The sequence below is a fragment of the Pipistrellus kuhlii genome, unplaced genomic scaffold (assembly GCF_014108245.1).
Source record: "Pipistrellus kuhlii isolate mPipKuh1 unplaced genomic scaffold, mPipKuh1.p scaffold_m20_p_2, whole genome shotgun sequence".
Taxonomy (NCBI): domain Eukaryota; kingdom Metazoa; phylum Chordata; class Mammalia; order Chiroptera; family Vespertilionidae; genus Pipistrellus; species Pipistrellus kuhlii.
Window position 1 is genome coordinate 13775338 of NW_023425515.1, and position 72089 is coordinate 13847426.

General features: G+C 37.6%; 1 protein-coding gene and 1 long non-coding RNA gene across 3 annotated transcripts; one reads left to right on the top strand and one right to left on the bottom strand.

Moving 5' to 3' along the window:
* Positions 1-3658: 3658 nt before the first annotated feature.
* Positions 3659-26076, bottom strand: LOC123652595. Its single transcript, XR_006742024.1, has 3 exons — positions 25962-26076; positions 6878-6983; positions 3659-3784 (listed from the first exon to the last, which is right to left on the bottom strand). It is a non-coding gene; the product is annotated as an uncharacterized LOC123652595 (long non-coding RNA).
* A 14382-nt stretch (positions 26077-40458) lies between these two features.
* Positions 40459-49083, top strand: SUCNR1 (succinate receptor 1). 2 transcript variants are annotated; one of them, XM_036448714.2, is made up of 3 exons: positions 40461-40846; positions 46562-46627; positions 47650-49083. In XM_036448714.2, the coding sequence occupies exons 1-3, from the start codon at positions 40844-40846 to the stop codon at positions 48637-48639; spliced, it is 1059 nt and encodes a 352-aa protein (XP_036304607.1). In that variant the 5' UTR covers positions 40461-40843; the 3' UTR covers positions 48640-49083. The 2 variants fall into 2 exon arrangements, with proteins under 2 accessions (XP_045439558.1, XP_036304607.1); XM_045583602.1 differs by lacking the exon at positions 46562-46627 and having other exon boundaries at positions 40459-40846.
* The last annotated feature ends 23006 nt before the right edge of the window (positions 49084-72089 follow it).

Here is a 72089-nt window from a genome sequence, read left to right on the forward strand (position 1 = left end):
GCATTTGGAATTTAAATTCTGAGATTCATTTTTAGTCTGAATTTGTCAAGCTGCTGGGACCAAACCTTTTTTGTGGATTCCTTGATGATGATTTTTCTTGAGCTCTAATGAAGTTCCACCAACCTGAAATGAAAATATCACTGTGACTGAGACAACTTTCAACCACATCCCTGTCCATGTATATGTGCCAAGGAGGAAGTCAGGGTCTGTTTTATGCCCATGGTGGTGGCTGGTGTCACGGAAGTGCTGGCAAGCAAATGCTTTGAAATTTTTTCTCTTGCTGGTATAGTGTGCAAAACTTTTATTAGAAAACTAGAAGATTTGTGCTAGAATGGGCTTTCTTTTCCCTGGCTGCTGGCATCACCTTTCCACTCAGGCCCAGCCCCTTTCTGCTCAGGCTCCAGAGCCACCTCTTTCCTCTCCAGCCCAACCTTCCCACACTGCCAGGAGGCCTTGAGAGACCAGGGATGGGACAAAATGCCTGTGTCATTGCCATGGCGATGAGGCAAGCATCCTGCACCCATCACTCAGCACCTGTGTATGCAAATTAACTGCCATCTTTGTTGGGCTAATTTGCACACTATTCCTGATTGGCTGGTTGGTGGTGTAACAGAGGTATGGTCAATTTTACATGTATGTCTATTATTAGGTAAGATAATGCCTTCAATAAGTATACAATGCACTTCTACTTGGACACTAGAGTCTCTTTTGTCTACCCTTGTTTTTTTGGTAAAGTTTTTACTCTTCCTTGAAGCTTTAAATTATTCTCTTCCACATATGCTTTTCTCATCTATTGGAACTGAGAAGACAAAAGTTTTCATATTTATTGCCAGTGCTGTAAGACAGCATATTTTGTTATCTTTTTCCTTTTGATATTAGACTACCTATTGTGTCAACCCACATATTTACTATATTCCTCACAAAATTCTAGAAGATTAGATTCTACTGGAAACAATCTCAAATCAGTTGATAAACATATAAATCATACAGTGTGCTATAAAGTGATAAATATAGAAAATAATAGATCAATGTAATCAAGATTGAGTATGTAGCTTGCAAATTTCTCAACATACAGAATTATAGTAGAGTGGAGTACTGGGATAAAGTTTCCAATGTAGCTCTGAGAAAATCACCTAACTGTCCTGAGTCTAAAATTGTTTGATATTTATCTGTTTACTTCAGATGAATGATACATATGTCAACTAAGGGAACAGACATTGGACTGGGGTCTAATTTAAGGACTGAACTCCGGAGAGGAAGAACAAATTAGTCTAAATATGAGATATTATGATCTAGAAATTAAGCAAAATTTTCAGTTGATATGGGTAATTGAAAGAGAGAATGATTGAATATGTGAGGATCAATCACTGGGAAAGAGAGACACAGTGTGGGTGAAAGAATAAGCAACCAACCAACCACTGGAAGTTGTCAAAGAGTAGGTGTGGGGGTGGTAAGCACCAAAGGAAGTGAGAGTCTCAAGAAAAAGAGATTCATTAAAAGGTACCAAATGGTATAGAGATACCAAAGAGTAAAAAGTTCAAATTTATGCAGTTCTTCTGGCTGTTATTCTTGGTAGAAAAAATAGGACATCAACTTTCTGACTATTGCTTAGATTTTTTTTGTCCCATGATAAATTAGAAGTATACTTTTCCTGAAGAAAAAAAAACTAAAAGTAGAACATATGTTCCAGAAATTCCACTTCTGGTTTTTTACCCTAAGAAAACAAAAGTACTAGCCAAGGTATGGAAGCAGCTTAAGTGTCCCTCAATATATGAATGAATTGTCCCTCGATATATGAAAGAAAAATATGATATATTCACAAACACACCTTAGATTATTACTCTGCCATAAGAAATAAAATAAAATCTTGCCATTTGTGAAAACATGGATGGATCTAGAGAGTATTCTATTAACTGAAAATAAAAAAGTCATAGTAAGGCAAATACCATGTGATCTGCTTACATGTGAAATTTTAAAATAAAAATAGATTCATAGATGTAGAGAACAAACTGATAGTTGCCAGAGGAAAAAGGTGTGGGTGGATGTGTGAAGAGGAATAAGAGGTACAAACTTACAGTTATAGAATAAATAGTCACAGAGATATATGCACAGCATAGGTAATATAATTAATAGTATCATTATAACTTTATATGGTGACAGATTGCTATTAGACTTATTAGGGTGAACACTTTGTAAGTTATATAGATGCTGAATAAGTATGTTATACAGCTGAAATTCATATAATGTGGCATGTGACCTATATTTTAATTTTATAAAGCATCCTTTATCTAAAGACTATCTAGTTCAAGAAAACCATTTTGAATATTTCAAAGTTTGTTGAATGTTATATTTCACTTATTACTGGTTTTTCTGAGGGTATAAATTTATATATAGCTTATTTTGTTACAGTAATCCTTCTCTTTGTGTACACCATCAATTCCATTGACTCCTTGCTTTACTTGTTTTTCATAACCCCAACCTGAATAAATCTATCTTTCTGCTTACTCTGTACATCTACCTGTGCAGGTCAACACAGTTGATGAAAAACAAAATTCGCCCCCCCCCCCCCGTAATCAATACTACAAACTAACATGCCCCCTTAATGATTTTCAGTAATCATACTACAGTTTTCCCATCAATTGGGAAAACTTTTTATTTCCTTAGTTGCTCAACTCTTCTCCAGCTTTTTTTCTTAGCTGATGACTTTGCTTTTTTTATTTCATGGAGGTAGGGGGAAACACACAAAAACAGAAGAAATTCAGGTTCTCATTCCATGTTGACCCAACTGCTGGTGTCCTCATTCATAAAGTCTCTCTTCTATTACTAGATGAACTAAGGATTCACACCCTTGTAAGTGTTGTTTCCCTCTGTGCTCTTGGTCCCTTTGTCCTATGGATTTGAGCTTTACTCCAGTTGTTCTCTCCTTTCAATTCTGCATCATCAATTTCTCCATCTCTATTGGGACATTCCCATTAACATACAAATATATTTCTTTCTCAAGCATTAAAAAAAAAAACAAAAAAAACAAATAGCAAACGTAATGCAATAAAACTTTCTTGACATCATTTTCCTGTCAGCTTACTCCCTAGTTAATAGTTAATGTTCAGTACTTGCCGTCCCTATTTTCTCTCACTCCATTCTCTTTTATATTTACTCGAATCATTCATAAATCACCATTGTTGTCTTATTGAGCTTAATAATCATCTCTACATTGTTAAATTCAACTAGTCACCTTTTCTTCCTTCAAATCCTTTCTTCACTTGGCACTAGGTCATCAAATAATTATAGATACCTACCTCTTGGGCAACTTGTTCTAAATCTTAGTGGCTGCATCTACCTCTGAACTCTGCTTAGTGTGCTTTCAGTCTCAGTACTTGGACATCTCTGCTTGCATTTACTTCTCTGGCAATGGTCTCTAGTATTGGGATTTACATGGCCCGAATTCTGAAAACCTTATCTCACATCTCTGGCCTGGATTTCCTCAAGTTCAGATAACTGCCTACTTGACTACATTTGGATGCATAAAGACATCTGAAATTTAAATTTCTGATTTTTTTTTTACATGAAATAATCATTAATCATATAGGTCATATCATTTTAGTAAATGGAAACTCCAAAATTCCTCTTGCTGGCTTGGGTCAAAAGAACATCAAAGTCAAAGTTAGTCACTTTATTTCTGTTATGTATCAATGTATTATCAGATCATTTTGGTTGTATCTTTAAAGTATTTGGAGAATTCAGCCATTTCTTTCCTTTTTCCAATCTTCACCAGAAGACATGTTCACTGATTTTTAAAGAGAGGGGGAAGAGAAAGGGAAACATCAATCAGCTGCCCCCTACACACCTAGACTAGGGCCAGCCATGCAACCTGAAATCTAGGTATGTGCCCCAGCCCAGAATTAAACCACTGTAGAAGAAGATACTCCAACCAACTAAGCCTCACTAGCCAAGGCTTATCATTTCTTAACACCCCCCACTGTTAATACCTTTTATGATATACTATTATTTTTCACATGACATCCTAATTGTTCTCCCTGACTTTATTTTTCCCCCTTAGATACTATGTTTAATACACCAAACAAGATGGTCTTTTTTTAGTTGTTGTTGTTAAGCCTCATCTGAGGATACTTTTTTCCATTGCTTCTTCAGAGAGAGTGGAAAAGAGGGAGGGGATCAGAGAGAGAGAGGGAGAGTTAAAAGAGATACATTGACCGGTCACCTCCCACAGGCTCCCAAACTGGGGCCAGGGATTGAATCTGCAACCAACCCAGGTAGGTGCCCTTGACCAGGAATCAAACCCTTGAGTCCTCCTTCGGTGCAAAGGCTGGTGGTCTAACAACTGAGCTCCACCAGCCAGGGCAAGATTATCTTTTTTATTTTATTGATTTTTTAAAGGGAGGAAGGGAGAGTGGTAGAGAATTAGAAACATCGATGAGAGAGAAACATCGATCAGCTGCCTCCTGCACACTCCCCACTGGGGATATGCCCACAATCAAGGTACCTGCCCTTGACAGGCATCAAGCCTGGAACCCTTCAGTCCACGGGCCAACACTCTATCCACTGAGCCAAACCGGTTAGGGCAAGATTATCTTTTTTTTAAATGGAAGACAGAACAAGTGACTCCTTTGCTCAGAATCCTCCAAAGGCCTCTCATCTCAGGCAGCCTATAAACTAAATCTTACAATGGCTGTGAGCTAGTTCTTATTGTGCTGGCCTGTTATGTCTCACACACTGTCTAGGCTACTATTTATCTCTACTTTCAGTTCATATTATGCTTACTTTCTATACTCCAACTACTCTGCACTACTTAATGTTTCTCAAGTTCCAATCTCAGGGATTTTGCTGTTCCTGTATCTTTAACAACCCTCTCCTTTTCCTCGAACATCACTTTCTCATGAAAGCTTTTCATCAGCATTCTATTTAAAATTATATCTAACTTGTCCTATACCTACCATTATGCCCGATCTGTTCTTTCCTTCAAATAAGGTCAGACTTCATCCCATATGTTTGATTGCTCCATAGCATTTAATTCTCTCTGAGATTACCTTGTCCCCTTTATTCACTCATTGATTTGTATTATTTGCACACATTGGCATTTCTTTCTTTTTTTTTCTTTTTTTTTAGTAATACATATTCTATTGATTTTTTTTTTTTACAGAGAGGAAAGCAGAGGAATAGAGAGTTAGAAACATTGATGAGAGAGAATCATTGACCAGCTGCCTCCTGCACACCCCCAACTGGGGATGTGCCCGCAACTAATGTACATGCCCTTAACCGGAATCGAACCTGGGACCCCTCAGTCCGCAGACCTACGCTCTATCCACTGAGCCAAACCGATCAAAGGTTGGGATACTGTTGAAAATGGAACCCTGGGTACCTTGGCAGGTATGGATCAGTTGGTTGATTGTTGTCCAATGCACCAAGAGGTCAAGGGCACATGCCCAGGTTGCCAACTCAATCTCCAGTAAGGGGTGTGCAGTAGGCAGCTGGTCAGTGACTCTCATCATTGATGTTTCTCTCTCTCTCCTTCTCCCTTCCTCTCTGAAATCAATAAAAATATATTTAAAAAAAGAAAGAAATGGAACCCTGGTACGGTAGTATAGTCTGATACTGTGGTCTCCATTCAAGGGAAACCTGTGCCAGTTAGTTCTCTCATCTATTTCAAAAGAGCAAGCAGGGAGATTTCTAAACAGTAAATCTTTATGCAGGAGATTTAAGGTGCCATATACTACTTCATTAGTGCACTTATGCACTCTAACATTTTAGAAAGAGAAGATAAAATTTAATCTATATTGTTAGAAAAAAAAATTGAGTTAACCTGTCTCTCTTCGTGAGATTTTACTGTGAAGAAGACTTAAAAAATGTTCTCTTGGATAGTGACGAATATTCCTTGTTCACAGACAACACTCCAACACTAGTTAAAAGATTCAATTTCCCACTGATAATTAGTATCACCTAGAGGGCACTTAAAATGCGTCAGACCTATGAACTAGGAGGTCACAACAATATGGTGATTGCCGGGGAAAAGGGGCGAAGGATGGAGGGAAGTGAAAGTGGAAATTAAAAATAAAGAAAAAAGAACTAAATGAGTATATGTATATGTATATATGTATATATATATATATATATATATATATATTTATATATATGTGTGTGTGTGTGTGTGTGTGTGTGTGTGTGCGCACACACGTGTGTGTAAGATTATATATATTCCCAAGATCACATGGCTAGAAAGTGGCAAAGCTGGCAATTAAACCCTGAACAGTCCAGCTTCAAAGTTTGTACTATCAATTACTTCATGATACTGGAAGCTACTCTTCCCTGCCTTACAATGGTGGGAAGAAGAGAGAAAGTACAGAACAGCTCATTACCTAGGCAACCTAGGCCAAGGTTCAAAGTGCCTGGGTCTGCTCCAGGTGCCACAGTTCCATTGCTATAGTATATGGATGTCGAACTCAATCAGAGAAGGGGCCAAAATCTAAAATCCAGCCTAAATGGCGGGCCGAATGGTTTACTGAACAGTCATAAACTGTCATTGTTATGGAAACGCAGCAGAGTGCAGTGATGACAGCGCGGTACGGGCCACATTGCAAGGCCTAGCGGGACGGATTTGGCCCGCGGGCCTTGTGTTTGACACATGTGCTATAGTATATTAGTGTATCATGTGAATCATTAACAGTTCATTCTGTTTAATTGTTCACCATATAACCCATCAACACCTTTACCGGAACATATTTCTGATGTACCTCAATAGTGTACACAACATTTAACACTACAGAATAACCACCTCAAAGTGTACATGTTGGCAAGACACAGGAGAGTGAGCTGCACAAATACCCAATGTATGAAGAAGGTGCTCAGGTATTTTGAAACTCACCAGACTCTGGAGCAGATATGAGGCCCAGGAGCCAGGAGAAAGGGTTTGGATTTCCTCTGTGCTCTGATCATTTCAACTTGGACTTGAGGAGAAGCTGTGTGGCAACCTAAGGGAAGTAGTGGTAAGAAAGCCACAAAGTGGTAGCTGCTGGACTTAAAACATTTTAGTTTAATCACTGCAGCTCTTTGCCACCAAATGCCAGGAAATCACCCAATATTGTTTATTTTACCACACAATTTATAACTGCCTCCTAGACTTCATTTTTTTCCCATATTTTGGCATGGCTTTTCAAAAGTTTTTTTTTTTTTTTTTTTAATCTATGTTGTTAAAAGTGGAGTCTAATCTTGGTAGGCATTAGTCTAGATAGGAATGTCCTCCCTGGACACTTTTTTCTTTTGATTAGGGCTGAAATTATTTCTAATGGTATTTCTAAAATTCTCAGTTCTTCCTTTTCATTAGACTCTAGGCTAGGGCCTCATTATTAAATAAAAATATAACCCTTTTTGGAAAGCCCAAGATCCCTTAAAACTCAAGTCCGTGCCCAACTCAGTTTGGTTTCATGGATAGAGTGTTGGCTGGCAGACCAAAGGGTCCCAGGATCCATTCCAGTCAAGGGCACATAACTTGGTTGCAGGCTCCTCCCTGGCCCAGGCCATGGTCAGGGCTCATGCAGGAGGCAACCAATCGATGTGCTTCTTTCACATGGATATTTCTCTCTGTCTTTCACTGTCACTTCTACTCTTTTTAAAAACCAATGGAAAAATATTTCTCCAGTGAGGATTAACAACAACAACTCAAGTCCCTTATAAAAGTAGAATTCTGAGAGGAGGCCAAAGGTGGGCTTCTCTTTCATTTGTCAGTTTGTTGAAAACCGGGGGGATTTTTGTTTGTGCATTTAAATTTCTGATGATGAGGTATCTGCATATGAAGAATAGCTTTTACTCCAGCACCATTTTCCCTCAGGCAACATCTGCTGAATCTCTTGGCCAGTGCATCATGAGAGATCCCTCCCCCAAGTAAAGCCCTAAAGAGCCAGCTCTATCTGCCAAGCATACACTCCTTGTCTCTTGACAACATGATGTCACTCTTCTCTTCCAAGCTGAGGCCTCAGGTTCTCCAAAGGCCTTGACCTTCTGTGAGTCCTCAGGAGGTGACTCACTCTAGTGAACCCCACCCCACTGTTATGTCGATAACAGGTCCCTCCCAGCAAAACTCTGCAGTCTCTCCTTCTTCCAAGACCTGGAGAGACGTGTTCCAACTAATTCTGCATGAACCAGGATCACCACTGTGAGATCGTGTCATCCAAAATGAAACCTAATGTTCTTTTCAACTAAGCTTCTAAAATATGAAGTTATGTTTTCCCAATCCTGGCAGAGTCTCCAAAATTATGCTGCCTTGTAATTAAACTCCCTTCTTTGGACAAAGTGGCTAAACCTATTCAACAATCATTATTTGTCAGCTTTTGTCTTAGGCTTTAAAATTCTATGCTCTTAAGAGACTTGAAGGTTAGAGAATGTGTTTCTTCCTTTTCAGACCCTTCTCTTGAATTTATGAGGAGTGGGGTCAGTTTAACAAGATGACATATGCGTTGGCCTTTCAGATGAACAGTTTTAATATCAGTAACTATCTGCTCTTTCATTCTTCTTTTCCTAAGGTTAAGATGCACAGTGTCTATTTAGAGATTTAACTGTATTTTATAACTTTTTAACCTTTGTTCTATGAATGAAATACCAACTTTATATACACTGAGAGGCCAGATTATTATGATCTCTGAATGCATATATATATATATATATATATATATATATATATATATATATATGAGGCCCAGTGCATGAACTTGTGCATGGGTGGGGTCCAGCCAACCAGGCCAGATGAAGGGGACATGGGCTTTTGGCCTGGCTGCCTGCTGGTCGAACTCCTGGTCAAGGGAACAATTTGCATTTTTTTTATATATATATATATAGGATATACACTGAATGGCCAGCTTATTATGTGTTCAGAGATCATAATAATCTGGCCACTCTGTGTGTGTGTGTGTGTGTGTGTAATCTCAAACAAAAGAATTGCAGTGAGATTAAATTGTGATTATTTGGCATATAGGAGTCATTATATCTGGGCTAGAGCTCAATCAATATTTTGGAATTAGAGATGGGTAAGTGACTTGGAAACTTCATACTTTACCTATAACAATTTAAGTAAAATGCCTCACTTGAATATATTTAAGTACAAAGGCAGTTAGAAAACATTCACTTTTAAGTCTAGTTGAGATTAGAAGTTATATATCGTATTTTTCGGACCATAAGACGCACTTTTTCCCCCCCAGAAGTGGGGGGGAAAAGTCCCTGCGTCTTATGGTCCAAATATAGCCTACATATATACTTTTAAAAAAAAGTTTTTTTACTTGCCCAGCTCTGTGTGGTCTCTGTGTGCTTGCCCGGCTCTAAATGCTGCTGTTTACTTTACAGGGTTGATTACATGTGTTATGACTGTGATGTTGGGTTTTAATGCACATAAAATATTTTAGGACACTATTTGTTTCAGAATCTTTTTTTCTTCATTTCCCTTCTCTAAAAACTGGTGCATCTTATGGTCCGGAGCGTCTTATGGTCCGAAAAATACGGTAGATTAACATATTGACTACATTTGATTTCTTTATAGTCTATCAAAAGGTTGACTTGTCTTCAGTGAATTTTTTTTTAATATTTCTTTAAGGATTATTAAGAATTTTGTCTCTTGACAACAATGATGTTTCTCTTTATTAAAGATTAATGTAAATGTGATATTTTCCTTCTTTTGCCAGTAATGGTTTTTAATAGTTTAGTCCCACAATTATTACCCAATAGTTATTATTTCTAGATAAGTGAGCACACACAAATATAACTCACTGAAAAAAAACAAAAAACTCTTGCTAGAAAAAGTTCTCCCAAATAATCAAATAATTTTCAAGTAATTATATAGATTTTTTAAAGTTTCAATCAAACTATGAGGCCACAATAAGATAAATACAAGAGCACCCAAACTATTTGTTGTGAAAATACTGATCTATATAATTAGTATGAAAACAAATAAGGTATTATGATTAATATCATTTCCATGTTAATTTGAAAATAAACAATTATAAAGAAAATTAATTAGTGCAAAACAATGAAGTAGAAACTATGAAAAATTTATGCCTGCAGAATAATATATGACTTCAACATAGTTATTCTATCTTTTAGAGAAAATAAGAGATAACATGATGAGTTTAGATGTTTAGTGCTCAGTCAATTTTCTAATATTATGCAAAGAAACTGAAATGGTTTTCACAGTCAGGAGAAAACAAGATAAAATTTGGTAAAAAGGAAATAAATAAAATTCATTAATTTTTAATGTTACTTTCACCAGAATAAAAGAGGCTACAGATTGAGTATTTGTTTTCTTTCATTTGTTCTCAATCTGACCTTTTTTGGTCTCTAGAAAGCTGTTGCCCGACATAGGCTAAAATGGCAAAGCTACATAATAGTTTTATTATATATCCAATAGTCAAGTTTTACTACCTCTCTTAAAGTATTTCAGAAAAATGTCTCAGCCTGCTTATTTGAAAATACAAAAATATTTGAAACTGGTAATAAATACCTAAAGAACAACATCTTTCAACACTTTGAAGGAAAATATTTCACTTAATTCCTATGATTTTTTAAGAATACTAATACTATATAACTATGCATATGTTAAGAATTTCAATATTTTTATGAGCTTCATAGAAATTGGATCTGTAAAAAAGCTTGTCAAAAAACACAATATGAAACAATTTGGCTGAGAGTATATCTGTATTCATTCAATGTTCCATAAATATATTTTGAAAGCATATCTTCTTGACTTCCTTACTACATAAATTGGTTTAGAATTACCTAAAAGAGAAAGAGGCATATGAACTAGTACTGTCACTTGTCCTTAGAAATTGCTCTGATGGAGATATGGCAAGCCAGATGTAGACCCACATTACTGATGCTGGTGTCATTACTTGGTTTGCTTAACCCTCAAATGCCAATGTTTGTAGGTTGTAAAAGTGTCCAATGATAACTATCTCATTGGATAATTTAATAACTAATAGGTTGATACTTATGTTGTATTATAAGATCTTAAATTTTGAGTTTTTTAACAGGTATATCTCTAAACTATTACATGATTAGTCAATCTTAGATTCCATTTAGTTTTTATTACTTACTAGAGGCCCAGTGCATGAAGTTCGTGCACTGGTAGGGTCCCTAGTGGCAGCTGGATGCCGACCCAGTACTCCATCCCTTCTCCCAGGTGCCTGTTGCTGCCACTGGCCAGGACCTCCCTCCCTTCCCCAGGCCAGCCCTGCTCCCTGGTCAAACTTCCAGGCAACTCCCGGTTGGTCAAGGAGATAATTTACATTCTATGCTTTGATTATGTAGGACTAGAGGCTCAATGCACAAAAATTCATGCAAGAGCAGGCCTTCCTTCCAATGGCTGCTGGCACCAACTTCCCTCTGGCACCTGGGACTCAAGCTGGCTTCATCACGAAGTTTGTCCAGAATGATGTCTGGAAGATGTCTGGTCTAATTAGCATATTACCCTTTTATTATTATAGATATTGTTTGTTTTGTCTTTTACATTGCACATATTTTTCACATGAATTAGAGAATATGTCTTTGTTTTCCTCCTTAGTGGTGCAGTTGGTTTTTTGCTTTTCATGTTGAATGGGTGAGTGGATTGGTAAATGAAATGAATAAATGAAAGAATAAACACAAACATTTTAATTGCAAGGCCATCTTCCCAAGTAGTATCTCAGGTTTCTATCTGACCATTATCTTTTAGTAATGTACAGAATGTTTCAAGATTAAAGACCAGGGAAAACCAGGTGGGCACAAACTAAGTTATATGCACCATACTCACACACATGCACACATATACACACACACACAATTTTTACCAAGGTTTCTGCCTATAACACTTAGGCACTCTGGACAAGGCCTCTGCAGCTTTTGAGATTTGGCTTTCTCGCTTGTAAAATGAGTACAGAGGTTGGTCAGTATTTTTCAAATTAAGATTTTCAGATCTATTTCTAAGTGTTCACCAGTCCTCCAGAAAAAAAAAAGTATTTTGTTTTTAAAATTGTGATAATCTGCCCATACATGCAGATTATAACTATTTTATAACTGGGACATGGCCATGAAGCCAAAACCTAAAGAAGAGGCTTTAAATTTGTAAAAATGATTTTTTTAATAACAAGTCCAAGAATCTTTGTAGTCTTTAAAATATCCTCAATAATCCTCAAGTGTTTAAATTTGAGAAACATTTCTTACATTCTTCTCAGCATTTAATATGTATTTTTTAAATATATATTTTATTGATTTTTTTTACAGATAGGAAAGGAAAGGGATAGTTAGAAACATAGACCAGCTACCTCCTGCACAGTCCTTACTGGGGATGTGCCCACAACCAAGTTACATGCCCCTGACCAGAATTGATCCCAGGACCCTACAGTCCACAGGTTGAAGCTCTATCCTATGAGCCAAACCGGCTAGGGCTTAATATGTATTTTAAAATAAGATATTCACTTGCCTTAGATGAAGCTGCCAGCAGAGGGCAGAGCATCACAAAAAAAAAGGACAATTTTTTTTTCTGTTATTTTTGGGTTCTCAGTTCCTATAAGCATTTCAAAAGAAGCAAACCAATTTAGAAGACTGTAAGTTATGTGATGTCTAAAGCAAAGCTGCAATAATGATTGCAAAATAAAACCGACAACATCCGGAAGTGCTGGCTGAAATTTCTGCATAATAATGGTGATAGGGAGCTCTCTCCTTGGTAGGAGAGGGGAAAGGGATGTCATGAACTCAGGAACACATAAGCCAAAAAAAAAAAAAAAAAAAAAAAAAAAAAAAAAAAAAGATATCTGCAACTTCAGTTATGTTAAGAATGTTAAGAGATTCGAGGAAATACACTCCTCAAGCACACCAAGGCATTCCAGTAAGCCTTCAAAATTATCGAGCTTATGCAAAAATGAGGTTATATAAGCAAATGAACTGAACAATAAATAAGAGCAAACTATGAAAAACAAATGATTGCTGGTTGAATAGGTTTAGAATGAATAGAATCCAAAGGAGAAAATGATTCATCATATTTGGACTAATCAACTGGAATAACTCCCAACAAGGAAGTAAGAGGTAAAAATAAAGACTGCTTGCCATTGGGCTTCCAACGTGTGTTTGTAACTAAGATAATCTACTAATGAAAATAGTAGATTAACATTAACAAATAGTGGATACACAAATAGTGAACAGATCCACAAATAACAAATAGTTAATTGATCTACAAATCTGCTAGGATTACTAAGAAAAGCAGTATTCAAAAATTGTTAAATACAGTATTTATTATTTTTAAATCAATATAACTAATTACCAAACTATTTAATTGCTATGTTGATGTTGCTTTCCTGATCTGATCTTTTTCTGAGTTCTATTTAATTTGGCCTGATAACACAATCATGAGTTTGTTTCCAAGATATATAATGGTTAAAATGTCTCATTAAACAATTATAACTAAGTAAAACTCCATAACTGAATAAGCATTTTATTTTAAAACATATATCCTATAGTTCATTTATTCCTTATTAACATGTACTATGTTTTATTTATGTACATCACATATATAGAGGGGAGGGACTTCTAACTAATAATGAAAGTGGGGATTTAATTTTAAAAAGCAGTAATATTCCTTTATAAAGAGTATTTTTAAATACTAAATAAGATTCTTTATGGCCCTCTACATATTCATTCCGGATCCAACTCAGACAAAATAAGACAAAATCCAGATAAAAACAAAAACTGCACATCTGAGTGGATCTGCCCCTTCCTCAATTTCCAATAATGGGAAAATAAACAGCTTAAACAACTTTGTAGGAAAAATACAACTGACCTAGAGTTCAGAGATAAACAGCAAAACAGTCCATATTTTACTATGACGTTAACACAAATAAAAGGGAAAGCAAACATCTCCCTCACAGCTGTCTTGGTCCATGGGGTTAAAAGCGACAGCTGGCTTTGTCTGCCTGAAGCCATATGTCATGAACACAGGGGTCTAACCGTGACTTACGGTTTTCTCATGCACTGAGTGGAAGATATATAGAGAGTGCTACATCTACATCATACGCTTGCATATTCTCCCTCAGCCCAGGCCCATGTCTGAACACGTCACTACTTTGTATAAAGGCTTCATGATTTTGCCATATGTGTGCACCGCCTCTACTAATTTTATTTCTTTAGTAATTAACTATTTTATTTCTTTAGTAATTAACTATTTTATTTCTTTAGTAATTAACTATTTTAAAATTAAGTGCATTTATCCTTTTAAAAAACATATTTTTATTGATTTTAGAGAGGAAGGGAGAGGGAGAGAGAGGGAGAAACATCAATGATGAGAGAGAATCATTGATTAGCTGCCTCCTGCAAGCCCCCCACTGGGGATGGAGCCTGCAATCCAGGTATGTGCCCTGACTAGAATTGAACTGTGACCTCCTGGTTCATAGGTCAATGTTTAACCACTGAGTCACATTAGCTGGGCTAATACATTTATTTTTAAAAATAAAAATTCATATATATCATAAATAGGAACCCACCATCATCAGCCATAAGTGCAATGAACACATAATGCCACTAAGTACTACCCAAATATTCTTGCCTGTCGATGCCTTGAGCCTGATGCCTCATATCCTCTTTTACAAAGCACACAAATGAGTGTTAAAGAATTTTAAGAACTTGAAATCATCAAAATTAGACATCTTGATGGTTTTGACACATACCATTTCAGGCACTTTACACAGAAAACTATGAATTTCAGATCAAGCTCTGAGATGACTCAGCCCCTATCAGGCCTCTCCAAGATATGGGGGGTGGGAGGGTGGGTCTGTTCAATACTTAATACAGAGGCTGCAAAGACTGGTCCTACCTCTCCCGATGTGTTCTTCTCCTGGTCCAGTGGCTATCGATGTCCACTAGCTATCATGTAAGAGTCAGAACAGCCGAAACCTATTTGGCTCAGTGGATAGAGCATCGGCCTGCGGACTGAAAGGTCCCAGGTTTGATTCTGGTCAAGGGCATGTTCCTTGGTTGTGGGCACATCCCCAGTAGGGGCTGTGCAAGAGGCAGCTGATAGGTGATTCTCTCTCATCGATGTTTCTAACTCTCTATCCCTCTCCTTTCCTCTCTGTAAAAAAATCAATAAAATATATATTTAAAAATGAAGAGTCAGAACAACTGAGGGGTATATACTGAAAGGATTTGGCAAAAATGTGAAGTTTGACATTTGCTATTTCCAAGTTTACTTACCTTCAATACCAATCTAACATCAGAACTGTTTATTTTGTTTTCTCCTCAGTGTTTTCAATCACCAAACGTCTAAAATCTATTTTTGTTTTCCTCCTAAGTCTGCCACTGAACAAACTGCAATTCCTTTTCTGGAAACAAATTATAAAAATGACACAATAAATTGTGCTTAAATCCCATTGGGGCTTTCGTCAATTAACACCACTTGGCTGAACATAATTCATTTTATTTTCCAAATTTAACTCAAAAGTATATCCTCTTCCTTTATTTCTTTGATAAGAACTTTACTTATTTTTAAGACAATTTTGTTCCCTTTTTTTTTTTAGTAGTAGTAGCTCACCATTTTTTTTTTTTTTTCATTTCTTTATTCGCCTCTGCTGCTTATCACAGTGTTTTGTACTTAAAAACTAAATAAATACTTCCTGAGTCAGTTTAGGGAATGAATAAATAGAAAGTGAATATATTTAAACAAGTTTCTCTTACAGTCTTCAGAAATAATACAATGGTTTTTGGAAATAATTATTTCTTGCATAACAACATATTCAAACTCAAATAAAATGGGTTTTGAAAATATGATATTTAGGAGGTTAACTTTGTACTTTAAAATCTAGTGAGTAGGATTGTTACATACATGTCAGTGTTCTGTACACAAAAATAGTTCCCTCCCCTAAAAAGAATGAAAAAACATATATACTTTTCTCTTTATTTCATTTAATAGGGTTTATATTAACCCTCAGAGAAATTACTTCACCAAAATTTATTTTTTATACATTGATTTTTTATACATTAACCACCACATATATGTCATATCATAGCAAGTTACATTCAGATGTAGAAACTAAAGTTTATAGAATTGTTTCATTATAACAGAACTAACAAAATCTTAAAATGTTTATTGTTTCACTAGCTATAACTTATTACTGAGTAAGATATGAATCAAAGTCAATCATTCTCCATATTTTTATTGTTTTAAAAACATGCCAAAGTGGTAAATTATTTTCACATTGGAATTTTAAGGAAGCACACATGTTTTAGTTTATAATTTATTCATTCAGCAAATATTCATTCTGCCCTTATATGTTGGGTACTTCAAGAACATAATGATTATTTATGTTTTCGTTCATCCTGTTTAGTTGGGGACATTTTGGTTTCAAGTAAAAGAAGTGGATTACAGCCTACTAAATGATAAAGCAGCTAGAGAAGAGGAATGTGGGAGTGGGATTATTAAAATACCAAGAATGGCTCATTGAAAGCCAAGGGCAGGAATTGCATAGAGCACATGTGTCAAACACAAGGCCCGCGGGCCAAATCCGTCCAGCCAGGCCTTGCAATGTGGCCCGCACCGCGCTGTCATCACTGCACTCCGCTGCGTTTCCATCACAATGACAGTTCATGACTGTTCAGTAAACCATTCGGCCCACGATTTAGGCTGGATTTTAGATTTTGGCCCCTTCTCTGATTGAGTTCGACACCCCTAGCATAGAGCAATAAGAGCTCATGGAAAACCAAAGGCAAGGCCTCTGAGAGCCCACTTCTTTCTCTCAAAAGAGGGTTCCTTTGCTTGTTCTGGGCTCTGATTGAAATATTGAGCCAAAACCGGTTTGAAAGGTCCCAGGTTCAATTCCGGTCAAAGGCATGTACATTGTTTGCGGGCACATCCCCACTGAGGGTTGTGCAGGAGGCAGCTGGTCGATGTTTCTCTCGTCATTGATGTTTCTAGCTCTCTATCCCTCTTCCTTTCTCTCTGTAAAAATAAATAAATAAATAAATAATAAAAATAAATAAATCTTGAATAAATGACACAGCAACACCCTTCATATCATAGAAAACCTCATTATATGCTTTGGCTTCTTCTCTTGATGCTGCCTCATTTTCTCAGTGACCCGCATTTTTCAAAGAGAAATCCCAGGGCTGAGTTTACTTTTCCAAAGCAGGCTATTGAAACCATAGGTCAAACCAGGAGCGGCTTCCCAGAGACAGCTTTCATAATAAGAGCGTCCTTGCTCAGCAGGGTGGGGTGAGCCAGGTCTCTGAAGGGTGAGTAGGTTTTCCTGTCGTTTTTTTCCAAAGCGTATATTTTGTTGAGGTAGACAGAAATATTATTCAAAGCCTTCTTTACATAGTCAGAGGTAGAGCCTAATTTTACCTACCATTTTTTTAAAATAACATGTTGACTTACATTTTTTCCTATGTCATTTTCCAAGTAAAAGCTTTAGCATGCTATAGACTGAATTCTGTTTTTTAAGATATTTTTAACACTTCATTTACAGCATGTTCTAACTACTTCCTAAAGTTTTATTTCAGCTCTATGGCTCTATCTTCATAATACATGTATGCTGATATTTTCCTTTCTGTTTTGCTCTGATCAAGACGGGGAGAAAAACCACATTTATTCTTGGTAAAAGAAGCCAGGCAATAAACCATGCTTTTTTTTATATCTGGGAAAAATATTTGAAACATAAAAATTATTCATCAGTAGAAAATTTTGAAAAATGCCATGCAGTTTCTTTTTAAAATTATTTCCCTTTAATTCCTCTTTTATTGTTTCCACCACAATGCTTTTCTCCACTTTAGTTATTCTGTATTTTTTTATTCTGTATTTTTTTGGTTGGTTTTGACTTCCAGTTGAAAGTAAAAACATGGATTATTTATAAATATATATTTCAACTGTCTAATATATAACCTTTCTCTAGTTCTTATTCTATATAATGACATGTACTCTCTTGTCTTTCATTAATTAGACTGATTCTTTGTCCAATTCAGATAAATTGATTTCATTTGCTTCCCATTTTGTATACTACTGCTCTTTCAATATTTCCTTTTTTTGAGTTCCTATTATTATTGCCGTTAGCTAATTATTGAGGAGAAAGGAAGCAAAGCTGGAGACACGGTTGAGCATATTTAGCTAAGTGGAGATCTGTTTGCTTCATCAGGAAGCCATATCCTCACACCCCAAGGAGTTGCAGCATTGTCCCTCCAAGAGGCTTAGCACCCCCACCGCTCTCCCTCCTGCACCTTAAAGGAAGCAGGGGGAGAGAGGCACATGCTTAATGAAGTCAAAATGGCTCAGAGGGAGGCCCTGGACCCTAGACACCTATCAGTCTAACCTGGCTAGTGGGTAGACCCCATCAGAAACCCAGAAGTAAAGTTGAGGAGGCTGATTGGTTATTTTGAAAAGCTTTGGGTTCCTGTCAAGCCTGAGAATACATAATTCCAGGTGAATAAAGAAGCTCTCTCATGCTCATGACTCATATTTGCCCAGTCCCTTCGTGTTTTCTCCCTGCTGCCACTGGGAACCCATGACAGTGGGGGTCTAGTGGCCACCTGAAGCCCACGGAACACCACACAGCCTCCAAAGGACTATGAAGGAGACACTCTGGGCACTAGCCCTGGCTTTGGCCCAGGTGAAAACACGATTGGACTTTTTCCATGGTGGGATGGAGAGACATGGGGCATTGGGAAGCCAGGAGGAGAACTCTTTTGATATCGCTGTGCAAATAAACCATGACACATCATATTCTCTTGTGTGTGGATCCTTGAAATGCTTTTCTCATGATCCCATGGAAGAGCCTGCTTCCCCTGACAACACTATTATGCTCTTTAGAGGAAGGCTTAATGGAAGTAGGTAAGCTTTGTCTGTTTTAAAAATGCAGACATTTAGCTCAACGATTCATCTCTTAAGGCAGTGTTTCCCAAACTTTTGACATATGTGTACCCCCTCTAAAATTTTCGTAACGTTGAGTACCCCTCGTACTCATGAGAGTGTAGAATTAGGGGCAGCTAAGCATGGTGCAGTGCATATTCCTCACCAAACTCCGGTGCAACGCGTACCCCCACCAAACTCTTCCCATACCCCTGGGGGTATGCGTACCACACTTTGGCAAACACTGTCTTAAGGGATACATACCTCCTGGAAAAGGTATGTTTTTGTTTTCATTTTTTGTCCTTTCTTTTCCAACATTAAATATGAAAAAAAATTAAACATACAGAAATATTCAAAGAATTTTACAGTGAATATTCATATATACACCACCTAGATTTGACAATAAACATCTCAAATACCTGCTTCATTAGCTCTCTATTTATCTACTCTTTCTCTATTGATTCATTAACCCAACTGACTTTTTTAAAAAAAATATACTTTATTGATTTTTTACAGAGAGGAGGAGAGAGGGATAGAGAGCTAGAAACGTCGATGAAAGAGAAACATCAACCAGCTGCCTCTTGCACACCCCCTACTGGGGGATGTGCCCGCAACCAATGTACATGCCCCTGACCAGAATCGAACCCAGGACCTTTGAGTCCGCAGACCGACTCTCTACCACTGAGCCAAACCGGTTTCGGCAACCCAACTGACTTTTTGATGCATTTCAAAATATCAAGCTTTATTACATGACAGCCCTAAACATTTTAGCATGCATTTCACTAAATAGAGAATAGTAGTTATCTTTATTTTTGCTTCCTTTGACGTAAAATTTATATACAATGAAATGCATACGTCTCAAACATATTACCCACTGAGTTCTGATAAATCTGTAGACTGGGGCAACCAAAGTCCTATTTCTATCAAGATACAGAATATTACTATCACTCCCTAAAAGGTCTCTTATGTTCTTTTTCTAGTAAATACCAGCCCTGTGTTCTGATATTTTCCACAATAAATTGTATTTGTAATTTTAAGAAATCTTTTACATGCTCAGTTTTCCACATTAACCAAAGCATTATTTGACAAGATACTGCTAAATTACAGTAATAAGAATAATGTTATAGTAGTAAAAGTCTAAAAGCATTTCCAATGTCACACACTATATGATTTGACTCTCCCAGAAACCCTATTTTATGGATGAATAATCTTAAAATGGTTATGATAGGAAAACCTATTTCAATACGTTTAAGATTCAATCCTAGATTTGCAAACTCCAAAACAAATGTTCTCTGTTATTTCTTCATATAGTGCAATTGTTCAAATTTTATTGTATTATGAAATGAGAATGCCAAAAGTTAATATTTATTCATTTCCCCTAAATGACTTAACCACTGCCTAATCATACTGAACAGTGAAGCCCATTACTTGACAAACAGATTGTTTGTTTTACAGCATATTACTATTAAAATAAACAGAAAGAAAGGAAATTTGAAAATTGAGGACATATTTCAAAAAGAAAAACAGACTAATACCCAAAAGAAGAAAATCAAAAGGGAGAGAAAAGGCATGGAGAAGGAAAAAGCTTTTCCAATCTATAATCAATATATTCATTTCTATAAAAAAAAAATAACTAACATCAGTAAAACAAGAACAGGACAACATGAACAGAAAACAAGAAAAAAAATCTTGAGAAATAAATATATGGTAGCATAAGTAAAATTTTTAATAGAAATATTAGAATACAAAGGCACATAAATCTCATAAATATAGATATAGTTAAAAAAAGATAAAGTAGAGAATAGGAGATAAAGACAAGATAACTTGAAGAACTGAATTCTGGAGTTTCAATATCTGAATAAAAGCAACTACAAGAAAAAATAAATAAATGAGAAATGGAGATATATTTGTTTTGGGGCTGCACAAAGTATAGCAGACTGGGTGTCTTACACAGCAGAAACTTACTTCCTCACAGTTATGAAGGTCTAACAGGTGTGAAATAAAAGTATTGACAGATTTGGTTTCTTCTGCAGCTTCTCTCCTTGGCTTGTAAATGGTTGTGTTTTGTCTGTCTTCATAAAGTCTTCCCTTTGTACCTATCTGCCCTAATCTTTTCTTTTTATAAGATCACCAGTCATATTGGATTATGGTTTTTCCTAAAAACTTCATTTAACTTAATTTCCTCTTTGAAGACCCTATCTCCAAAGATAGTCACATTTCGAGGTTTTAAAGGTTGAGACTATAACATGTGAATTTAAACTTCCTTTATGTTCCTTCTAGACATTAAGTCTGATTCCCTTCACTACTCACCCACCCTTTTCTGATTAACACAGTTGGTTCTTCACCCCATTTATGCAATCACCAGGAGAAATCCAGGACTCCCCATGCTACACACAGTTCAGACTCATCCACTCAGAGCTCTGAGTGTTCCCTCCTCTTACCACACCTCCCTTCTTCTCCCTGTGGTATTTCTTGAACATTTCCCTCCAGAAATCAGGGCTAATCACTAGCAAAATCTCCTTACCTCAAATCTCAAACTATTCTAAAAGTTTATTTTCTTGCTGAAACCAAAACCTCTGAAGGGAGATAAGGGGAAAGCTTCTTGTAAATCTGTATTGTCTCTCTCGGGCTACTCTTTCTCCCTCTTCTTTAAAATCCCCCTTATGGAAGTTCCCACCTCCAAACTTCAATCACCCATGTCCCCTCCTTATGGTTGTCATCTTTAGATTTCTGAGCAATTACTGGATTTTTCCTTGCAGATTTCTACTTGTGGGTTGCTGATAATTCTATCCACACAGTCCAGTCAGAGCTAATATTGGAATATCCACCTAAATGATCCATTCAACACTCTTTCAACTCAGGTTTGGTGTTTTTTTGTTTTGTTTTGTTTTTTGTTTGTTTTTGTTTTGTCATCTTCTTTTGTCATGTCATTTTCTGTACCATATCTCAGGTGCTCATTCCTGTAGTGAGTTATATCATAGATTTTGTCATTGCCAATTATCATTTTCTGTACCATATCTTAGGTGCTCATTCCTGTAGTAGTGTGTTATATCATAGATTTTGTCATTGCCAATTATCATTTTCTGTACCATATCTCAGGTGCTCATTCCTGTAGTGGGTTATATCATAGATTTTGTCATTGCCAATAATTGCATTTTCTTCATAATTTCAGTTTTTTATATTCTACTATCTATCCATTCTTTCTTATCTTTCAGATCATTGATGTCTAACTGCAAACTTACAAGGATATTTAGCCATGAGATTCTATTAAAATAATTACCTATTTTTCTGTCTCTCACCTACTTCATGCCTTTACATCTTTGCTTTCCCATCTTAGATTCAATTGTAGTCCTTCATTTAGAAACTCTTTTTTACTTCCCTCTCACTCTCACTCCCACACTTAGTTGGCACAACTTAATCATAGTAAAATCCAATTTTCTTATCTGTATACTCCCAGCCAAATGAGCCTGGAGAAAAACAACTATGCCACTTCTTGGCAACAGACACAAAGTAGATCCTTAAAATTACCCAGAAATTCCATAACTCTCCCTATTCCATGGGCATTCAGTTGTATATAAACACCTTGTTTGTGCCTCTTTTTCCTCAGCTCTCCAACACATATTTCTCCTCATTTTCAGTTGACCACCTATTTCACTGAAGAAACAGAAGCAAATGAAACAGCACTTCCCAACATTCCCCATTACCCTATCTTTCAATGTATCTACATCTACTTGCAGACACTCTGCCTTCCATTTTGTAACTGTGTGTTCTTATATAAGACTGACCCTTGTCTAGATTCCATTTCTCTTGCCTACAAACTCATTGCTTCAAACACTTATTAAAAGAATGTCAGAAAAAATGTCCTCCACTGGATTTTCTCTTCAATATTCAAACATTATTAATCCCTCCATTAAATGGAATGAAGGAAGGAAGGAAGGAATGGAGGGAGAAAGGGAAGGAGGGAGGGAGGGAGGGAGGGAGGGAGGGAGGGAGGGAGGGAGGGAGGGAGGGAGAGAGGGAGGGAGGGAGGGAAGAAAGTCCTTGCATAAAATCATAGTGTCCTCTAGCTACCACACAATTCATTGTTCTCCTTTATAGAAAATTTTCAAAAGTATTTATACTAAGCTCCACTTTCTTTCCATTTATCTTCCCTTGTGTCCACTGTAATCTCTGTTTAATCCACCAATTTATTATTGGGCTTCACTAATGATTCCACACTATTAAATGTAATAGTTAATTCCCAAACAATTATATCTTACTTGTTTTATCTGCAGGAATTATAGCCATTGATCATCTCCTGCTTTTGGAATGTGGGACTGAACCCTCAGTTCTGGCTTTCTCAATCTCCTTCACTAGTTACTTCCAACTCTTCAATTTCTAGCATTGGCACACCTAAGGCTTCAATCTGATAGACCCTCCCTTTCTCCAGTTGATGGACAGATGTAAACCCCACCTGCAGCCACACAAACTCTCCTTTTTTCTATCTATAGTCACTCCTTAGTTTATTTTTTTCTTCCCAGCTTTATTAAGATATAACTGACATATAACATTTTTTAAGTTTAAGGTATATAAAATAATGATTTTATATGTACATATTGCAAAATGACTGCCAGAATAAGGTTAGTTATAATAGCCATCTTGTCACATAGTTCAAATTGTGTGTGTGTGTGTGTGTGTGTGTGTGTGTGTGGTGAGAAGTTTTAAGTTTTATTCTCTCAGAAACTTCAAATATGTAATACAATATTGTTAACTATAGTCACCATGCTGTATGTTACATCTCCATGACTTACTCATTTTATAACTGGAAGTTTGAATCCTTTGACCATCTTTAGGATCTTTCCCTCTCTCCACTCCTTGCCCCTGGCAGCCACCAATCTAGTCTTTATTTGTTTGTTTGTTTATTAGATTCCACAAGAAAGTGAAATTAGTATTTGTCTTTCTCTAACTGACTTTCTAACTTATTTCACTTAGCATAGTGGTCAGCAAACTCATTAGTCAACAAAGCCAAATATCAACAGTACAAGGATTGAAATTTCTTTTGAGAGAAAAATTTTTTTAAACTTAAACTTCTTCTAATGCCACTTCTGCAAAATAGATTCGCCCAGGCTGTGGTATTTTGTGGAAGAGCCACACTCAAGGAGCCAACGAGACTCATGTGGCTCACAAAATGCAGTTTGGAGACCATGGACTTAGCATAATGCCCTCACGGTTCATCCAGGCTGTTGCAAACTGCAGGATTTATTTTTATGTTTTAATGGCAGAATAATTTATACATATACATATACTCTTATGTTTTCTTTACCCATTCTCTGTCAATGGACACTTAAGTTGTTTCCATCTCTTGGCTATTGTAAATAAGGTTGCAATGGCTATAAGATTGTAGATATCACTTTAAGATAGTCATTTCATTTTCTTCAACTCTATATCAATAATTGGAATTGTAGGATCATATGATAATTCAAATAGATGATCTTTTCATATGGCTTCATTATCTTTGTTTTGGTGGCTTTAGTGTATATCTCCCACCTACTTATCTTTCCTTGACCCCAGAAACATATATAGAATTGGCAATTGAACATCTATGACAAAAAATAGATAATAACAATAAAAAAATAACTGGTTCTATAATTTTTAAAATTTTATAAATGAAATTTTTCTTTCAAATTACTTAGGTAAAAAATTGTTTACCTTTTCTTCCTCTTTTCCTCATATTTCACATCTATTCCATCAGCAATTTCAATTAGCTTTACTTTCAAGTTATTCCAATTTAATCATTTTCATCATTTTTATCACTATAAATCTGGTAGAAGCCATCATAACTCTTATTGCAAGAATGTTCAATAAATTACTGCACTTTGGGGAGTGAGTTAAAAATTACTTTTTAAACATAATTTGTTATTTCTTATGTTCAGCATTACAGAACAACATCAACATAAACAACTTAGTTTTTAATTAAGAAATTAAGCAAAATATTTCTCAAATAATTTAAATATGCTTTTTTTAACTACAGAAATTAGTCCAACACAAAATTTGCTTAGAATATTATATTATGGTTTATATAAAAGTCTGAGTCAAATGTTTTGGGTTTTTTTTAGAATCAATAGACAAAAATATAGAATGCTTTAAGATCAGCATGATTCACTGATAGGTACCATATGTCTCTTGAAACTCTTAATGAATATAGTCATGAGTTTAATTTACAAATTATAGAACAAGGAAAAATACTTCAAAATTAGGAAACAGGAAAATAAGCATAAGATTCAATGAGTTGAATAGTACTTTAACTTAGGTAAAGTTCATGAGCTTTAACTGTATACTCTCACTATGAGAGGTGTTCCAGAACTTTAATAATGGAAATAAAAAGCTGAATATGTTGTGTGTCATAACAAACATCTTTTTTAAAGCAGCTATGGGAAGGCTAAGTTTTTTAATTGGATAAAGGGAAGGAAGGTAGAGCACAGTACAACATAGTTGCAAATAAGGTAATATATTTTTTTTCTAGAAAAACAAGTAACAGGTATTATAAATCAACTGTGTCTGTAAATATATTGTTGTAAAGTGAATCAGGAAGTGGGACATGGCAAAATGATTCATAGGTTTCTATATGAATTAGACCAAGAACCAGCATCAAATAAATCATAGCTTTGGCCATCAATGTCTTAAGAACAAATGTTCAGCAATTAGATGCTTATTATTCAAGTTAAGTTATCAGGAATCCTACATTAGTTAGACAATTTACACTCTTTCCAACCCAGACACCCATATACACAAACATATGCACAGAGATTGGGACACACAATTATCGTGAACAAATATTTGTAAAGGATAAAGATCGTTCCATTCTAAATACTGAGGAAAATATTGCAATGATTAATTGAATCTTAAATAGAAGCTAAGTAAGATAAAGAAAAGAAAAAAAAAAAGAATTGAAGTACAAACATAGAAGAAATGAATAGATACAATTCTCTAATCCTAAACCCATACTTTCTTTAAAATATAAAAAAAAAAGGTTAATAAAATGTTCCTTTTTCTCTAAATTTCATTTTTAGGTGGTATTACTGCTGAGTTTAAGTAAGATTAGATGTATTTAAACTTGTCCATTCAATACCTTATATAGCAGATGTCCCAGCATAGAACCAAGCTGGGCATTCTAGTTACCAGGGATGGTAGAAATTCTGGCTGGAAAAGGGAATGGAAGCAGGAAATAATACAGACATAAAATTGAATCATCATTGTTTTATAACTACCCAGCTAATTTTCTTGCAGTTGATAAAGGTAGAAATTAATCAGTAACTTGCCCTTATAGAAGATTAACATTAGGAGTAAATTATTATAGCAAGTGCAAGTTTTCCCTGACTCTCCTAGTTACTAATCTGCTAGACTAGGCAAAGCATTGCTTACCTCAGAGATATTTTCAGAATCAGAGAGCCTGAAAAATGTCCATTCTGTCTTTTACATCTAGGTCACTTTTATTTTTATTGCTCCAAGCTTCTATTTCCTCATCCATAAAATAGGGGTATTACCTATATATTAAATTTGTGCTTTTTTTATATTGGGATAAAATACTATGTAATAAACAGGGAATATGCTAATTGAACACCGCACCCTCACCAAGATGGTGGCACCCACAGCCAATAAGGAAAGAATATGCTAATTGACTGTCCTCAAAGATGACAGTGCCCACAGCCACAAGATGGCAGCCCCCAGTCCTCTCAGACCTGCTGGGGTGGCAGGTGCATGGCACTGCCAGGCTCACCCCCCAGTCGTGTCTGGCCTCTCTGTGCACCTGTCTCTGGAGTCCCACAGTCCTGTCAGCCCCACAGCCACCCAGGACTGGTCCAAGGCACAGGCAAGTCTCACATGGTGGCTGCCCAGTCACTCAGGGCCTTCTGAGGCTCAAGTAACTAGAGCCGGCCAACACTTGCACTGCTGGCAGTGGCAGCAGCAGATATGTGATTGGGCATCACCTTCCCCTGATTGCCTGGTAACTTCCTGTCCCTGAAGGCTCCTGGACTGTGAAAGGGAGTAGGCTGGGCTGAAGGAACACCCCTTTACTGCATGAATTTTCATGCAGAGGGCTTCTGGCAATATATTAAGTTCCAGCAAGTGAATGGCAGGTCACAAAATCGAGAGCTGATTGGACATGTTGAGATAGGAAGAAAAGTTAATCATGTCTTATATCTTTTTTTTTACTAAATAACTAGATAAATGGTGAACTTATTCATGGAAATAGGGATGCAAAGAAGTCAAGTATAATGTAGATGTGTTGAGGAAGAATGTGGAGAAAAGTAAGATGATTTTAGTTTAGGTGTGTTTTGATTAAGGTGCCTATTTATAAGAGGTGCCTGTCACTGCTTACTCCATTTATATCTCTTCCTAAGAAAAATTACATTAAACATGTACCATTTGACCCTATGCCCTGCCTATTTCTCATAAGCCCAACTGGAAAAGGTGAACTTGGAATGTTAGACCCCATCATTTAAAAATTGGGAATAAGATAATTAGGCTAAGGAAGTTGTACTGAAGGAATATGTAGTCTTTGTGACTGACTGAGAATTTGAAGCCACACAGCAAGAGAAGATAATGGAGTACATACTGAGTGATGATAGAAGACAGAGACAGACACATAGGTATAGATAAATAGAAAGATAAATTAGCTTTAATTCATTAATTGCTGACTTTTAAAATTCCAAAATTGTAGGGAGGCCTACTTGCATTCCTATTTCTATTTTTACCTGCTATTATATCCTTAAAATAAGCCTCCTTTGCAACCAGATATGCCCTGACTAAAATACCGTGGGTGTAACCATCTTTCTAGTTGGTATTTTCTGTTTTTTATTACTCCCAAAGGACTCTAACACAGTCATTACTACATATGATCAATGAAAAAAAAATCACAGATGATATATTTTAACAAGTAGAATATTTCAGAGAGGTTCACATTGCAATCATATACTTAGAACACAAATATGTATGTTTCTCATTTCAGAATTGGCCTAACATGAAAGGCCATGTCTATTTCATGGATTACAAAATTGTCACTTAATCTAATCCCCCTCCCTGAAACCAGGAAAAGGCATCACTAGGCAGCCATTTATTCTTCTCTCCTGCACTGCCTTCTAACGTAATATGATAGAAAGTTTAATAAAGGAAACATATCAAAGTGTTATAATGCATTGTGCTAAGAAACCACATAATCATTTCACATTTTTGTAACTCTCACGTTTAGTATTCCATATGTCAAATTGTCTTTGAGGAAAGGTGGAAAAAGAGAAACCTCCCATTAAGAGTCTAGATCTGCCCTAATTAGTTTGGCTCAGTGGATAGAGTGTCAGCCTATAGACTGAAGGGTCCCAGGTTCAATTCCAGTCAAGGACATGTACCTTGGTTGTGGACACAACCCCAGTAGGAGGCAGCTGATCAATGTTTCTCTCTCATCGATGTTTCTAACTCTCTAACTCTCTCCCTCCCTCTCTGTAAAAAATCATTAAAATATATTTAAAAAATATTCTAGATCTGTCTTCAGCCCCATACCTCTATAGTTTTTGGAAGGTAACTAATATAGTTTCAAATACATTATTAAATAAGTTTTTTATTTAATTTACCTATCTTTAACTTGACACAACTAGCATAGCACTTAATTATAACAGGAATAATTTAGACATATTATTAATTTATTCACATCTTTCAAAACATGGAAGGTGACATCTTTCTATATATGGAAAATGGTGGTTAATATTCTGTAATTTCTTTTGGAAAGTTAATGTGATTTTTAAATCACACTTATTTCTAGAGACATTGCCAACAAAAATACAAATTGCCTACAATATACATCATTGGCTCGCTGATTCAAGCCAGCCATTCCATCACTTGCCTTACATGGAACTCAGATTCCAGAGGGTAACTGGAGCCATAGAGTTCATGGCCTTGGAAGGAGATTATCATTAAAGTGGTGAGCTGTGGGAATATAAAGATGTAAGAGGTCAGGGAACTGTCTGTCTTAGGACATGGTGACATAGCAACTATGAAACACAAGGAAAAGCTTTGAGAAAGACAAACATATATAGAACATAAAAAATGCAAGTGACTAAAAGACCTTTGAAACCATCATGAAAAGTTATAACTGTTCATGGATAATATTACTTTATGAGTGCTAATATTAAGAAGAACTCACTAGGGTATTCTACCAGTAACAATAACATGTTGCCCATTCCAAATCCTAGTCCTCAGTGGGTCTTTACCATGGACATTGCAAAAGGTTGCATTTTTTGAGCCTGTAAACATTGTGTCTCAGATATCTTTAAATCTCAGAGGAAAAAGATGCTCATCTAAAAAGGAAACATTCTGTTTAACATAGTTCTAATTTGAAACGTACTATGCCCATGGGGCTCCATCACTTTGGGTTTGACCTCTGGTACATGGGAAGATGCAATGGCCCCTGTGCATAGATATGCAGACATTGTCTTAGAAGAATGTTAATTAGCTATTCTGAAACATCTTGCTGATTTGTTACAGATCTGAAAGTTCCTCTGTTTTAAAACAAAATATGACTTAATGTCATGTTTGAAATGGAAAAGTCTGTTGAGAAGTAGAGTGGGCACACGATTCATATTCTTACCGTTGTCCTCACATGACTTCTTGAGTCCTTGTGGTGATGGAGGTTACAAATGGCAACATTCACTGAGATTAGAAATCCCAGGCATGGCCGAAACCAGTTTGGCTCAGTGGATAGAGCGTCAGCCTGCAGACTGAAAGGTCTCATGTTCAATTCTAGTCAAGGGCATGGTTGCGGGCACATCCCCAGTAGGGGGTGTGCAAGAGGCAGTTGATCGATGATTCTCTCTCATTGATGTTTCTTACTCTCTATCTCTCTCTCTTCCTCTCTGTAAAAAATATATTTTTTTTTTAAAAGAAAAAATAGAAACCCCAGGCATGTATGCCCTTAAATCTGCAACAGAGGACATAGTATGGTGGAACTGCTCTCATCTAGAACCGTTTTTGGAATTACGCATGGGTTTAATTTTCCCCTGCAAGGTAAAGAAGGCCAATGTTCAAAACTGAACATTCATATTTGTTAGCCCCCATAAAACCCCGGTTATTCTGACTTCCTAAGATTATGCCCAATTACCGGTTTCGGTGGTACTTGCAGTTTATTTTTATTTTTTTTAAATATATTTTTATTGATTTTTCACAGAGAGGAAGAGAGAGATATATAGTTAGAAACATCGATGAGAGAGAATCATCGATCAGCTGCCTCTTGCACACCCCCTATTGGGGATGTGCTGCAACCAAGGTACATGCCCTTGACTGGAATCGAACCCAGGACCTTTCAGTCCGCAGGCCGACACCCTATCCTCTGAGCCAAACCAGTCCTGGCGGTACTTGCAGTTTAAATGAGATGCATTAGAGTGGCAGAAACTTATGAACACAACCATATAAATGGCAGTCAATACAATAAACACTATCAAGAGAGATTTTATTTGCTCTTATGGTTCCATCTAACAGCAATATGTATCTTTAAACTAAACTAAGGCAGATGTAAATCTGGGCTGTACATAATTTTCCCTCTGACGATTGTGAGACAATCATTTGTGTAATGACAATAGGTAATACTCTCAAATTTCATAATTCAAACAAGCTACACAATTTCAAGCCATGGATCATTTAGCTCTTTAAAGGCAATAATAAGGCACTAAAACAGATTCATTATCAACTCAAAGCTAATCACAAATCAAGTTTTCTCTTGGTACAGATATTTTATTATTCTATATTTAACTGACAAATGCCTAAAGGAAACCAAGAATAAAATAAATCAACACCCAGGATTTATTTCATGTAGTTTTCTCTCCTTTTAGACTTAGGCTGGCAGTTTAAGTCTTTCTGTATTAATAAATTAAAAATGAATTTATTGTAGTAAGGAGTGCAAGGAAGAATCATCTTATTTAAAGAATTGAATGCGCTTAAATAATATATAAAGAATACTCAAATTCAATGATAATAAAAAAAATACCTAACTAATTCAATTAGAAAATGGATGTGCAAACCACTTGAACAGACATTTCAGCAAAAAATATATGCAGATGGAAAATAAGTACATGAATTGCTTTCCACATCATTATGGAACAATCCACAATTAGATATCACTGAATACCTATCAGAATAATTAAACTAAATATAGTGACAACACAAAATGCTGACAAGGATGCAGAAAAACTTGAATTGCTCATATGTTGCTAGTAGAAGTCTAAAATGGTGTAGATGTGCTAGAAAAATGCATTAGTAGTGTCCAAAAAAAGGTAAACATGCAACTACTACATAACTCAGCAATTTTACACTTGGACATTCATCCTAGAGAAATGAAAACTTACACTTACACCAAAATCTGTATATAGATGTTCTTAGAACTCTATTTCTCCTAATAGCCAGAATTTGGAAACAACCTGATGTCTTTCAGCAGCTGAATAAGCAAACCGAGGTATATGCTCACCACAGATTACTAGTCATCAATAAAAAGGAACACACTACTGCTACATGCAACACCCTGGATGAGTTTTCAGCAAATTATATTGAATGCAAAAGCCAATCCTAGAAGATATATATCACATGAGTTCATGGAAATGACAAAGTTATAGAAAGGGAGGAGATCAGAATCATGGTTACCAGGATTTAAGGAGGGGACATGGTTAAGAAGGGAGGATGGCTGTTGAAGGGGAGCATGAGGGCTCATTTGGTGATGCAGATACAGGTCAATGAGCGGGAGGGGGAGACATATGTAATACTTTCAACAATAAAGATAAAAAATTAAAAACATACACTGGGAATGAACCTAGAAGTGTGAAATACAAATACATACTCTAATATAAATTTAAACACCTTTGTAGGCAGTATTCCTATTACTTGCTTTATTATCCGCACTTAGGTGGAGACTCTTATTGGTTCATAACAACCTTTACTCAATACATGTAATATTCTCCTGAACCCTCTTTCTGTTACACAACTGAACCTTTGTTCTTTCTTTTAGCTTTACAGGTTTTTTTTTTGAATGAATATGTAATTGTTTATTATTTTTAAAATAATATTACTTACATATTTCTGCATTCACACATGTCTCTTCTTGCCTTATTTGCTATCTAACTGGAAAAGAGTAGCTTAAGTTTTTTCTTAAAATCCATGTATAGTCTTCCTTACTCTTTGAGGCTTTGAGGTGCGTATTAGTTTTACAGTTTAATAGTAGATGGTACATTATTGATTTTCCTCCTGGAACATATAATTTTATTTTTTTTTAATTTCCTTGGAATTAAAAATAAATTTGTGTCAATTTAAAATTTTGTATTGCAGAATATCTACAAATAATTTTTAAAATTATGGTTGTCAAATATTTTCAATGTGATAAAGGCATAGTGAGCAAATTAAAATGTACAAAAACATCAATAATGGCAAAATAATCTCCCATCTGTGTGTAAATTAAATTGGACAGTTGTAAGGTTAATGGAGTCAGCAGACTCTCTTAAATTAAAATAAATGTGCAGCAGACCCATTTAAGAAAAAGATAACCCAGATTCTTTGCATTTTGCTAATTTTTACCATCCCCAGCATATTTACAGCTTATGCGACAAGGAACTTCTTCCCATTAATTCTTGCCCTTTGACCTTGACATTCATGTATCTATGATTCCAAACATTCCCCTGTGTCAGCCCCATTCTTTAATGTCATAGATTCCCCCCTCCATTTCTATGATTTTTTTTCTTCATTCTCTTCTTGTATTCACAAAACATGGCACTATGTGGTAGAATTATTTTTCCTGCATTCCCTTCCCCTCACAGATTATCTAAGAGGCTGATTTTCGTTTTTCTAGGAAACAATACTTAGTAACGTCTTGCCCCTTGTTCTGAATACATAGTTCTTCCTGCTACTAAAAGGAGGCTTGTGTAATAACCAAAAGATGGACAAGGTTCTTGCATTAGTCACAAATCCACCTATTATAAAAATGAATTGCAAAAATTTCAACTTTATATGTTGGATTCTAAATCAGTCAGCACACCAACACTCTGGATTATTTAGGTTGAAACTGATACACTATGAGTCTTGAATAAAATTATAAAGATCATAGAAAGAATAATCACTGAAACATTAATTCATTTATTAATTAGGAGTAGATAATTAGCAAAAAGTATTTGATACATTTTATAATAATTTTCAGATATAATAAAACCAGATTAAATAAATCTAGGTACTATATCAACTGTGGTCAAATGCATACCCTTCCTAAGCACTCTGAGTCTGATGTCCCTGTGTCTAGGATGAGGTAGCTCTATGCAATGATTTCTCAGCAGGTCTCCAAATACAACAGGCCTTGTGAGGAGTTCTGACCAGCTAACAACTCTTAAATAATACAAACAATGGATTTAAAAGTTAGGTTAACATGAAAAAATACTACTTGTAAACACATAAATAATACAGGGTGGAGGGATAGTATAAAAGTGTTTGAATATTTTGTTAAAATTTTACATTGTTTAATGTAATTGTTAGAAATGTTACAATCTGAAAATTCTTTGCTTACTATCTACCTAATAAAAGAGTAACATGCTAATTGACTGTACTTTCACCCATCAGCCAATCAGGAGTAAGTATGCAAATTAGCCCAACAAAGATGGTGGGTTGATTTGCATACACAGGTGATGAGTGGAAGGGGCAGGACACAGGCATGCTGCATCACTCCAGTTCCTCCAGGCCACAGCTCAGCGTGGGAAGATGGAAAGGCTGCTCTGGCCAGAGCAAAGGCGATGCTAGCAGCCAGGGGAAGGAAGGCCCATTCTTGCACAAATCTTCATGCATCGGGCCTCTAGTAATACAATATTCACTTAAGAGTGAAAATAAAATACATTAGTTTTGGAGTATATATCAGCACAAAACATATGCTAATATAATAACTACATTAATAAGTATGTTGTAGAGGTAAAGATAGTAATTCAGAAGAATCACACCACTGAATGTTTTATTAACGGGGACAGGTAGTTCCCTTAATTTAATTCATAAAGCAGACACAAAGCACAGAACATTTTCTGTTCTCCAGGGAATTTTGAAAACCTCCCAATTCAATTACCAAAATGCTCAGTGAGATTCAATCAGACTGACTTCTTGTTCTTTATTCAAAGGACAAATGGTATTTTGGAGCAAGCCATGGGTACAAGCCACAGCTTAAATGGCCATCTTGAATGGACAACTTTCCATTAAAAAAAAAAAAATGGCCAATAGTTTGTTTGGATTATAGAATCTAGAAGCATTTAGAGACAATCACATATATCCTCTATGCGTTGTTTTCTCTTTTGCTGTTCTTTTAAAATTTGTTTCCTATCTAAACCATTCTTTAAATAGGAAATTAATCATGTATCATTGGGCAAGTCCACCCAACACAGCAACACCAACATATCATCCTCAATAATCTTAATTTATTTAAACCTATTTGAGGGTTTATTGTTGTTGTTGTTGTTGTTGTTGTTGTTATTATTATTATTATTATTATTATTATTTACCACCCTTAAGATTTGAAGAAAAATTCCTTGAATTGCATTGGTTGTCTACCATTGCCTGGCCTGTTATTTCTTAAAGATCAATGTGACCCTTATATGGGCTTATTTGTGCTATTGAAATAATTTGTCTTCTAATCTTGCCCAGAGACTTTTCTAGTAGAACCTTCCTATGACTGCTTTTTAAATTTATATTCAACATGTCTGGTTTCTTATATAAAATGTTCTATTTAGTTGGCAGACTTAAATAATTAAATTTGATAGCCAATACATTTGATAACCAATAATTAAATTTTTAAAATAAACCTTCCTGGGCAGTAAATATTCTCATATTGATAACATTGGGTTGTCACCATCACTCTGAAGAAGTCTGCTTCTTATTTTATATAAACTTCTGTGATAGTGGGCATTTATTTACCAATTAATTTGGATCCCACACTATATAATTAAACTACGAACTTCTACTATATACATAACTTCCATGCAATTGACCTCTTTTACAAATAAGAAAACTCAGAGCTAATAAGAGTTGAAGTCCAGTCTAACTGGTTTGGCTCAGTGGATAGAGCATGGGCCTGAGGACTCAAAAGGTCCCAGGTTTGATTCTGGTCAAGGGCATGTACCTTGTTGCAGGTACGTACCCAGTAAGGGGGGTGCAGGAGGCAGCTGATTGATGTTTCTCTCTCATCAATGTTTCTAACTCTCTATCCCTCTCCCTTCCTCTCTGTAAAATATCAATTAAATTTTTTTTAAAGAGATGAAGTCCAGATTTGAAGAGGCATTTTCTCATCAGCCCTGTCCTCTTTTTACCCAGTAAATTTCAACATCATGTTGTTTAAAGAAAAGAAAAATGCATACCAAAAAATGAAAACTTTGCCCCTATTGAAATTTTGTATGCTGAATAGAAATCATTTTCTAGGAAATTTGTTCTCTGATAGGCATAACAGTTACATAATTTGCACAGCCTAATGCAAAATGAAAATACAGGGCCTTTAATTAAAAAGTTATTAAGAATTTCAATTAAGCCCTAGCCCCTGATAGCTCAGTTGGTTAAAGTGGTGTCCCAATACACCATGGTTATGGGTTAAATTCCTGGTGATGACATATACAGGAATCAATCAATAAATACATAAATAAATAGAAAACAATTCTCTCTCTCTCTCTCTCTCTCTCTCTCTCTCTCTCTCTCTCTCTCTCTCCCTCCCTCCCTCCCTGTCAAATTGATAAAATTTTTAAATGACAAGAATTTCAATTAAATTTTGAGAGTAGAGCATTAAATAAAATGTGTGGTCCTTCAACATGTGAGGCCCTGTGTGACTAAAGGATTGCATACCATGATGTTGGCCCTATTTACAAGGTCCGGAATCCTGCATCTGTTCTTGATGCTGTGAAGCTATCTTTCTATAGACTTGAATGAAGTCTCGTGATATAAAAAGAACAAAAGTACTGAAGAACTTTTACTAAATCTGTCCCCAAATCACTCTAGTTTCTCCACTGAAGGCATCCTGGGGCACTGGTGCCTTTGATGAATTAGGGGTGGGAGGAAAGCAAGGCCACCAAGCCACAGGTCTGATGACTTGTACTCTCAGAAAGGAGAAGCATAGACCACTTTTTATCGTAGCAGTTCAGGATATGATGATAAGCAGGATGTGAGGGAAAGAAAGAGGAAGCCCTGGGGAACTCCCACCAACCCCATAAAGGAGGGAATGTTCCATGTCTCCTAGTTGTAAAATAGCTTCCATACAATGGGAATCAGATAAAGTGAAGGGATGTGCCCTATGTGTAAAAAATGTGTAGTTTTCTATTAATGCACAAAATTTTCCTACACATGCAAAGCCTTATTTTCTGTTTTGTAACTACAAGATTAAAGCTAACCTTTGTTCAAGTATAATAAAATACACAAAATTAATATAATTAGAATGACTCTAAATCAAAATGTTATTGAGTTACAGAGGGGGTGAAGCATTTGAAGATGTGGAGTTCATGGAAAAGCTCTTTCATAACCAAATCATTTATATCTTTATTATTGGAGCCTGATTTGCATAGGTGCTGCAGCCAAAAACTTCCTGATCAGGTCTAGACATCTAACCTATTACTCACCCAATCCTTATGTTTTACTTCCACTGATCTTAAATAGAACCTGTTCACTCCATTTTTACTGATCCTTTCCTAGACCAAGCTTATATCATTTGTAGAGTTCTTTTTTGGGCTTTTGCCTGCCCCTGCTAACTCAATGCTCAACTTTCATGTCTTTCAAATTAAATTAGGGACATGACATAGACCCTATGGTTCACATCAAGTAGATCAAGTGTATACTTGAATATAAACCTAATATAATTCTCAGAAAAGCCAGGTGGGATTCCTGTCTGAAATTGTGGTGATGCACTTCTAAGTGCTATGCAGAACATTGACTCCAGTGTATGAATTACCAGGTGCTGAAGTTATCTTACTTAGACACCACCTCTCTCCCTAATCTCTAGCCACCTGATGTGTTTTTTAATGTCTCTTGATTTTGACCATCCTATCTAATAAAAGAGAAACATGCAAACTGACCATACCTCTGCTATGCTACCAGCCAATAGGAGTGAGTATGCAAATTAACCCAACCAAGATGGTGAGGCCCATAGTGGCCAGGTGATGCTGGGGCTACCAGGGCAAATGAGAGACACAAACCCACAAGGATGCCAGCACCCAGCAGCCCCAAGCCCTGTCCCATGGCTGTGTTGGGGCTTCAGGGGCCAGATCTGAGACACAAACTCCATAGGCCTGGCATCTAGCAGCCCCAAGGCCTGGGGCTGAGGCCCTGGGACTGCTGGGGGGGGAGATTGGGGGAGGGCAGCGGAGACACAAACCTGCAAGAAACCTGTGGAAAGGGAGATAAGCTATCATAACTTTATCTCCCTTTTACAAGATGAGAAAACTGCCCCTGGTTTATTTAGTGATGTGGCCCACACCTTTCTACAAACACAGGGTATGTTAAGACCACTCCCAGGAAGGTCTGGTCAGAATACAGTCTCCAGGGAATAACACTACTGTGGCAAATCACCTAAAGGAAACAAGCTTTTGTTGGGTTTATTCTGAAGGTCAGAGAGCATGCCACCCCAGCATATGCTGTGTTGTTATATTGATGATACTGAGCTGCAGATGCTTGAAAAACAGCAAGTGCATGCAGGGGCTTTCACTGTAGCCTCCTTATCTGCCTAAAATTGGACCCTCCAAAAAGAGCTTAAATGGTATAGGTTCCCTTGACGGGAGAAGTGTCATCAGGCAGAGAAGACTGACTCCTGTAGAAGTTGACATCACACCCAAACTTTGTTACAAACTATTTCTCCCACCTCCATTCATCTTCCCTATAAATCAGTTACTCTCTTCTAAGAGGCCTACATCTCCCATCCCCTTTCCCTAGGAAGAAGGTATTAAAAATATGCATTCTAAGCCACCTTGGGGTGTTACTCATTTTTCCCTGGGATCTCCCACATATACACTAGATACACATGTTAATGAATTTTGTTTTGCTCTTTGTGATCTGTCTTTCATTGCAAGGGGTTCCACTAATAACTCAGAAAGATAGAGGAAAACTATTTTTCCTCCTCCATAATTCTATCTCGGAAAATCAAATCCCCAGCTGAACAATGAGGTTGGCTCAAATACCAAGCCATCTTGACACTCATGGTTGCTGGTGGGAGTTTAAAGTGGTTCAACATTTTTGGAAGATGATTTGGCAAACTCAATAAAAATGTTCAAGCTACATCCAAGAGTCTTCTTATATGAATCACATCTGCTGAGAAGAAGCATAAGCACATAAGCCCTGGTCAGAACCCAGGATGCTACTGTGGGCTTCCTTTCCACGATAGGAAAACCTGGGAACAACCTGCATTTTTAGGACAAGGTGGCATCTAGATTAATAAAAGGATAATATCCTAATTAGTCTGAACATCTTCTGGATATCCTTCCAAAATTCCTTCCTGACAAAGCCATGCTGGTGAAGCCAAGGCAGAGGAGGTTAAAGGTGATCAGGCAAGCAGGGGAGAGCAGTTAGGGTGAACAGGCTGTCAGGGGAGAGCAGTTAGGGGGTCAGACTGGCAGGCAGGTGAGTGGTGAGGAGCCAGAGGTCCTGAGGAGTCCCAGATTGAAGAAAGTGCAGGCTCAGCTGAGGGGACCCCCTTACCTGCACAAATTTTGTGCACTGGGCCTCTAGTAGGAAATAAAATGGGAAATACCCTAGTATCCCTTTTGGTAGTACACTGACAGAACATATATTCAGATTTGCTTCCATAGTTTTTGCTTTATAGTTCCATCAAAATTATTGATAACGGATATTTTGTTATTATATGCCTAATATAAAATTCACCAAAAATTATCAATTAAAAACAAAAACAAAAAAACAAAGCTCTCCAGGTCCATCTACGCTGTCACAAAGGATATACATTATATATATATATATATATATATATATATATATATATATATATATCTTTTTTCTTTTTTTATGGTTAAGTAATATTCCATCGTGTAAATATAACACAGCTTTTTTTAAATATATTTATATATTTTTTATTTATTTCATAGAGATAGGGTGAGAGAGAGAGAGAGAGAGATAGAAACATCAGTGATGAGAGAAAATCATTAGTCGGCTGCCTCCTGCATACCCCACATGGGGGATTGAGCCTGCAATCCAGGCACATGCCCTGACAAGAAAAAAAACCGTGACCTCCTGAGCCACACTGGCCAGGCTACCATTGCTTTTTTACCCATTTATTTACTGATGGACACTCGGAATCCTTCCAAATGTTGGTGATAGTAAATAATGCTGCAATTGTGCTTAGTGAGATAAGCCAGTCAGAGAAAGACAAGTACCATATGATTTCACTCATGCGGAATCTAAAGAACACAATGAACTAACAAGCAAAATGGAGGCAGACTCATACATAGAGAGCAAGCTGACAGCTGAGGGTGGGCTGGGGGAATAGGGAGGGATTGAACAAAATATAAAGCAAAGCAGATATCTGAGAGAAGTATGGTTGTAAAATACACGTTATGGGGCAAGAACCACAGTGGGGAAGGTCAGTGAAAAGAAATGCAAGAAACTGAATGTGAGTTATCTTTTCTGTGCCCTCAAAGAACAGGAAGGAAGATGAGCAGAGAAGTGAGCTGAGCTAGGTGAGGCTGAAGTGGAGTACAGGAACCAGTTCATGCTGTGAGGTCCCCAGGAAAGGTTTTGGAGTTTATTCCTTTAGTGGAAAGTCATTCAAGCATTTTGGTTGAGGAGAGTAATATGATCAGAATTTTGGTTGCAGTTATTAAATATCATTTAGCTGTCATGTTGAAAGTGGATTGAAAAGGGTACAGAGATGTGAGGAGACTATCAGAGGATATGGTACAGACCAAGATAGAGATGACAGTGGCCAGGATGAGGCTGGTGATGAAGGCGTGAAGCAGTAGAAATGCACTTGAGAAATATCCTTACATTACAAACTATGAGACCTGGTAGTTTGTAATTGAAGGTAAGCTATAGGTGACTTCAAGGATGTTTTATGTTTTTAAGGTAAAATGGCTTGGAAAAATGGTGAGGTCATTGATGGAGTTAGTAGAGGTATAACAGTATCAGGAAGGAAGTTAAAGAGTTTAGTACAGGCCAAAACCGGTTTGGCTCAGGGGATAGAGTGTCAGCTTGCGGACTGAAAGGTCCCAGGTTTTTCCGGTCAAAGGCATGTACCTTGGCTGCGGGCACTGTCTTGGACAACAGTGTGGTGATTGCCGAGGATGAGGAGAGTGGAGGAGGGTATAGGAGTAATAGATAGAGAATTGGCTTGGGGTGGTGAACACACAATACATTGTACAGACAATGCGTTGTAGAATTGTGCACCTGAAACCTGTATAATTTTGTTAACCAGTGTCACCCCAATAAATTCAATAAAAATAAAAAATGAAAACATCAACATAAAAAAAAAATAAAACAGGTGAGATTGTGGTGATAGTTGTACAACACTATGCATTTACTACAAACCATGAATTATATACTTATAATGGGTGAATTTTATGGTTCTGTATGTTATAGCTCAATACAGTCTTTTAAAAACTGGTTTTAAAAAAGTAAAAGCAATGTATATACCCAACATAAACAATCCTAGCTTTTAAATATGTAAATAAATATAAAAATAACACATGCTTTTCTGTTGTTTTGATAGAGAGTACAAATATTTCAACGGCAGTCTTTTCAAGAGCTATTTGCGAAATGAGCAATTTGTTTTGTGTCTGGACTTCACAGGAAGTTTCCTTACTTGAACTTGGCTTGGAGGTTTGACTGAGTAAATTATTCCTTGAGTTTTGAATTATTCATCTTGGCTGCATGATACGCAAATCACACTGCACTCACTATGTCTAGAGGCACAGCACTGGGTCAGAAGCTGCATCAAGTTGCTGGCAAAGGATTTCTGTCAAGGGATCAGGGCTTTCCAACAGAATGGTAAGTTGCAATGTAACTCATGTTGCCCAGGCATTTAAAGTAAATAAATGCTGTTCTTAGGGGTTTCTTTAAAAAGTGCCATTTGTGCAATTAAGGTTTAAAGCAATGTTTAAATGAACTGTCTGAACTGTTGTTCATATGTGCATGTAGGGCAGCAAAAGTAACTGAAAGGGAGTCATATATTTTTCCTTTACATTTATTTTTTTTAACAAATTAAATGCCTTGTTTAAATAGCCAAATACAAAATTTATTTTCTCCTAAGAGGTTTATTGTACTTGCTTAAGTCTTGGTAACTTATATTTCATTTTTTAAAAAGGAATAAGAATTATTTAAATAAATATAACTCCTTGAAAAAAATGTAAAGTTTTTAAATCATATGAAACAAATATCATATATTATATATAGAAAACAATGTGTTAGAGGAAATATTAAAATTTAAATTTACCAATTGTGTTTGTAAAAATGGCATTATTCAAGAATATAACTCACTAGGGCAAAAGGGAAAATTGCAGAAATCATGCTATTATGTATTCCAAAATGTTTTATAATTAGTGAGTTATTTTTAAGAAATTAAAAAAAAAAACATTTGACACCATATTTTAACATTTTAAGCCTTTGACTTCTGGTGTAGTTTCTGCAATATATAATATACCTCAAGTCGTCAACATTAAATTATTATATTGCTTTTCAGTGTAAATATGTTCTTTATTCAAATGGATTATTAATGAAAAAACAATTTCATAAAAATATACTCATATATTACTGTGTAAATGTGGCTTAATAAAATAGTGAAGAATTAATATTTCATAAATGGCCTTAATATGATGAATATAAGGAGAACAATTTAAAAGCTATTAAATTATCAAATATGTTTTTAATTTGTTTCAAAAGCATACACCTTTAAAAGGCTGAATATAGTCAAAGTGAAAGAAATATATTCTCAGGTTAAAATTAAGAACTGGTTATGTGAGTAAAATGAATATTCCTTATAGTTTAATAATTCTAACAGGTATACATATAATTTTGAATAAATAATTAAAAAGATTCTACTTTAATTGTCAATATCTAAAAACCTGCTAAAAATAATTTGTCCAAATCATTTATAGCAATTTTTATTTTGTAAAAATTAAAAATCAACCACTAGAAAGTGGAAGAGAGAATATTATTTTTTCATGAGGAAATTTCCCTTCAATTGGGAATTTTCCTTAAAGGACCAGCTTATTTCTTCAACTAAGAACACACTTAACTATAAACATCATCAAACTTAAAATCTATCACCCTGAAAATTGTGGATCCTGGTGAGGTTAAGTTGGTTTGAAAATATTAGACAGACTTACATTTATAAAACCATAATTTATTAGTATTATGAATTTAGGAATAATATTTTTAAGTAAAATGAATCTATCAAAATCAGATTGAAAAACATCACACTTCTATAAAAATAGATTCAAATAAATAATAAACTGTACTGATATCCAAAAATTAGGAGTCATTGGTTTACAGAAATTTTGACTTCTTTTTGCCTCTCTGCATTTTCTGGGTGTTACATAATAAAATGTTTTTGTTGTGTGTTTTTTTAAAGAATAAAGAAAAGAGTCTGAGAAGCAGGTCAAAGTTGTCTAGCCATTCATTTTTCTTATTTCAGCCCTGATATTTTCTATTCCTGTTTTCTCCCTAATTTCCAATCCCAATGGACAACTCAAAAACAGAAGAATCCATGGCTTCAACTTGGCTGAGTGTTGGCTATTGGAAAATCGGCCTTTTAGTTATAGCTGTCTTTTTCTTTCTTGGCAGCCAAACTTTTGTGCTGCATGTACACTACTGACATAAGTCAGTTCAGTACGTTTAAGAACTACTAGGCAGAAAAATAAGACTTGTAGCCAGAAAAAGAGGAAACTGAAAAAAATGAAACAAATACTTTTTTTTGTATTAAAAACTTTCTATTGTCTTAATATTCATTTGAGTATGTACACCATTTTTTTTAAGTACTCCCAAAATAACCAAGTTGCCCAAAACTGAGCTTTGAAGAGCTACATTTAAAGGTCGGGCTAGCAAGGATTAGACCACAGAGAAGTCTATAGAGAAAGGACGACAGGAGGTTGCCAGTCAGAGAAGGCAAGGAAGAGGGTGTCCAGAAGTTGTGGAACTGAAAGCAGCTAGGAAGAGAGAAGTAAGAGTGAAAACTTACCATTGGTGTAAAAAATCAAGCCTATTGTTTAAAAAATACCTTTTTAAAAATTTAACCTTTTTCTTGTATTTCTAAGAATTTTTAATATTATTTAAATACAAGCTGATAAAGAAAACAAACACCTAGATAAATCAAAAGGAGAATGCACTCTATAAAAATCACCTGGCATCATCACTACTGATAAAACTATTAATACTTTGGTACATGTCCTTGACTTTCTAATGTTTATTAATTCCAGATGTGAACTCCTAAGTCTTTAATTATCCTTCATTTCTTAAAGTGATCCTAGAAAATATGTATTCAATTTTTCTTCCTTTCAATGTGTAACTAAATCACACCTACCACTATTACAATTGCCATTTTTTAATATTAGTTATATTTTTTGCAGTGTCAGCTTTCATAGTACAATAGAGCAATGGGCTTAATTAGGTGGACTTAATTACAGATTTGAGTCAAGTGTTTATATTATAATCTCTCCACTGTGCAAGCATTTTTGGGTCATCTACTATCTGGTAGTCACTGTGCTGGGTCTATGAGTAACATAAAGTTGAGGGAAGTGTTAGAAAGAAGCTCAGTATAAAATGAGAGCATAAAATGTGAGGATCTAATTCAGACCACTGGGTCAGAGAGGCTATGTTGGGAAACCCACACTTAAACTGATATCTGAGAGAAGTATGGTTGTAAAATACACGTTATGGGGCAAGAACCACAGTGGGGAAGGTCAGTGAAAAGAAATGCAAGAAACTGAATGTGAGTTATCTTTTCTGTGCCCTCAAAGAACAGGAAGGAAGATGAGCAGAGAAGTGAGCTGAGCTAGGTGAGGCTGAAGTGGAGTACAGGAACCAGTTCATGCTGTGAGGTCCCCAGGAAAGGTTTTGGAGTTTATTCCTTTAGTGGAAAGTCATTCAAGCATTTTGATTGAGGAGAGTAATATGATCAGAATTTTGGTTGCAGTTATTAAATATCATTTAGCTGTCATGTTGAAAGTGGATTGAAAAGGGTACAGAGATGTGAGGAGACTATCAGAGGATATGGTACAGACCAAGATAGAGATGACAGTGGCCAGGATGAGGCTGGTGATGAAGGCGTGAAGCAGTAGAAATGCACTTGAGAAATATCCTTACATTACAGACTATGAGACCTGGTAGTTTGTAATTGAAGGTAAGCTATAGGTGACTTCAAGGATGTTTTATGTTTTTAAGGTAAAATGGCTTGGAAAAATGGTGAGGTCATTGATGGAGTTAGTAGAGGTATAACAGTATCAGGAAGGAAGTTAAAGAGTTTAGTACAGGCCAAAACCGGTTTGGCTCAGGGGATAGAGTGTCAGCTTGCAGACTGAAAGGTCCCAGGTTTGATTCCGGTCAAAGGCATGTACCTTGGCTGCGGGCACATCCCTAATAAGGGGTGTGCAAGAGGCAGCTGATCGATGATTCCCTCTCATCGATGTTTCTTACTCTCTATCCCTCTCTCTTCCTCTTTGTAAAAATCAATAAAATATATATATTATATATTAAAAAATATTTTTTTAAAAAGAGTTTAGTACAGGATTTCTGGAGGCAAAGAAGCCTGTAAGTGATGTATCAGTGGCAATACGTATAAATAAATAACACTTATAAGACAGGCCCAGGCTTTGATATACATTTGAGAGTTGATATATGGATGATCATTAAAGCTAGAAAGTGGATGAGCAGCATAAAGAAATTCAGTACTGAACCTTGAGGAACTTAACATTTAACACTTGGGTCAAGAAGGCTCAAAAAGAGCCTGCAAAGAACAAGGCAGAAAGAAGAAAAAATAGGAAATTGTCATTTCATAGACTGTAAAGGAAGAGAGTGTTTCCAGAAGTCATGGTATAAAAAATAGCTTGAGAAGTCAAGAAAGACTTGTAGTGAAAAATGACCATCAGGTTGAGCTTTGGTTGGGTGATGGCTCAGAAGCCAATTGGAGTAAAGGGAATGGGGAGTCAGGATACCAAAGCAATTAGTGAAGACAGCCCTTTGTTGTACTTCAAGCTAATGAAAGAAACCTTTGAAACCAGAGAGAGAGTTGTTAATGTCTGCTCTTTATTTTTGAGACAAGAGAGAGTGTTTATATGCCAATGGAAAAGATGTAGCTGAGCAGGAGAAGGCTGAAGAGACCGGAAAGAGAGTTTGGATAACAGTTAGCAATCCTGAGAATTTGGGAATGAGTTGGATCTAGAGTAAGCCCAAAGGAATAGATATTCTCTGTTGTCACTGGAAGGAAGGAGAAGACAGGTACAGAGGCCTGAACCAGAGAGTGGACATCCATGAATAGGCTGTCCCTCAGGGAACTCGAAGACAAAAACATCTGCTAATGAGGAGTAGAGAGAATAGGTAGAAGTGGTTTGAAAAATTGGGAAAGATATGAAATGGAGAACTGTAATAAATTCCTGGGCATGTGAAAAAGTAGTAGAGCAGCAGAATCGCATGCACTCCAAGATGGAGATAAGCCAACCTTCTCAGTTCCTCAGCAGCATTCAAGCGCCTGCTGCCCAAGGAAGTTCCTATCCAGCTTTGTCTAGAGTTGGACTCAGTGGCTTGTCGCCCTGGAAAGACTTGAGAAGATGATCAGAAGAACTTACAATGTTTTAAAGAGTGATTAAAATAACATCAACATATTGAATTTGTCATATTGACAAGTCCCATGAATTGTTTTCATAAATGAAACACTCTCAAAACACCAGCAATCTTTCACTGAAGAAGGCCACTTAAATTTGGCAAAATATATGAATTTTCCAGCTACTTTTGAAATGGTAAATTCTGCTCAATGTTTTTCATGTTTCCCATAAAAAGCATTTCAAGTCATTTGACCTTAATTTGCTCTACTTACTATAATTCTCATATTGAAAAAATCGTTTGGTTGCAACCACTAGCACACAGAGCTCTATATGACAGAGATTTTTGGAAAATTTTATTTTCAATATTTCTTTTTATCCTAACTAGAAATAAGTAGGATTCAATATTCAATAATGGCAAGACAGTACATTTTTAAGAAACTAGAGTTCTTTAAGTACCCTACTCAGCCAGACACAATCTGTTCTCATTACAAGAGAAGACATGGCAGGTGAGCGAGATATATGTGGGTTGAATGAATCAGGTTGCTTATTTTCATGACCCCTATTTATCAATAGAAGATGCTAAGATATAGGTATTTTGTTAGATGTAAGACCTGAGGAAGATACTTAATTTTCTAAGCCTCAGTGACTTCATGTGTAAAATGAAAATAATAACATTCCCCGCCTCTTTATTAAATGAGATAATGATTGAAAAGTGGTGAGTATAGTGCCTGGTAAACTATAAGCTTTCACTAAATAGTGGCTGCTGTTATTATTATTTCTACTATTTTCAATTTTATATGTTAGACTGTAAAGAATCATGTTTTAAAACTGGATTTTCAGTTCATGAATTTGATAAAAATAACCTTAATACCTTAACAATATAGAAGCAAAGTAAGAGCTATTGGAAGGTCAAGACTGGAGTTATAACAATCCTTGTTTCCTCTTCTAGATTATGATTCCATCTAGTTTAACTCAGCAGAATCTGCCAGACAACTACAGTGTGCTGGGGACCATGGTAGGTCCAGAAAAGTTCCTCTTCACTCACTTCACTGCACTTCTCATTGGTCTCTTTGCAGTTTTCAAATCCTCTATGTGTGTTTCCACCTCACAGCCCTTGCACATGCCTTTCCTAAAGTCTGGAATACTCTTTATTATACACAAGGTGGGGCAAAAGTAGGTTTATAATTGTGGGTATGTGAAACACAGAGTTTATTCTTGTATTATTATTTATTAACTAAAGGCCCAGCACACGAAATTCATGTGTGGGTACAGTCCTTAGGCCTGGTCTATGATCAGAGCCATCTTCCCAGACTGCCTGCAGCCAGCCCCGCCCCCTACCGCCACCCACCCCCAGCTCCCTGTTCGCTGTTGGGTAACCGGAACCTTCTGGTAGAACCAAGAGGTCAGCCATTCAATCCACTCACTAGCCCCATCCCCTCCGTGTGTTGCCCTCTGTTTTGGGGGTGACTGGTGGGGTAGGGGCCTTAGCCTGATGCAACCTGTGTCCCCCACCACTGACCCCCAATTCCCCATTCACCATCGGGCGATCAAAGCCTGCCAGTCAGGGAAAGGGAACAAGAGGTGGTCAGTGTGCCTCATAGTGATTGGTTGAGCAGTCATTCTGGTCATTCCGTCATTAGGGTCAATTTGCACATTACCCTTTTATTATGTAGGATTATTGTATTATTTTCCATAGGAACAACTACAACCCCCACCACCACCTTTTATGGTATGCAGTTATTTTTTTTCCAATGTCTGATTCTTCTCAAGGTATTATAAATTGTTTGAAATTAGAAATTTGTATTCATTGTTGTTATTCCCACTGGCCAGCACATAGTTCAAAGGTATTAATAAATATTTTTTGAAACATTAGTGACTCAGACATGCATAAGAATGTGTACTCCTTACTAATGTAAACCACTCTCCAGATAGTCAACTTTTTTGAACGACATTTTAGAGTTATTATTATGTTAAGTGCAATCATGTCCTTTGCCATCCTCTTATGTTTCATCCTTCTATTTCCTCTCTCTTCTTCAGGCATGGAACGCCTCTTGCAAACACTGGCTGGCCGCAGAGGCTGCCCTAGGGAAATACTACCTTTCGGTTTTTTATGGGATTGAGTTCATCGTGGGAGTCCTCGGGAACAGCCTGGTGGTCTACGGCTACCTCTTCTGCCTGAAGAACTGGAACAGCAGCAACGTCTATCTCTTCAACCTCTCCATCTCCGACTTCGCCTTCCTGTGCACGCTGCCCCTGCTAATAAAGAACTATGCCCTCGAGACGTGGACCTACGGGGACGTGCTCTGCATCAGCAACCGCTTCATGCTCCACGCCAACCTGTACACCAGCATCCTCTTCCTCACCTGCATCAGCATCGACCGCTACCTGCTCATGAACTACCCTTTCCGGGAGCACCTCCTGCAAAGGAAAGAGTTTGCCGTCTTTATCTCCCTGGTCATCTGGGTCCTGGTGACCCTAGAGCTCCTGCCCATGCTTCTCTTTATAAACCCGGCCCCAGGGGACAACAGCACCAGATGTAGGGATTACGCCAGCTCCGGGGACGCCAAACACAGCCTCATCTACAGCCTGTGCCTCACCTTCTCGGGGTTCCTCGTCCCCTTGTTCGTGATGTGCTTCTTCTACTTCAAGATTGCCGTCTTCCTGAAGCAGAGAGTCCGGCCGCAAGCCCCCGCCCTGCCCTTTGAGAAGCCCCTGAACCTGGTCATCCTGGCCGTGGTGATTTTCTCTGTACTCTTCACCCCCTACCACGTCCTGAGGAACCTGCGGATTGCCTCCCGGCTGTGGAACTGGACTCAGCCCCCCTGCACCCAGGTCATCATCCACTCCCTGTACATCATGACCAGGCCCCTGGCCTTCCTCAACAGCGTCATCAACCCCCTCTTCTACTTCCTCGTGGGGGACCACTTCAGGGAGTTGCTGACGAGCAAGCTGAGGCAGCACTGCAAGTCCCTGGCCTGCTTCAGGAGATGTGCCAGCAGACTGGTGTTTTCCTTCAGGAAAGGGTGAGGTGCCCCGGGACAGGACGTTTTATGTGAGGAGCACCAGCGGGAAGGCCAGGGAGAGGTGAATGGACATAAACCAGAGCGGGTCACAGATCCGCCCCTGACTCAACGACGTGGTGTGCCCAGAAGCACATAAAATGGGGAGAGGATGAGAAGCATTTATTTGCTCACTTAAAAAATTTTTTTGACAGAAGTCGGACAAGCAGGAAGAATTAGTCATATAAAATTCAAAATCCTAAGGAGATAGAATACCTCAATCGGTGTAAGAAGAAGAGAAGCTAGATCAAGTAGCAAGCTTGAATTGGATCATTGGTGGGACTGTAAAAAAAAAAATTCTTTTGGCAACATTCTCTATTGTTTGTTCTTATTCACACTGTCCTATAACTTTATGTGAAGATTGAGTAGCAGATTTTACATACAGTTTCAAGTATTATTCCTAGAAGTTGTACTCTTTAAAAAAAATAAAATGAATAAATAAATATATATATATATATATATATATATATATATATATATATATATATATATATTATTGATATTTCACAGAGAGGAAGAGAGAGGGATAGAGAGTTAGAAACATCAATGAACAAGAAACATTGATCAGCTGCCTCCTGCGCACTCCCCACTGGGAATGTGCCCACAACCAAGGTACATACCCTTGACCTGAATCGAACCTGGGACCCTTCAGTCTGTAGGCCAACTCTCTATCCACTGAGCCAAACCAGTTTCAGCTAGAAGTTGTATTCTTAAGCAAATTTAAAGTAAAGAGTAACAATAATGAGCAGCAAAGCAATAAAACTAGTTCAAGGTTGTTTATATATCCCTTTATATTGATCATGAATTGCCTCAACTCTCCTTTTTGTTGTCTGGTTTATGGTGTAAATAATTATATTGAATAGAGATATTTCAGCAAAGGGAAAGGAATGTTTGAGCGTGATTGTTAAGGAATTTAGAGGTAAATGATTTTACCAAAATACTAGAAAGAGATACCAAAGACAATTGTTCTATAACTCAGAGTTATAGAGCACAAAGTGCCTATCAGGAAACCCAAATCAAGAAAAAAATCACAAAAGTGAGTAGACTGTGTGATTGTTGGGTCATCTGGCATTTAATTTTCACACTTTGAACGTCACTGCATGGCACTATATTAAAGTTTATTACTTTTGCTGTTCTTGATTAAATTATAAAAACCAGCAAATAAGAGGAATTGAAATGTTAATACCAGAATTTGTTGGCTTAATTTTCTATTCTGGGTGAAAAATCATAGTTTTTCTCCTCCTCACCTCCACTCCCCCCAAAATACATCCTATCTAATAAAGAACAAATATGCTAATTGACTGTCACACCCTCACAAAGATGGCAGCACCCACAGCCACAAGATGGTGCCCAGTCCCCTCAGCCCTGTGGAGGCAGCAGGTATGTGGCATGGCCAGACTTGCCCCCAGGTGGTTCAGCTGTTCCATGTGCCTACCTTCAGATCCTCCCAAACCCCTCAGCCCCCCAGTCACCCAGGGTTGGCCCGAGGTCCAGACAAGCCACATATAGCAGCTGCTGAGCCGTTCAGGGCTGCCCGAGGCTCAGGTAACCAGGGCAGGCCAAAGCTTACACTGTGGGCAGTGGCAGTAGTAGAAGTGTGATGGGGGCCTGAGGGCTCCCAGACTGTGAAAGGGGGCAGGTAGGGCTGAGGGACCCCACCAATCCAGTCCTTGAATTTCCATGAACCAGGCCTCTAGTTATTTCATAAACACTGGGGTAATTTACAAGGAAAATTTGACCTTAAATAAGTTGACTGACATCTTGTTTGAGCCTTTTTTTTTTTTTTTGAAAAGGACATTACTTAAGGCCATTGGAGAAAATGTTTTAAACAAAATACCTTTCATGAAATTATAGAGTAAGGGGAATATTTATATATATATATATATATATATATATATATATATATATATATATATGGCAACATAGATGATCTCAGGGTAGTGAGACACTATTCCATGCCACAAAACAAATTCAGGGGGAATATGGTGCTTTTTAAAGTTAAACAAGTATCGTGTAATAATTCACTTATTATATGCAACAAGATGTGTCTATGGCCACAAGTCTCCTCTTCTTTCCTTGACGTCAGTAGCTACAAAGGGTGAGTAACATGAAAGATGAAATAAATTTTATGCAAAGACATAAAATTCAATTTTCCTTTCTGTTCCAAGGTACTCTGGTCATATTGTATTCTGATATTAAAAGAGGACAAAATAATCCCAGTTAATTCCTTTACTTCAAGCAACTGAAATATTATAAAAGCACATTGATCCACAGGATTTTTTTTTTCTAACCTAGTATTAGACTTTAAGATTTTTATGCCTTGCCTTTGTTATTCAGAGTTTAAAATTTTCAATGTAATCTTATAACTGCCTGATAATAACATGCAAACAAAATCTTCTGAATTTCTTCATCAGAAAAAGCCACAAAATAGGCCTTAGGAAAGCATTTGCTTATTTCTGCAACCTTTACAAAATATTTATGCCCAGCCAGGGTAGCTCAGTGGTTGAGTGTCAACCTATGAACCAGTAGGTCATAGTTCGATTCCTGATCAGGGCATATGCCCATGTTGTGGGCTTGATCCCCAGTGGGGGATGTGGAGTAGGCAGCTAATCAATGATTATCTCTTGATGTTTCTATAACTCTTTCCCTCTCCCTTACTCTCTTATATTTTAAAAGATATAATTTAATCATAACTTATATTTTGTGCATGGGTTTAAATTTATACATATGAAATTACAATAAATGTGCCCCATCCCTACCCCAAGAAGTGGCGGGATTGGACTCTTTCTAATAGTTCAGTAAAATATTTTGTAAAACCATAAACTCTTACAAATATCTTGTAACCAAAATGTTAAGTAATTTCACAAAAAATGTCTTCATTTTATTCTTGCAAAAAAACTGTCATGTGGTAAGTTAAGTCTTTGAAGACGAAACAGAATTTCACTGAAACTATAAGAGGTATTCCTTATAGTTTTTATACTACGTGATTGTAAGAAGTACAGACAATAAATTCTTTTAAGTTTTGTGGTTTGCAAAGGAAATAATGTTGGGTTTTTGTATCTTTTCTTTTAATTGGTGCCTTAGTATCTTCAAAATCAAGTCTAAACTCTTTGGCCCGGTATTTTGCCATCTTTATACATCATCTCTTGCCATTGTAGTCACAAACTATGTCCTCCAGCCAAAGATTGCTACTTTATTTATTATGTTCAGAACTTCCTTCACAGTGTGCACTTGGGTACTCACCCTTATCCCATCATGCCCACATATAAACAATAAAGATAGTTTAAGGTTTATCACATCTGCCTCTCCTTTATAAACCATTCTTTTATTTCTTCTCCTTCCAAAATCTGAAAGAAAAATGTGTCTACCTCGAGGACTTCAGACTAATTTTAAGTACTGCTTTTATAAAACACATTATTTTTTATTTTTTATTATAGTTGTTTAATTTCAAGTCTATTCTAAGGCCTATGAAGTTTTAAATGGTTGTTTATTATGAATGAGCATCCTACAGGACAACTTTGAATTTAATGTGCCTTTTGAGTGTGCATGATCACACTATTTTCAGTCATCCGCACTTTCATAAGAATTGCTATAAAAAATTCTTATATAAAAAATAAAGTATATGGCCAAAGCTGGTTTGGCTCAATGGTAGAGCGTCAGTCTGTGGACTGAAAGGTCCTGGGTTCGATTCTGGTCATGGGCATGTACGTTGGTTGTGGGCACATCTCCTAGGGGGTGTGCAGGAGGCAGCTGGTTGATGTTTCTCTCTCATCGATGGTTTATAGCTCTCTATCTCTCTCCCTTCCTCTCTGTAAAAAATCAATAAAATATATTAAAAATAAATAAAGTATATGTACACAAATATATGTGCCAACTGCCATTGCTCAGTTCCTTATAATTTCCTCTACATCTTTGAGCAATTTAAATGAATGTTTATATTCTTTGTGTGCTAGTTCCAAATCTAGGTCATTTCAAAGTTGGTCTTCATTGATTGCCTTTTCTCTTAAGTATGGGTCATAATTCCTGTTTGTTCATGTCTAATAAATTTGGATTATGTTCTGAAAATAATAAACAATATGTGGTGGAGACTCTGTATTTTGTTATGTTCCACTGAATAATACTAATATTTTGTTTCATGGCTGAATTCAAACTCCAAATTCTGCAATATCGATAGTTCAGTTATTTTAACTTTGTGCTGCTTAGAATCTACCCAGATAGCCATCACTCAGAGGTCTGTTAAAGACTTAAGCAGAGTTTATTCACAAGATACAGGGTTCCCTTTATGCAACTCTTCTTTTGTCCAGCTACTGAGTTCACCGTTAACTTGTCTTTTGTTTTCTCTTGCTAGATAGATTGCAAATTTCTTTTGGGATTTCAGCACCCCTGCTAAGATGGTAACTTTTAGCCCAGCATATTTAATCTCTCACTGTTTCCTCCACCTCTCCTCTGTCAAGTGTCATATCTTCAGTCAGCGCATTTCATAGTGAGCAATAGAACTCCCGGTCTCCTGGTCAAACTCCCATGGGAACACTTTGCATATTAGCCTTTTATATACTATCTAATAAAAGAGTAATAGGCAAATTAACTGTACCTCTGCTATACCCACCACCCACACCCACCAGCCAATCAGGAGTGAGTATGCAAATTAACCCAACCAAATTGGCTGCATCCACACGGAGAGAGCAGGAGGGAGGCTTGGGTTTCAACTGAGATGGAGGAAGTCAAGCTTTCCACACACCCTGGCCTGACTTGGCCTCTGTTTAAGGCTACAAAATTTCAATTGCAGAAGATAAATAAATCCCAACAGAAATGGCTGCCACCACTGAGGGAGCAGAAGGCTTGTCTCTGCTCCAGGCTACAAAGTTTCAATTGTATAAGGTAAATAAATTCCAGATACCAGGGCCTCCACTTGGGTTGCCAGGGGCATGGCCAGCCTGCAAACCACCACAGGCCCCTCACACAGGCCACCTCATGCCCCAAAGGAACCCTCACTCTGATCCGGAACACCCTTCAGGGCAAACCAGCTGGCCCCAACCCATGCATCAGGCCTCTATCCTATTTAATAAAAGAGTAATATGCAGATTGACCATCACTCCAACACACAAGATGGCTGCCCCCTTATGGTCAAAGATCCTGCCTCCATGTGGACACAAGATGGCTACCACAAGATGGCCAGCAGGGGAGGGCAGTTTGGAGGGACCAGGGCTACAAGGAAGAGCAGTTGTGGGTGATCAGGATAGCAGGGGAGCTCAGCTGTGAGGGACCAGGCCTGCAAAGGAAGGCAGTTGGGGGAGATCAAGCTTTCAGGGAAGAGCAGTTAGATGTGACCAGACTGGCAGAGGAGGGAAGTTGTGGGGACCAGGCCTGCAGGGGAGGGCAGGTAGGGGTGACCAGGCCCACAGGGAGGGCAGTTAGGGACAAACAGGCTGTCAGGGAATCTGTTAGGCATCAATCAGGCTGTCAGAGGAATAATTAAGGAGTGATCAGGCTGGCAGGCAGAAGCAGTGAAGGGCAATCAGGAAGGCAGGCAGGCGAGCCAGTAGTCCTGAATTGTGAGAGGGATGTCCAACTGCCCGTTTAGGGCTGATCACATCGGACACTCCTCGAGGGGTCCCAGGTTGGAGATGGTGCAGGCTGGGCTGAGGGACACCCTCCCTCTGTGTATGAATTTTGTCCACTGGGACTCTAATAAATAGATAAAAATGTTGAAAAGAACTTAGATTTCCCAGTTATCATATCTCTGACTAGATTCATACATACAAATTAGTGGGAAAGCCCCAATTTGGTCTTGGATTCAAGCTAAATCCAGGCTTATCAGTATTGAGCCAGGTGCTTTGATCTCCATTTGTTCTGGGTTTCTGTGTGAATACTCTATATGTGAGAATCTTAGACAGAAAGAAACAAGGTTGGTCAAGATTCAGGCACTAAATCTCATATGGAACAGTAACCACAAATGACAATAATAGCAAACACTTAAGTAGCATTTAAAATGTGCCAAGCACAGTTGCTCTGGCACAGTATTCAACTCTCACCAAGCCCACTGAAATTTACAGATTAAGAAATCAAGGCATGGGAACTTGAACAGCTTGTCCAAGCTCATACAGACAGTAAGTGGTAGAAGTTAATTCAAGAAACATTATTTAACTAGAATCTTTATAAAACATGGACACAAGCAGGCTATCTTTGTGAGCAATATTCTCCTCACACAGACACACATTATCCCAATCCCCCTTATATTGCAAGGTAAACATAAAGAAGAAAAATCCTCCCACAGTTAACTTTGGAACTCCAGCTATTTTGAAACTTGAGTGATAAAATACCCATTGGGGTATTCTGTGGTGGTGGTTCCCATTAGAGCTCATGATGCCATGATTTAAGTGGGAATACCCATCAGTGCAAACTGTCAGTCAGATCTGTGTTCAGCAATCCCAGCAGGATGCCCTGAGAAACAATCTGTGACAGGAGAAGGAAAAATTAGCATATTTATGAGCATAAATGAGACAGAACCCAGTGGCCTGGTATAATTTGTACCTGGGCTAGATTTTGCAGATGCTGAGTAGATGGAACATAAGAAAGAACAAACGTTGGAATTCTGTGATACTATCTGCACTGTGACCTGGAGAAAATATACAATGAGTGGCCAGATTATTATGATCTCTGAACACATAATAATCTGGCCACTCAGTGTGTGTGTGTGTGTGTGTGTGTGTGTGTGTGTGTGTGTGTGTTTTAGAGGCCCAATACATGAATTCCTGCGTGGGTGTGGTCCAGTCAGCCTGGCCAGGGGGAGGGGACATGGGCAGTTGGCCAGCCTGCCTACTGGTCCAAAGCCTGGTAGAGGGGATAGTTTGCATATTAGCCTTTTATTATATAGGATATACACCGAGTGGCCAGATTATTATGCTTTCAGAAATCATAATAATCTGGCCACTCAGTGTATGTATAAATTTTCTATATATAAAGAAAAATATACAGTATACATATTTAATACATTTAACAAGAAAGAAAGCTCATTATACCAATCATTCAAGCACTTGGTTCCTATGTCACACTTTCTCATTAAACTTTGTCTATAGCAGAGATTGAGAGACTTAAACTGAGATGTGCTTTGATTCTGAATACATTCAAAATAAAAATCACATTATGTAAACAGGTAGAATTATTTGGCAACCTGCCACTTATATATCAAACGCACTTATTCAACAAATATTCATTGGGTGCCCAGTGTTTGCCAGAAATTGTGACATTGATAAAGCTATGAATAACAAACAGTTTCTTCCTTTAGGTAGCTTGTGGTTTTAGAGGGAAAACAGATGTATGAACAGACATACATAAAGCGGTCAGGAAAAAAATAAGAGATATGCCTAAATTGCTAAAAATGCATGGGGCAAGGTAAAAAAATCTGTTTTAGGAAATTGGGGCATGACTTAGAGTTTATGCTAATCCTACTGAGGGCTAGCACTGAAGTGAGCAGGACAACAAAATGGGGAGCTGAATATAAAGGCATATGCACTGAGTGGCCAGATTATTATGATCTCTGAAGGCATAATAATCTGGCCACTCGGAATATATATATGAGGCCCAGTTCATGAATTTGTGAATGGGTGGATCTGGCCAGCCTGGCCAGGGGGAGGGGACATGGGCAGTTGGCTGGCCTACCTGCTGGTCTAACTCCTGGTCGAGGGAACAAGTTGCATATTAGCTTTTTATTATATAGAATGTACATTGAGTGGCTAGATTATAATAATGTACATCCCTGGAAGGTGGAAATTTGCAGAAAGCCCAATGAGGAATCAATTCTTGTCTACATGGGCATTTGTGAGATATATGATGTCTCTCTGGCAGTAGAGAAACCAGACACACAGAAAATGCTGTATAGCTTGCAATACAGGATACACAAAACCATTCAAGAGTATTCAAACTAGGACTTTCCCAAAAGTTTACTTTTAGGGAGACTTGAGAAAATACAGGCAATAAAATTTACTAAACTGTTAAATCATTCACTTCACCTACTTTTCTTTCACGGCTCGGCCAGCGTTCTCCTGACCGAGCCACATATTAAGAGGGTGTTTTCAGCTCCCTCTTCTTTTTCACTCTCTTTCTCCCCCAGAAATGCATTCTCATCCATTGATTTATTATATATCTCATCTCTGAGCTTAAATTGATTCCTATGCTACCTATACATGGAAAGCTGGTTTTTATTTTCAAATCTCATTTCAAGATTTTCATAGCTATCATGTCAAGAAAGAGAAATACTGTAGAGATTTTTGGCTTGCATTAATTATAGACTCAAATAATTAGGCAAATGAGAAAAAATGAGTGTCACCCGTGAGCTGCTTACAGCAGTTTTTCTCAAAGTTCATGAAAAGAGGCTTGAGGTCAACACCTGAAAATCTCTCAAGCTATTTTTTCCAAATTTCTGAAAATGCACATGCCCTTCTGAGGTGAAGGAATCACTGTGAAGGCTCATTTCAAATGCAACATGCCAAAATATAAAAATATCTAACTTGTTTTCAATTATAAAAAGCATAATTTCTTATATTCAAATAGGCACTGATAGCCTAGTCACAGAGTTCCTTTACACCTCTTAAAATTATACAGGTCGAATGTCAGCTAACATTTAGAGTGCTTACTATTGATATTAGCAGGATCTAATGGTTCTAATAGCTCTATATGTATTATCATTGGACTTTCATGACAGACACCAGGGCACATCAAGGATAAATAACCTTCCAAAGATACAAAGTTAGTAAAAAAAAAAAAAAACAAAAACAAACAAACAAAAAAAAAAAAAAGAAGAAGAAGAAGAAGAAGAAGAAGAAGAAGAAGAAGAAGAAGAAGAAGAAGAAGAAAAAGAAGAAAGGATTTGAACCTAAATAGAGTGACTCCAAGATCATGCTCCTACCATGCAATGGAGATGATGATGATGATGGTAATGATAGAATTAGTAGTAACGACCAACAGGCAAATGTTTTCTGTTTATAGTGCTAAATCCTATACGATGCTCATGAAACTCACCTCCTGAAATCCCATCCACAACCCTTAAACATACAACAAAGTTATGTATCTTGTCTCCACAAATGGTAAATGAATGGGGATTTGAGCCCAGGGGTGTGTATTTATACAATTCTTATCTTTATATCCAATACATGAATTCCTGCGTGGGTGGGGTCCAGCCAGCCTGGCCAGGGGGAGGGGACATGGGCAGTTGGCCAGCCTGCCTACTGGTCCAAAGCCTGGTAGAGGGGATAATTTGCATATTAGCCTTTTATTATATAGGATATACACCGAGTGGCCAGATTATTATGCTTTCAGAGATCAACTGCCTGTTTAGGCCTGATCCCATCGGACACTCCTCGATCTTCATACAATTTTGTGCAATGATGGTCTTCCCACCTCAGGTCATTATTTCTTTTGGTGTGGTCCAAATCAATGTTGCTCTCCTTCTCTTCTTGGAAAACCTGTCTCAGGTGTCCATTCATGCCGTTTGTAAGGAACGGGCAGTTCCCCAAAGCAAATCAACACATTGAACTTGAGAGGTGACTCTGCCTCCTGGGCTCACTCACCACACTGCTTGGGTTCTCCTGGAGGAAACTCAGGACCAGTTACTGTGCGGCATTGCCTCTCAGGGGGAGTTATTAGCATTTATTAGAGTTCAAAACTCTAACCTAAAGGAAAAACAAAGATGGTGTGAGATTTTAGGTACTACCAATTAATGTCTTATTTGATTTTTCCAAGGCCACAGAATTTATAACAGGTTCACATTTTGACAATGTATTTTATATAAATTAGCTCTATCTGGAAAATTCCTTTTCACTACTACCTTAATAAGATTTGATGATATGTTCTAAACATCTCAGTCATTCTTTTTTCTTTTCCTCTTCCCTTAGCACTCCGTTTTTAATAACCAATCCTTAGTCAAGATTATTTAAAGATTTGCTGTCCATATGTTGCATTTCATTAAAAAATAATAATAATGAAAGAAAGTAGAATTCTCATTTCTCTCTGAGTGTAATTTCAGAGGCCACGATGCTGAGAAGTCCTTGCAGGACAAGCAGAGTCTGTGGAGACTTTGGGCCTGGGAGTCTAAGACAGTGGTTACCACTATGTCAGCCATGTTGAGTACATAAGGAATATTGCTGAGAAGGCTTTTCATTTTACCTTTTAATTTGTTTTTCTACCCCAAACAAACTTGAGTAATAATCTGTTGGGTAATAATCCTTTGAGTAATGATCTGTTTTTGACAAAAGTAAATTATTTTTGCTACGTTAACTCTTCCAGGTCATGACTAATGACTTTCTCATGACCCGAATTTCCTGGGCTTGTTTACTCAGAACAATTAAACGGGTCAGTTCTACACATATCTTAGACTCTTAAGAAGTTCAACTGTCTCAGTGATCATGCCAATGATTATGAATAAGACTGACAAAGAATATAAAAGAAGTGAATATCTAAGTGTTTGTACCCTCTGTGCCACCAGGTGCAGCAATGCCACAGGCAATGCTGTGCAAATTGGATTCAAATGAAATCTGAATCACATGATGTTCTAGCAACAGCTTTTTCTTTCTCCAAAATCTCTTACTCCAATATTAAAATTAATTTACATCCTTTAAAACAAACAGACTGGCATAGGCAGCAGTGTATTATACTAGATGAAAATAAGAAATTGCCCCAGGATTTCTAAATTTCTAATTTCTCCTCTCTCTCTCTCCCTTCCCTCTCTCTCTCTCTCTCTCTCTCTCTCTCTCTCTCTCTCTCTCTCTCTCTCTCTCTCTCTCTCTCTCTTCTCTCTCTCTCTCTTTGTCTCTCTCTTCTCTCTTCCTCTTTTGTAAAACTCTTTTTTTAAATAGGAAGGGAGAGGGAGAGAGACAGAAACATCAATGATGAGAGAGAATCATTGATCAGCTGCCTGTTGCACACCCCCTACTGGGGATCGAGCCTGAAACCCAGCATATGTTCTTGACCTGAATCAAACCCAGGACCCTTCAGTCCACAGAACTATGCTCTACCCACTGAGTCAAACTAGTCAGGGTTCTTTTGTAAAACTTAAGAAGTGCTGTACTAATATGTATTTTTCTTAGTTTAGATATCATATATCTTCATTTCTGCATCGTTACGTAAGTCCAAACTAAATCAATTATTTACATACACTAAAAACTCTAGCTTTAGGCACCACACCAAGAGAGTAGCTAACAGTGAATTGCAGATATAAGGCTCAAATTTAAGACAAGAGGTAAGTCACTATACTGAAGAAAGGCTGAGGGTCAGGAGAATCCAAAAGGGTCAGAAACCAAAGGCAAGCACTTGATTATGAGCCATGTTAGGGAGCACTGTCACCTCTGTGAGCACCCCAGCTATCGGAGAACAGAAGAGATCAGGCAGCATATGTGGAGGGTCAGAGGGCTTTCACATAAAATCCTGGTTTGGTCAGACACACCAACTTAGGGACAAGCGGTCCAGCCTCTCTCAGCCTCATATTAAATAGGGACAATAACACATCTTTGCAGGTCATTGTGAAAATTAAGAGAGTACATGAGCTTCAGGCACCAGCCCCATCATGAAAACTCAATAACAGGGATTTTTTTTTTCTAAGATCAAAACAGAAGAAACAAAACAAATACAAATTGGGATAGTAATGTACACTTCAGCAAGTTGGTGTGGAATATTTTACAATCTCCAGATTATTTACAACCACATTTGTTTAAACAACTGAGTTGCTCAAGGTAGTTTGTGTTCTCTCAAAGAAGAGTTCCAGAAGTCAGACCTAGTGCACAGTGGCACTTGGGAAGAGAAGTAATATTGAAGCAGTATGGCCTGTCTGTTCTGCACATTGTTTTCCTGGGACAATGCTGTTCTGTCAAAAGTGTGGTTCTAAAAAAAGTTGACATGTTCAAGATCCAATTAAAGGCAGAGCTGGGATGGGAACAGTTGTTCTCAAGGCATATTATAGCATCTTCGACATGGATAACCATCAACTGTGACACATTTTTATAAAATCACAGAGTCACAAAATTTTAGAAATAAAAGTTGCAGTAATAATCACTCAGTTCCAAAAAGAATATCAATAACAACAAAGGTGTGGATAGAAAACATGGGTTTTTTTTAATGGAAAGTAGCCTTACAGATTGATATGAACATAAATTCTTTTTTTAAATTAAATCTTTATTGTTGAAGTATGACCTATGCCACCCCACCCTGCATTGACCCCTTTTAGTGCACCCCTGTCTCTTGCCCAGGCCTTCATAATTTTTTTAATATATATTTTATTGATTTTTTACAGAGATGAAGGGAGAAGGATAGAGAGTTAGAAACATTGATGACAGAGGAACATGTATCAGCTGCCTCCTGCACATCCCCTACTGGGGATGTGCACTCAACCAAGGTACATACCCTTGACCGGAATCAAACCTGGGACCTTTCAGTCTACAGGCCAACACTCTATCCATTGAGCCAAACCAGTTAAGGTCCTTCATAAATTCTTAACCAAGTAGTTCATGGTGGGTAGTCACACTCCAGGTATATAACTTTGAAAGGTTTTTAAGCCAGTCCTGTTCATTGTTCTTATGCATGTAGAGTAACACACCTTTGAGATACCAGAAATAATGCCCTAGAAATGGTTAGTAAGCCTCAAGAGAGCACATAATCTTGTTCACTATCCAGTAATCCACCCCCAGCCTTGCTTTGTCCAATCTTTATGTCCTCTCCTTAATTTCAAATGCAGAAAAACTGAATTTCATATTGCAGAGCATTTGAGATCTTGCACCCCAGGATATGCCATCAGTTTGGCTCAAATAAACGCTCATAAAAATCCTCTATAGGTTTGGACTTTCCTTATGGTGACAAAGGTAACATGCTTAATTGAAATACAAATTACTACTTTAACACATAAGATATCAATAACCAAAAACTGCTTTAAGATTTAAAAGAACTAAAAATCCTAAATTTCTAACTACAAGTTAATTGTTAAGACTCTGCCGTAACCAAAGCTATGTCTTCACTTTTGATTCAAACTTTTATTTGAATTCAGATATCAAGATTTCTGGACTTTAAGGGAAGTTGGAGTCTGAAAATATTTAATGGCTTTGCTGGTGAGAAATTCTCAGTCACTGACCTCATCCGAGGGAGGGAGTCTAGATATGAATCCTGATATCTACCCACTTACTCAGGAGCAAAACCTTCACATCTCTGCAGCTGCCCTGACTTCTTATAGACAAAAACTTAGCATTTCACCACCAGCACCAGGCCCAGCCTCAGTCCTAGGCCCCACCCGAGGACCAGGCCCAGCCCCAGGCCCAGCCCCAGACCTAGGTCTTCCTCCAGCCCCAGCCCCAGGACCAGGCCCAGCTTCAGCCTCAGCCCCAGATCTAGGCCTTGCTCCAGCTCCAGCTCCAGCCTTATCTCTAGATCCAGCTTAGTCCTAAGCTAGTTACAAACTTTGACCCAAGCCCAGGACCTCAGCTGAAACCTTGTCCCAGCCCCAGTTTAGCCTCTGGCTCAGCCCCAAGTCCAGCCCATGAGCCAGGCCCAAGCCCAGGCATAGGCCCCACAGGCTAGCTCTTGAGTCCCATCTCTTTTCTTTGGCTGAGTAGTCACATCTCTGCTAACGCTAACACTGTTTTTTTAAACAAAGCAGAATAGAATGGTGTAAAGCAGAGGTGTGGTTGGAATTACTTATATTTAATTTTTTAATCTAATTAAAAAAAACACAAAGTTAAAAATTTGGTAAATTTTGGAGAAAGATACATGGTATCTTTCAGTTCTCTGTTTTGTTTTGTTTTTTCTATTTTTGAAAGTTTCATTATTAAACTTCCCTCATAAATGTTTTTTTTTATTGGTTTTATTCACCTTGCCACCTGACTGTCTATGTAAGCTGTGGTTGTTTTTGTGAGTGACATAAACCCAGAGCATGTAGCTAATGTCGCTCTAGTGAGACTGATTCTGTTTGCCTGTGCTCACTGCATAGAACTCTAGAATCAATGGAGTGACGAGGAAGGCTCTGTGTCCTGCTCGACTCCCTCTCCTAACCACAGGCTCAATTTCTGTCCCTTTTGACTGAGAAAATTACCCTTAAATCATCATGAATTCTTCCCCTTGTGGTTGCTAATCTCAAAACTTGATGGTATTTGCATTTTAGAAATTTGATTCTTAAATGTACTTTATTTTTAACTCTGACTCTCTCACCAGCAAACACTGGTTTTCTGCATTCCTTTTTGTACAATAGAAATTATTGAACCATGAGTAGTAACCACTTGGCAATTCATTTTTAAATGTATCTACTCCCCTTCTGCAGCAATAAATGTCCATATTCCATTTATGTCTTGGGACATAAAGACATTTGGGGATGAGAGGAGGAGGAAGATTCAGATATCATCCCCAAATTTATCTCACCACATTTATTCCTCTATGCTCTCTTCAAGTATTGCTATTTTTAGCTCATTTTTAACACTTTCTTAAAATTTGGAAACTATCATCTTTGCTCAGAATCCATTTCTTCAAAACATCCCCCTGACTTGGCAACATTTTGTGGATAATTTCACCTCCCTCCACTGGAGGTCACTGTGTATTTATATAGAAGGTTTATAAGAATTTTGTTTTTGCTTGCTTCTTTTGGGTAAACAGTCAATTCCAAATTGTTTTCATTCCCTTCTCCCTTTTTCTCCAGGGATTACATAAATTACTTCTTGGAAGGATTTATACATCGGCGTATGTTGAAGGGCTGGTGTTTCTTTTTCTTTTCCTTAACTTTCAGTCCTATGCTGGGGTTTATTTGCTGGGGTCTATTGCTGTACATTCATTCATCAGCCTCTAGCCCACTTGTACCAACTGCCAGAATACCTAGATCCTCTCTACTGTCCCTCTACCATGTCTGAGGTCATTTTGCATCCTAATTATCCCACCTATAAGGTCTGTCCAAATTCTCAAGCATCTCTCTCATGCCTTTCTCGGGACATGGAACACTTTTGAAAACTCCTCTGTGCTTCTCCAAAGTTATGAGTCTTGTGATAGGGTGTCTGTGGCCATCTTTGATGAAAGATTTCTGATTGTGCTCTTTTACTGCTAGATGATGATGACTTTGGAAGGGAATGCGTACACTGAAAGGACTTATCTTCTAGGCTTGCATTCCCTCAGGCTTCAGAGATCTCCTCTGTCCCAAGATCTCTACGGAATGTGTCTGATGTCTGCCTTTACCCTGTCCAGAGCTTGGTTGGACTTAAGTAGGGTATAATATAACATCTTTGTCACCCTCATTTTCTGAACTCCAGCTCCTTCCCCTCAGAGAATACTCTCCCTGCTCACTTATTAAACTTCATCTCCTTGTGTGTGGGAAAATAGTCTTATCTCAGCGTGCATTTTCACCCCAACTTTGCCCTCAAGACTCCCTGTTTCTCAGCCTCCAGAGGCTTAACCTTTTGTAACTCAAAAATCCTTTGTGATTCAAAAAGTTTGGCTCTTAGAAGGCATGGCTTTCAAAATGCCTGGTTCATAGGAATTTTAACACATCTCTTGAAGAACTTGATTTCCTCTTTCTCAGCTGCAAATGCCCTCTCCCTCAAAGGATGAAAGTCATTTATTTTAAGGGTGGAAATTGGGGCTGCGACCAAAAGTGCAGGGGGGAAAAAAAAAAAAAAGATGATGGGCATCATACATTGATGCTGGTTCATAAGTCTTAGGAGTGATAATCACATTTAAAAATTTTAAATAACTGAAGAAACAAAACTGCCATTTGCTAGACTATAGCTAACAATTCAATCCTCCTTTCATAAACTAGACATTTTAGCATTGAAGTGGGCTCCATGGTTAAATTTAAATGTCTTTTCGAGATTGGACTGGCAACATTTACTTCTCTGTTATGTCCTTCCTTATTCTAAATTGGGTAGGACAATACTATAAGGTTAGCCCCCCAAAAGGGAATAATTTATTCACGTGTTACAGGCCAGACTTCAGGCAGTTTCACCCTTAGGCCGCTGACACCCCCATTTGTGGCTATAAATTGGATGGACCTCTCAAATCTAGGTAGGCAGAGATGTGACTGACAATCTGGGGCTACCACCTGAGATAGTACCCATAGCAGCTGTGGATTACATAATTTTAAATATAGTTTCTCACTAGATAAAAAGAAAGGACTCAAAAATAGACCCTTTGGGCAGATTTGGAGGACACATCCACACCTTTCCTAAAAGTGTAAGAACATTATTCTAAGAATGGGAGAAGCTATCATCATTGAACGGCACCTGATATTGTGTACTAATGCCCACTGTGAGGGCAATGGAAGTGGTTGGCACTGCATACTGGTCTCTTGGCCTGAGAGTGATGCGTGATGACTTATGTTCTAGGGAGGAGATATACCCTAACCAATCAGGAGGCATGCTTTGACTCCACTATGGTAGAGTATGTTTACACAAAATTTGATTCCTTCCTCCAAGAAAATATCACCCATTGAGTGAGCCTATCACCCAGTGTTCCAGCCAGCAAGCCTTTTAATCAGTATGCATTGATTTTCTGTCTTTAGTACTAGAAAGACAAAACCTAGACAACTTTTTCAAGTTATGAACCATGTTACAATTTCTATGCCCAGGAAATTCCAACCTGAAATCACACTCCCTTTCCCCCTTCCTTCTCTTGTTTCTTTTCCAATCAAGAATGGTATGTTTTTGAGTCAATTAATCTGAAAATTTTTTCACTTGGTGAAGGATCTAAATGTCTTTATCATTCTTCAAAATATTTAATACCATTGTATTAGTTATATAAGGAATGCTCCAACGGGGCAAAAAGATAATGTATTTCCAAGTCAAGACATCCAACTTCCCAACTTCACTAAGAATGCTGCTACTGGCTTCCCTTTCCATCCTCTAATGGACCAAGCTGAGCTTGATACCCAACATATCTTTGTGGACTGCTTCTCTTACGCTGAAGAGGAAGCTGAAAAACCTTTGTCTATTGGCTTTAATATTGATTCATCATAGTAATAAGATATGGGGGAGGGAGGATCAAGATGCCTTGTGCAAAGCCTTGCTGTAGAATTTCATTTTTAATAGTCATAAAATAGTTTTGTTTAGACTGGAACCTCATATCTAAAAGTATGTTGGTTGGAATTTCAACCTGTATATATGGGGAAGCCTTCAATTCTGAATGATAGCTTTGCTGGATAGAGTAATCTTGGTTGTAGGTTCTCGCTATTCATCACTTTGAATATTTCTTGCCACTCCCATCTGGCTTGCATAGTTTCTCTTGAGAAATCAGCTGACAATCATATAGGTGCTCCTTTGTAGGTAACTGTTTTTCTCTTGATGCTTTTAATATTCTCTCTTTATCTTTTGCTCTTGGCATTGTAATTATGATGTGTCTTGGTGTGGTCCTTTGGATTCCTTTTGTTTGTGCACTTCCTGGTCTTGTAAGTCTATTTCTTACACCACCTGGGGAAGTTTTCTGTCATTATTTCTTAAAATAAGTTTTCAGTATCTTGTTCTCTCTCTTCTTCTGACACCCCCATAATTTTGATGTTGATATGCTTGAAGTTGTCCCAGAGGCTCCTTACACTATCTTCATATTCTTTTCTCTTTTGGCTTTTCTGATTGAGTGTTTTTTGCTTCTTTGTATTTCAAATCTTTGACTTTATTCTTGCAATCCTCTAGCCTGCTGTTGGACCTCTGTATGTTATTTTTAATTTCAATCAGTGTATACTTAATTTCTACTTGGTCCTTTTTCATATCCTCTAGGGTCTCACTAAATTTATCAGTATTTTCTAGAAAATTCTTGAAAAACTTTAAAACCATGGTTTTGAACTCTATTCCCAGTAGTTTGCTTTCCTCCATTTCTTTCACTTGTGATTATAACTATTTTCAATGATTTATTCAAACATCTCTGGGTAAATACAGACACATATGCCTGCCCACAGACATGAATGTACATTGAGATATCCTATCTAATAAAGAGGGAATATGCTAATTGACCATCACACCCTCACAAGATGGTGGTGCCCACAGCCACTAGATGGTGGTGCCTGGTCCCCTCAGCCTTGCCTCATTCAGCTGGATTCCCCCAGTCCCCTTAGCCCCTCTGGGGAGTGGCAGGCTCCACATGCTTCATCCAGCCTGCATCCTCCAGTCCCCTCAGTTCCACCTCATTCAACCTCAGTCCCCCAGTCCCTTCAGCCCTGCCTCACCCAGTCCCTACAGCATCCAACCTCATCCAGCTCCAGTCCCCCAGTATACTCAGCCCTGCAGGGGAAGGAAGTTTAGGTGATCAGGCCTTCAGGGGAGTGTATTGAGGAATGATCATGCTGGCAAGGGAGTAGTTAGGGGGCTATCAGGCAGGCAGGTGAATGGTTAGGAGACAGCAGTCCCAGATTGTGAGAGGGATGTCCATCTGCCATCAGGGGTCCCAGATTGGAGGGGTGCAGGCTGAGCTGAGGGACACCCCCCACCCCACCCCAGTGCATAAATTTTGTGCACTGGGCCTCTAGTACTTACATAAATCTAAAAGACTATTTGAGATGAAGAAATTGAATTTATGAGTTAGCTGAGCAATGTCTCAGGATTATATCAGGTGTAAGCCACAGGAAAATAGAGCTGATAAAAGAAATACAAACATACACACACACAAAATATGTGTATTTAAAGAAATCTCTAGGAATTTGAATTATGTATATGGGGACTCTAGACCAAAGAAGAAGTTAAAAAAAAAAAAAGCATTTTGGTATTATTTAATTTTAAAGTTATAATTAAATAATTTGCAATGAATGTGTTTTGTACAGGCAAGAAATATGCTTTTACTGCCCTCAAGTGGTTTTAATTTGTCACTGCAACATCTCTAACCATTTCAAAACATTATTTCCATCAAAATCACATCTTAGAGGCTATTAAAAAAAAGAAATCTAGAATAATGTTCCTTTAACTCTGAAATATTTTCTAAATAATAAAATGGACCAAGTAGCTTTATGTAGTTGTACTGAAATATATATACTCTACAGATTTGCAAAATATCTTCTTTTTTATTTTATCCTCACCCAAGGATATGCTTACTGATTTGAGGAGAGAGAGAGAGAGAGAGAGAGAGAGAGAGAGAGAGAGAGAGAGAGAGAGAGAGAGAGAGAAAGAGAAACATTGATGTGAGAAACATCAATTAGTTGCCTTCTGTATCAGTCATTGAACCTGCAACCTCAGTATGTGCCCTGACTGGGTTTGATTCTCAGTCAGGGCACATGCCTAGGATGGTATTTGGGGAAAATGTGCCAACGAACTGAATCACCCAGCCAGGGCCTGTATTTTCTAAATTTATAATTTCTTCCTGAGCTCTAGGTCAGCTGATCAGTGTTTGGGTAGGAGTTTGGAGATAATTTCATTTTCCAAATTAAGCAATGAAAATACTCTCATTTCAAACACTTATTCAGAGTTTATCCTTCATCATCTTCTCAGCACTGTTTGCCCCCTCCCCCTTCCACCTCAGAGGTTGCTCACTGTGCCATCCCTCAATGCTGGGTCTTTTCAGAACTGGCTGGTTGGTCTATCACGTTGCTACCTTGGCTTCTCCTTGACTCTTTCTGTTGTTGCCAACCTATCGCATCTTTATCATGGCCTCCCCCACATTCCCAGGTTTAGGAAGCTGATTATAATTGCTGCTTCTGGGCTATTTATTCTTGACCATGGTAGGACCATTCCAAGTCTGCTGGTTCTCCACAGCCTTCTTCTTCATGCCCCCCAAGAGCATTTTAGCTGCCCTAAAATCAGAAGAGCACCTGGGTTGATGCAAAGGATCTGTCTTGAGCCCCCTTTGGACTGAAATCTCTTATTGCTCAAATTTTAGCTGCATCAGAATCTCCTGGGAGACTTCTGTAAGGAGGAGTAAACTTTTATCTGCCTTCAGGTTCCCCTGACTTATCTAATAATCAAATAGACACGAGACAGATTAGCAAGTGAAAATTAACAAATGTAATACATATGTATGGGAACTCCCATACATTAGAGTGAGGCATGCGGCCCACCGGCTGTGAATTGGACATGCTTGCATTAGACAGTCAAAGATCCCACATGCAAGAGAGGTTTGGAGATTTAAAAATGGATCAGGTATACAAGACATCCTGAACTAGGGATGAGGTAAGGTGGCTTGTGGGTTTTGTTGCAGGTTGATAAGAACAGAAATTTAATAAATAGAAGTTTGTCCTACCAGAAGATGGGTCAAAAGAGATTACCTCTGATAATAGCTTATTATTGGGCAAGGCCATTAATTCAAATTATTATATGTAGCTGAGGGTGGAGGGCAGAAATTTCTCTTGAGCCTGCTGTTAAAATAAGTTGTCTTTAACTAAAAGTATATGCATATTACTGAGCACATTTTGGGGAGACTCATTCTGGACCGTCAATTTGTTAAAATTCCAGTATCTAGGGGCACCCTAGAGTTTGCAACCCAATAACCTTGGAGTGGGTTCCAAAAATTTGCATTTCTAAGAGGTTCCCCAATGATGATGCTGGACCCAGGACCACCCTTTGTATGCCAGTAGCCTAAACCAGTACTTAACCAATTGTTCACATTATGGTACATATAAAAATAAATAAAATAAAGTAAAATGTATACTCCTCAAAGGAGTAAACCTAAGGAGTAGGCCTTTGTTATGGAAAATGTTCTCCGTGTGTTTTATATTCATTAGTCTTCCTCTCCACCTGCCAGAACCACGGGGATCTTTTTTAGGTCTTCATCATGAGAATATGGTGGGGTTTTCAGAGATAAAAACCACGGAAGTGTTAAAGCCTGTGGCACCCAGAGCTTTCCCATTCTCAACCAGCCCACAATTCACCTCCAACAATGTGTTAAAATTACCAATTTTGGTGTTCCTACCAGCTTATGGCTCTAGTGGACTCAGCTCCAGGTAAGATATAGTCATGATTCTGACTGTGTATGATTTTTCCATTGCTACTGTGACAACTTGCCACAAACATGATGTCTTAAAGCAATCCAAATGTATCTTACATAATAATTCTTTATAATAAAAGGGTAATATGCAAATTATCCCTTCTACTGGGAGTTCAACTGGACCAGGGGGTGGGGCCGACCCATCAACCACCCAAGGCCCCTCCCCCTGGCTGGCCCAGCCAGATCGCTCCAATCAGGCAGGCTGGCTGGACTCCACTCATGCATGAATTTGTGCACCGGTCCTTTAGTTTTCTTATAATACTGCAAGACAGATGTTTGAAAGGGTCTCCCTGGGCTAACATTAGTGAGTTAACTAAGCTACATTTTTTTTTTTTTCTTGATGCTCTATGGGATAATCTTTTTTCTGGTCTTTTTCTACCTTCTGCAATCTTGTGGCATTCTTGATAGTAAAGCCATTTCTGCATCTTTCAACCATTAATTAACATAGGTCTGAGTATTTGTCACATTGCCACATCTATGATACTCTTTTGTTTCCCTCTTCCACTTTTAAAGCTCCCTGTGATTACATTGGGAACAACTGATAATCTCCCTGGTTTAATATCATTTGATTAGCAACCATAATTCCATCTGTGACCTGAATTTTCCTTTGCAGGTTCCAAGAATTGAGATGTCAACTTCTTTGGGCTGCCATTATTTTGCCCACCACCTCCTATATCTCAAGAATTGTCCTACAACCTCAGTTCTCTGATGAGTCTAAATGTAGTTGCTGGTTTTCTGTTTGTTCAGCTTTCTCTTATTCTAAGGGCAGGAGCTAACACCAAAAGTAGTGAATCTTTTTTCATATTAGACCTATATTTCTTAAATAGCAATAACTGAATCCCTTACATCTTTTGTCTTCAGGGTTAGATACAGAAGTTTTAAGAGAGAGGCTATGGGAAGAAGTTAATCTCTCCATTATAAACACTTTGCTTTGAATCCAAAGAATTTAAAGCAAAGAACAGAATATAAAAGATGTACATTTCACAGAGAGTGTTCATGTATTCTTTTGAAAATAAGTAAGAGGACAATTGCAGCAGAAACAGAGAAGACTTTTCCTGAATTATAAAAGGAAAGCCATGCCTTTCATCATTTGGGGCACATTTTGCACTTCAACTAAAATGTATATTCTTTTTCAATTACTTAGGTCTGTCTGGAAAATTTAAAAACCTACAAAACCTTATTCTAGGGAAACTAAAATATGTGAGCATATCACTTAAATGACTTCCTTCCCATAGTCAAAGCGTATGTTTAGAAACAACTATACAAGACTAGGATTAAATATTAATCTGTTAGAATAGGAAACAAGTTTTTAAAATTATACACATACTGTGATTTTCTAGACATTGTTACTGAAATGCACAAGGTAATTGCAAAATAACATATAGGTGTTCTAGAAGATTTAATATAACCTCATTCCAAAATTAAATGTATAAGTGCATTATTATCTACCCATGGTTGATCACTAGAATCCATAATTTGTTAATACTTATGTCAACTCTCACTTGAAGCTTTTAGACAAAATTTGATGGGAATTTTTTTATTTCCCTCTGGAAAAATATCTCAAGATAATGTCTCTTTCCGTCTCTTGTCTTTTTTATAGCATAACCTCTCCATTGGCTGAAAACTTAAGAAATGTGACAAGTTGTAAGGTATCTGGTTCTTAACTAGATTGTATTTCCCATCTTATTATATCAGAGTGTGCAAACTGGCAGCCACAAGTAAAGTTTTTGTTGCAAATTTTCTATCGGCCATATCTGTTTTTTTTCTTTTCTTTAAATAATCTCCAAATTTTAAAAATTAGAAGATTCAAAAGTAAAAATTGGGAGTTGCTAGCTTTTTACTGGAAACACATTTCCATCAATCAACAGAATACTGATATGAAGATAAATACTCTTCTTGGGGAGAGGCCGAGCGAGGCAGAGGATGGCATGTCTCTTCATTTGGCGGAGCTCCTACCACTCTCTATTATATTACACTAGGCACCTATTGCAGGAATATTTCTGCAAGACTTCTGGCGGGCTTCCCTCCCATCACCGCCACCTCTCCCCCCACCACCACCACCTCTCCCGCCCATCCCGCCCACCTCACTGCCCCCGCAGCCACCTCAGCCACCATCTCAATGGTCACATGCACTGCCACCACCCATCACCACAGCGCACCGCACATCTGACCCGCTGCGCCCATTGCCACCCTCCACTGTGCACCTTGCCCCAACCCACCCTGCACGTGCTGCCAGAGCTTTCCCTCCAGCAGCTGTAGCCACCTTGCTTTCCACTTTCCCTTTCTCTTCCTTCTATGTTGTCTTCAGTCTTCACTCCTCCCTCCTTCTGCGTATGCAAATTAACTGCAATCTTTGTTGGATTAATTTGCATATTTGCTCTGTTTGGCTGGTGGGCATGGCTTGTGTGGCTGAGTGATGGTTAATTTGCATATTACTCTCTTATTAGGTTAGATGTGGCCTATGCATTAATGTCTCCAGTAAGCACTTGAGTTTTAAGTCCCTGACACTTT

Excerpts from the sequence above, each read along its gene's own strand:
- SUCNR1 (XM_036448714.2), top strand. Across the intron at positions 46,628-47,649 it reads ACAGTGTGCTGGGGACCATG|GCATGGAACGCCTCTTGCAA; the intron begins GTAGGTCCAGAA and ends TCTCTTCTTCAG.